Source organism: Artibeus jamaicensis, unplaced genomic scaffold (genome assembly GCF_021234435.1).
Source record: "Artibeus jamaicensis isolate MK-2021 breed Jamaican fruit bat unplaced genomic scaffold, CSHL_Jam_final scaffold_1283, whole genome shotgun sequence".
Classification (NCBI taxonomy): Eukaryota; Metazoa; Chordata; class Mammalia; order Chiroptera; family Phyllostomidae; genus Artibeus; species Artibeus jamaicensis.
In genome coordinates, this window is record NW_026522028.1 from 13,411,890 (window position 1) to 13,483,978 (window position 72,089).

At 38.3% G+C, this 72,089-nt stretch overlaps 2 protein-coding genes across 2 annotated transcripts; both read right to left on the reverse strand.

Annotated features, from left to right (window-relative positions):
• Positions 1 to 3,248: 3,248 nt before the first annotated feature.
• MBTPS2 (membrane bound transcription factor peptidase, site 2) lies at positions 3,249 to 55,207 on the reverse strand. The gene is made up of 11 exons (XM_037129379.2): positions 54,993 to 55,207; positions 43,181 to 43,329; positions 41,280 to 41,502; positions 32,735 to 32,838; positions 30,730 to 30,857; positions 22,746 to 22,864; positions 21,668 to 21,848; positions 14,395 to 14,489; positions 13,841 to 14,036; positions 11,842 to 11,917; positions 3,249 to 10,399 (listed from the first exon to the last, which is right to left on the reverse strand). Exons 1-11 carry the CDS (start codon positions 55,065 to 55,067, stop codon positions 10,177 to 10,179), a joined length of 1,569 nt encoding a protein of 522 aa, XP_036985274.1. The 5' UTR covers positions 55,068 to 55,207; the 3' UTR covers positions 3,249 to 10,176.
• Positions 26,781 to 28,561, reverse strand: YY2 (YY2 transcription factor). The gene has a single exon (XM_053655759.1). It carries the CDS (start codon positions 28,559 to 28,561, stop codon positions 26,879 to 26,881), a length of 1,683 nt encoding a protein of 560 aa, XP_053511734.1. The 3' UTR covers positions 26,781 to 26,878.
• Positions 55,208 to 72,089: the final 16,882 nt, after the last annotated feature.

The following is a 72,089-nucleotide window of genomic DNA, read 5'->3' on the forward strand; positions in this document are numbered from 1 at the left end:
TGTTTCTTCTTCCTTGTACTCTTTTTACCTAAATGCTGTTGTTCCTGAGAACTCTATCCTAGGATACTTTCTCTTTCCTTTTCATTCTTCTACATTCTCCCTGGACTAGCTATCCACTCCCACAGGTTCAATTACATAGTTGGGGTGCATCAGCTCATGCAATACACAATATTACCAACTAATTTCTCCTAGGTTCCAGACCTCTACATCCAACGGCCCACTTGAAGTCCTCCCAGGCATTCAAACTTAAGAGTTCCAAATTGAACTGCTCCTTTTCTGATATCCCGTTAATGCCACTGCCATCATTTAATTGTTCAAAGAGAGACCTGAAGTCTTCTTGACTCCTTCGTGAATCTAAATGACATGTAACCCATCAAGAACAGTGGCTTCTACTTTTGAGCTTTTCCTCTACTCTTTCTACTTTTCCTCTTCTCTTTCAACCTCTACTGCCACTGTGCTATTCAATATCACCAACATCTCTTGCCAGGAGAACTGAAACAGTGTCGTAACCAAGTTCATTGCCTCCAGACTTGTTTCTCTCTCATCCACACTTTATCCTCAATCAAGATGATCTATCCAAAATGCAAAACTGACTGTAGCCCCCTCTTGCTGGAAAATCTCAAGGACTTATTTGTGATTCGGCTAAAGTCCACACTCCCTTCAACCTATTCCTAAGACCTGGCCTCTGCTAACCTTAATCTTTTGCCATCCTGGGCCTGCAACACTTAGTAGTATTCAGTACATATTCATTGTTTTAAAAATAAATGCTTTTAAAAAAATACAAAAGAGAAAAACTATCTTACTTCTATGTCCTCAGAGCCCAGAACAGTGCCCAGAATATAGTAGGTGTATAACAGATATTTCTTAAATCAAAGAATATAGTAGAGAAGTGGATAAAAAAAAAGCTGTGGTACATTTACATAGTGGAATACTTACACAGCAATAAAAAAAAAAACCTCTTACCTTTTGTGACAGCATGGATGGTCGTGGAGGCTATTATACTAAGTAAAATAAGTCAAGTGGTGAGACGAATACCATCTAATCTCACTTATATGTGGAATTTAATGAACAAAATAAACTAACAAGCAAAACAGAATCAGAGGTATACAAACATGGAACAGTTGTAAGAGGGGAGGTGGGAGGGGAGGCTAGATGTAAAGGTGAAAGGATTAGTCAAAGAACATACCTGCATGACTGATGTACATAAACTGTGACTCACAGTGAGAGTGGGGGATGGGTTGGGTGGAGGGCAGCAAAAGGGGGGGAAATTGGGGCAATTGTAATGGCATAAAAAATAAAACATTAAGAAAAGAAATATATTTAAGAAATATATTTATCAGTTCCAGTGACTGTCGAATGGGGATGAGCATGAAAATAGAACTTTTTAAATCCAATTGGCATCTCTTAGAGTGGCATATTTACAAAAGTCATACTCTAAAATTTGCCAAGTTTTAAAACCAACCACAATGATCTCAGAAAAAAAAGCATTTTAAATGAGGGGAGAAAAGCACTCAACCAACTTCTTTGAAACTGCTCATTTATTATGAATAGAACAAGCTGTTAAAATTTTACAAGGAATAAAATACAAGTTCACAGTATCCTCATTACCTCTTATTTTTCATTTTAGATTATGAGTAAAAGTTAATGCACATATTTAAACAAGCAATCATGGAATGTAATGTTCCATACTTAATCATTATATAACTAAAACAGATGAAGTACTGACTTTAAAATCAGGATATCTATTCCAAAGACATCTTTTTCTAACCTTTAAAGACTAATATTAAACAATCCACAGAGAAAAATTAAAGCATGAAAATCTAAGAAGCAAAACAATACTTTAATTAAGAAGTTGCTGAAAATAGTACCTATAGATAATGATATATATTAAGAATAATATCCAGATTGCTAATCTATATTGTTTAGGAATGAGAAATACTATTTTGATAAAAATACCTGAAAGAAAAAAAATAATTTAAGCACTCTATTCAATTTAAACACAGATATATTGTCAATTCATTGTATTACTGAACTGAAAAAGTAAAATAATAGTTGCCTCATATGAGGATAATTTAGCAAATGAGAGAAAGTTCACTTAATATCTATTCTCTCCAAAGGATGTAAATCTATGCCTTTTCCTGGCTGGTATGAAATATCACGACTGGGTTAATCATTTGAGGATAACAAACACAAGGTTGTATCCTTACTGTGCACCAACATCAAAATACATTGCATGTAGATGAAAGATTTGAATGTTTGAAAGAATGAAATCATAAATGCATCATTAAACTGTTTATGAATATTTATAAAATCTTGAGACTTTCAAAACATATTACCAGCTTTGACTGGCGTGCCTCAGTGTGTTGGGCGTTGTCCTGCAAACCAGGTCACCAGTTTGATACTGAGTCAGGGCACATGCCTGGGTTGCAGGCCAGGTCCCCAGTTGGGGGTGCACAAGAGGCAACTCATTGATATCTCTCCCTCTCTTTCTTCCTCCCTTCCCTCTAAAAAGATAAATAAAATCATTAAAAAATACCATTTTGAAAAAAAATCACCAAAGGCAAATATAAGGCAAAGTTTGACAGACCATGACCATGATATATAAAAAGAGAAAGATAAGGGTTATTACTTATTTATAAAGATTTTATATATATATATATATATTTTTTTTTTAAGAGAGAGGGGAAGGAAAGGAGATAGGAAGAGAAACATCAATGTGTGGTTGCCTTTCATGCATCCCCTACTGGGGACCTGGCCAGTAACCCAGGCATGTGCTCTGACTGGGAATCGAACCAGCAACCTTTTGGTTCACAGGCCAGCAGTCAACCCACTGAGCCACAACAGCCAGAGCAAGATTATATTTAAATGAAGTTTTAATGTATTCACATATAACAACAAATCAAATGGTAGTACTGAGCATCTGATAAAAAGCAGTAAGAAGACAATAATCACTGCCATGAAAAATGGGCAAAGGATGGGATAAACAAAAAGAAAACAATTGCCAATACATTAAAAAATGTCCAACCTTTTTTCCAATCAAAGAAATGCAAATTAAATGAGATGCCATTTTTGCATACTCAATTACCAGAAAAAAATGGGTACAAAGAAGCAATATGTATATAAAAAAACTTAACCATTTCAACATAGCAATTTTTCTTTTAGGATCATCAAGTATTTCTAGAATTATCCAAATATGTCATAGATATACAAAAATATTTAGTTATACAAATATTCCTTATAGCTTTGTTTACAGTATTGCAGAATTTGAAATAGGGTTTGTTTAAATTTGGCAAATTTAACACTGTAATGCCAGTCATTAAAATAATACTAGAATATTAATAACATTGAAAATGCTTATAATAATTGTCAAGTTTAAAAAGCAGCTACCAGTTTATCTACAATTTGCTTTAACATGCTTTCTAAAATAAAAGTTTTCCAGTAAGAATTGTTTTCCTGTAAAGGCCAAAACATCACATTATCTATAGCTTTCTGTTTCAGGTCTCTACTTCCCAAGCAGACTCCTGATTACCAACCTCTTTTTCCTAGGTATTTCCGAAACAGAAAAGGAATGCCCTGAACTGGAGAAGTTAACGTCCCATTGATCGCAAAGTGCTACCTCCCTCCCACTGTAGATTTCTGGTGATACACAAAGCCTAGGAAGAAAATTAGAAGCTATTAGAGATGGAAACAAAATGGTTGAAAGGGAAGAAAATAATGCTAGGAATAAAGTCTGAAAGGCAGGGATCTCTAAAAGAAGCTATGGTATGGACAAATATGTTTGGAAACCCTTCGTAAAACTGTGAGTCCTGGACAATGAAGAGTAGTATGAAGACGATTATTACTGCAGTGAGGTATGGGTGAAGGATGCTGATTTAAAAAAATCTACAAAAGAACACATTTAAAAAAGTTTAGTTTCTTTTCTAACAAAAAGAATGCAAATTAAAATAAACATGTTAAAAACCTTATTTTAAGGTATGGGAAGCCAAGAAGGCATACCAAAAGGAGGCCAGATCCAACACCAGTGTAGACTGACATGTCAGGGCAAATTTGTCATCATTCTGCATTGTGAAAATAAGTCACTTAAGTATATAATAACTGGAGCACTCCAGGTACCATATGAACTTGATTACTCTACACAGAAAAATAAATCTGAAAATAAGTGACTTCAGTTCTTAATAACTAGAGCATTCCAGGCACCATATGAAGAACTTGCTTACGCTACACACACAAAAAAAATAAACTTGAATTTTCTGTCTCCCACCATTTACAGGGTGGGCAAAAAGTTGGTTTCTAGTTGCAAGTATGCATGACAGCTTATTCTTACATTATTAGTTATTGTATTATTTTACATACAAACAAATATAAACCTACTCTTGCCCCACCTGTAGTCTATAATTAAAGATTTAATTGTGAAGGTACAATTCTAAAGCAAATAGAAACAAAGCATATACTAGTATTATGATTTGGGGACAGGGTAGGACTTTTTTACTAAGACCCACAAAACACAAAGAATCAAGAAATAAACGGATTGGACTACATCAAACTAAATATCCTTATTCAACAAAGGACCTCCCTCATAAATACAATTTGTAGATGGGAGATGGACTTGGAAAACTTACTTGCAACATGTAAAATGGACAAGAGGTAGATATTTAGAACAAGGGTTGTTCTGTAAACAGTTAATTAGTAAATATTTTAGGCTTTGTGGAATGTATGTTCTCTGTCACAACTGCTCGCTCTGCCACTGTAGAATGAAAGCAGTCACAGACGGCACATAGATCAGGGGTGTCAAACTCATTTTCACTGGGGGCCATGTCAGCTCGCGGTTGCCTTCAAAGGGCCGGATGTAACTTTAGGACTGTATACATGTAATTGCTCCTTAACAGTGAAGGGAGAGCTCAGGGCTGCTGCCGAACAGAAACAAAGTGCCAGGTGGATAAAACAAGGTGGAGGGCCGGATTTGGCCCACGGGCCTTGTGTTTGCCATCTGTAACATAGATGAATGGATGTGACTGTGTTCTAATAAAACCGTATTTACAAAAATAGGTGGACAGCAGGATTTGGCCTGCAGACTGTAATCTGTCAACCCCTAATGTAGAATATACAAGAAATTCCTGTGAATCAATAAGAACAATTTAGAACACTCAATGGAAAACCAGGGCAAAGATATCAATGAGCAATTGGCAGGATAAAAAACCCAAATGGCTAAACAAGTATATAGATGTGCAACTTGATTAATATTCTGAGAAATGCAAATTAAAAGGAAAGTCCCTTGTTTGCCAAATGGATCTGTCAGGACGTGAAAGTCAGATAACTTAGGTGGAGGTAAGGGTGTAGGAAAACATGGCACCCTCATGCCTTACAGAGCCATTCTGGAGAGCAATCTGGAAGTGCTAAGTGAAATGAGGTATGTCATCCTTACTCCAAACATAGGAGAGCTCGTTGATAAAGGGCAGCAGGCAACCTTATAGCAAAACACAATACTTTTTTTGTATTTTGTAATTGGAGACAAGCTCCATTAGCCTAATTTTTCTCATTTCAATAATAAAAACACCATCATAGACTGTCACTCGTTTATAAACCAAATGTTATACTCTACTTTCTACCAATGTGTTTTAGACATGAAGACAATCTTAATCCCTTAGTATTTAATGCTTTTACAGTTTAGAGTTTGATATCTTTAAGAGACCTGGCTTTAAGGAGTCCGATTAATGGTATGCAAAATTCACATGAAATAAAGTGAGACTTCAATTTTATAGGATGGATAGCCAATTATAGGGCTGTACTCTTAGATCCTTCTGGGTTTTTCCTCCTCTACAGTATCAGAAACCCTGATAAGCAGGGACAATTATTGACTACCCATCAATCTTTAGCTAAATAAAATTAAGGTATAACTGTTTTTCTGTCTGTTTAATGGGAAATTAAATTACACAAACAATATAATTTGCTTGGCAATTAGAATTGCAACTTCCTTCAGCCATTTCTTTCTGCCTCCACACTGAGTAAAATTTGATGTAGCATTAAGTTCTGAAATAAAGGCATTCTTTTTAGAATTAATTTGCTATGGTCTGATAAAGTATACAATGGATTATTCAAATTTATGTGGCCTAAACACAGTAAGAGTAGTTTGCAAATGCAAGGATTAAAAAGGCTTATTGTCTCAAAGACAGTATAATCACATATTTTACCTTAAAGGTAAATTTGTTATTCCACTCTACTCCAATCCTTAAAACCACTTTAGAGTCGAAATAGCTGTGACATCACGGAAACGTTTTTTCTTCCCCATCTCTTATCACATATTCATTTAAAGCTTTGATTATATGAAAGCATATGTATTCTGCTGCTTGATGAGCCATTAAAGGAAAAGTGGTTTACATGGAATTGCACACTTTAAGCAGGCAAGCAAACATTGTGGTGTTTAATTATATCTCAATAAAGCTGATAAAAAAAAAGGTGATTTAGTCACCTAGTCTTGCGGCTCTTAAACGTAGTGCAATGGGAAGAAAGGCAAGGAAGAGGAGTGCAGTGAAGGTAGCCAACCAGGAACTGAGCTACATTTCCAGCCTATTTTATCTGTCCCTTAGTAACCTAGAAAGAGAATGTGGGCATGTGTGCACAAGTGCTTATGGGAGACAGGTATATGTCTTCCTTCCTTATGTGAACAAGGAAGGAAGGACTAGGGCAAAAGGTCAAGAAGAACCAAATGTTACCATTGAAACACTTTCCTTTCACCAATTCCTATAAATAGACTTACTTAAAGATTTCTGGCCCTGGCTGGTTTGCTCAGTGGATCGAGTGCTGGCCTTCAAACCAAAGGGTCATCAGTTTGATTTCCGGTCCAGGCACATGCCTGGGTTCCAGGCCAGGTCCCAGCAGGGGACACACAAGAGGCAACCATACATTGATGTTTCTCTCCCTCTCTTTCTCCCTCCCTTCCCCCCTCTCTAAAAATAAATAAATAAAACCTAAAAGACTTCTGTCAGATACTAATAAAAGGAAATGATAGGCCCTTCCCTTCATCCGCAAACATGTCATTTTGAAAACAGGAGCAAGAACACAGGATTTCTATTTAAGACTTCTTTCCACAGCCTGCAACAACTCTGACATATGCACTGCTTGCGTGGAAACTGAAGGCTGTTTTTATCTTTTTTAAAAAATGTTTATTTATTTATCTTTAGAGGGGAAGGGAAGGAGAGAGGGAGAGAAATCCCAATGTATGGTTGCCTCTCGTGCGTCCCCTGCTGGGGACTGGCCTGCAACCCAGGCATGTGCCCTGACTGGGAATCAAACTGTGATCCTTTGGTTCGCAGGCCCGCACTCAATACACTGAGCTACACCAGCCAGGTGAAGGCTGTTTTTAGAATCAAGAATTTAAAAACAACTAAGATCATGCTTTATGTAAAGGGAATAATTCTGACAGAGAATACAACTATTTTTTTTAAAGACAACATATAGATGATGATAAAACATAGGATGCTGGTACTCATTTATTTTTTTTATTGCTATACATCAAATGCCAGCAACTCTGGTATTTTCAAGTTAAACCTTAAGAATGAATTACAGAACAGTCAAAAGATTTAGAGAAAAAAAATCTCTGTGCACCATTAGTACATGGACATTCAATAAATACCATAGGACAAACCGATGACTGGGAGCCACATACCCATGACGCACATGTTTACAACATACGGTTAGAACAGACAATGACCTACAAGAGTGATTATCAAAAGGTCGAGTTCAACTATATGTCTTTCAAAACTGAGATGCTGAAGAGAATATATACATTCTTTATAGACTGTAGGTGACTTTTAAAAATCCTCAAAAATGTAAACAATGCAGAGCAGGAACACTGAGAACAAAATTTTGTTGAACAAAGTGACAACACAGAAAGAATGCCTTCTTCAAATTCTCAAGATAATTCTTTTCTTTTCCCATTTTTCTCATTGCTCAACAGAAACCAAAATGGGTTCTTTTCCTAGAGATGATAATATACCAGGGACACACAGACCTTCTGAGTTATTTTTTTTATGTTAACATATATTTATAGTAAATACTTAATCGTTTTTATAGCTTAAATAGATACATGCTTTCCTAATCCATAAATAACACTAATCATCATCCATTCAACCACATTTATTAAGCATTTCTGATGTCTCATGCACTGTGTCAGGGATGCGAAGATGCGTATGACATGGTCCTTGCTCTAGAAGTGCCCACGATCAAGCTGAAGAGATAACGCATAACATTTCCTTCCTTTCTTACATGATGAGGACATTTCTACACAAATGGGGCTGATAGGCTCGATACCCTAATAGAATGGTTCCCAAAATCTTGACCCCATGGAGCTAAAAAAAGATGTTTGGGTTTTTTTATTTTCCACCCAGAAAATTAATGGGAAGGATTTTCTCTACTAAGTGTTTCTCAGTTTTTAAAAAACTGACCTGCACATATCCATTTTCATTAGTGAACTGCTCAGTTATGTAACTGAATTCATTATGCAAGTATTTCACGGTATTCCCCAAGTTCTACCTGAGCAGGTCTGAACACTATCCTGCTAATACGCTTTGATCCTGAATGACCAACCGTGTGCCTACAAATAGAACAAATGCTTTTCCTGCGATAAACCAATAATCTGTATGGTTTTAGTAGTGGTAATAACCGACCACCTCAGCATTAATTAATTAAAATCATATTCAAAACATAATTTGTTTCAGAAGGCAGGCAAATGTGTAATACAATCTAAAAAGAGTTTATTAATTACAAATGATTAAAAAGTTTTAGTGCCTAAACAGCAACTCAGTGATCTGCAAAAGGTGAACCCCATGGAAGGCTTCACTTAGTGAAGAAGTTGGCTGCATGACTGTTGGTGTTCTTGAATGTATGAGAGAAGCACACACTTGTCATCCAAGAAAAGCATGCCCCATACACTTCTAAGACTACAGGGGCCTGCTGACTTTCCAAATCTCCTAGGCTGCATCTCCCTGGGACTTATATATGGAGTTTTTCAGGCACAAAAGTTGGTTCCCAGGCTCTGGCCAATTCATGTTTTATGCTCACATATAGCCATTCTCATTGTACTACCAAGTCTTCTGTGGACCCACTGAGGTAGCTTAGGAGAAAGGTGGAAAGCCAGGAGTAGATGTTTTATTACCCAACACAGAGTAACATGGGGAGCTGCTGGTGAGAACAGAGCATGGCTGAGCTTAAGGTAGTTGCTTCTTGAAGACAGGAACCCTGGAGCTGGGACTCAGATAGCCCCAGCAGCACGAGAAAATATCTACCCTGGAAGGGTTCCAAGCTTCAAAGCTCCGTAGACAATGGTAACCAGGATTGCAGAGGTCCTGGGATGCGTCTTGTGATCTGTTGGAAGACCTAGCTCAGTTCCGAGGTTAAACCCTAACTGCCTCAGCCCACATGCTGCGAGTAGGAGACACTTCCTGCAGCTCATTGTAAATGTCAAGGCTAAGTGCTACTTCAAGGGAACGGGAAACACATTCTCAAAGAGGTAACTCTCGTGGGGCATAAAAATGTCTCAAGATATTGTGGGCTCTATTTCTGACTTTGTTCCCTTATTCGGTATCATTTGACAAAGATTTTCCCTTTCCTGTCAGAGATTCTGATAGAATTTTGTTACTTTAACTGTAATCGAACCTCAATTATCAAGAGTACAACACAACACGCTGTTAAGTTTTAGAATACTTTTCAAACAAGGCAAAGGGCAAGAGATATAGGCCAAGAAAATGCTCACCCTACCACTTGGCCAAGGTCTGGTCTCCTTCAAATCTGGATTAATGATGCTTTTTCAAGAAGTTTCCCCCAATTAATTCCACCACATTCCATTCTCCTTTAAATTATTGCGACATGATTTGTAGTCACACAATATGGTTTAATAAGAATCTGCACTTGTTTAGAAATTGTTCCACGAGCATCTGCAGTTGTAAGTTCACGAGCATTGCAAGTTCAGTCTTTAAAACTAAAATGCAGTCAAGAACTATACCTTGCATTTCTTCTGTTTATTTCCATCAGAGTTGGGATACTCTGGATATAGGAGGAGCTTACAGGTTGTTGGCTAAAATGTCATTTTAAGGGAATACTTTATATTTCATACCAAGTAAACCATATGGTTTTTGATATTGCATGTTGTAACTCGGAGATTCTGTCAGATGAGCACGAATATTACCGTGCTGTAACCATCCAGAGTCCCAGGGTCACGTTGGCAGCCAAAAGTACACTGCCACCCAGCAAGATGAAAAATCCTATCAGATCTTTCACATCATTGTCTCCAATCACTGAGGTCAGGGTAGCATCAAGGAAAGAGTTTAAAATCCACTGTCCATCCAAAGCAAAGCAGGGCACTGCATTGACAATAGCCAGAGCTCCTGAGAGAGAAATTAGGTACCTGGTTAAAATCAATTAAGGAGCCAACAGCGAGGTCTGAGTGGAAACCACACTTCCAGGAGTCAGAAGCTATCTCTGCCCACCAGTACAGGCCATTCCTTCTTAGATATCTACTATTTAAAACAAATGACATAATATTTCAAAGTTCAAAAACCCTGACCCCCCCCCCAAAAAAAAGGCCAACCATTTGTAAACTAAGGTAATCTGTAATGGACTCACAGACTCTTTTTAATTCTAAAAAAAAAAAAAAAAAAAAAAAGGTTTAATTTATTTATTTTTAGAGAGAGGGGAAGGAAGGGAGGAAGAGAAGGAGAGAAACATCAATGTGTGGTTGCCTCTCACACGCCCCCAACCAGGGACCTGGCCCACAACCCAGGCATGTGCCCTGACTGGGAATCAAACCGGTGACCCTTTGGTTCATAGGCTGGCACTCAATCCACTGAACCACACCAGCCAGGGCAGTCCTTTTAAGTCTTTAATGATACAACAAAGAAAGGAATGTGGAAGGAATAAGAAATAAAAGAGCCCTGACCAGTATGGCTCAGTTGGTTCAGTGTTATCCCGCAAAGTGACAGGTCGTTGGTTCGATTCCTGTTCAGGGCACATGCCTGGGTTACAGGTTTGTTCAGTGCCTGGTCGGTGCATGTATGAGAAGCAACCGATTCATGGTTCTCTCCATCCCTTCCCCTCTATCTAAAAATGAATAAATAAAATATTTTTAAAAAGAAATAAGAGAGAATTATTTTTTGATCCTTATAAGCCATTTTGGCCCAATGACCTCTATTTTACTATCATCTATAACATTATAATGCAAATCTGAGACAAAGCTGCAATCTACAAGATACAACAATGACTGTACATATTTTTTGGTAACTGCTCAGTTGTTTTCCATATTTTTCTTTTTCTTTTTTTTGTAAATCACTGTGGAAATTTAAAAGATTTCTCCAAAATGTTCGGTTTATTCAAATTCTACATAATTACCAGTTTTTTTAAAAAAATTCATCTTATATATGCAAACATAATAATATACCAAAGAACGTGAGAGCTTTTGTCCTCTGAATTGTTATGTTAGTAGTGGAAACCAGTTTGTTCTCCCGTATGCATTCTTCCATTTGCTCAGTGCTTACGGGCTCAGAAGAGGCAGAATTCATCACCTCACTAGAAACTGGAGTTTTTATCCTTTATAATTGAATTCTTAATTTGTATTCTATGTTCCTTCCCTTCCATACCCCTAACCTTTCTCCTTCCCTGAGGAATCTTTTTCCTGTGACTTCCTCCTTCACGGGTACTATCTGATCTTTTTAAACTTTCAAGTCTGTCTTCTAGTTGTTAGTAATTCACTGATACTTGCAAGGTATACACAAGCTCTATTCAGGGTAAGACTGAATACAGCATCAAATTCAAAATAAAACTTTTTAAAAAGTTTCACACCAGAAAGGATACTTGACAAATGTCTCCACAACCACAGGCAGATCTATGCTTAGAAAGTTAAAACGTGGGATAAAACTGGTGATGCTCACTAAAAAAGAAAAGAAATAGTGCATATTATTCACAAACAATAGCATTATGAATTTTACCGTCCAGTCAAAAATTGGGCTAGCCAATTAAATTGGTTGAGAAAGTCCTCCTCAAATATACGTAGCAGGTTATATATGCCCTTCATATAAAAACAACCAATTATTCTAACAACATCTAATAAAAATAGTGAAACACAGAAATTCATGTCCTAGACTGTACTTATATTTCGAGGTAAGAATAAGATAAAATTGACTATACACCCAATACTAATAAAAAATACAGAGAGTGACTTAATAAATATAGTTTACATCAAGAGTCCTTAACCTTCCAAAGAGGTATAAACCTTAAAATCACATTCACTACAACTATTATGGCACTTAACCTTTCTGGTCTCATTTTTTTCTTCATTCCTAAAACAAGGATTAAGACTAGAAAAATTTTAAGGCCTCTTCCATTCTGTGGATTCCATAATCCTGTTTTGTTCAAAATATTAAAAAACATTCCTGTAATTAAGTAGAACCAACAGTATACTCTCTTGATTTACCCTAAAAGGGGGGGCCTTTTCTCATTTGTTTAGGATGTATTTAATATTTATCTTCTAGAGTCACTTAGTGTAAAACTCAACCAATACGCATGACCCAGGTTGTAACTCAGGATCTGACTATGAAGCAACGAGTCTTTTAAAAGAGTAACATAAAACCAACTGACAATAAATGTGCTTTGCTCATACAATGGAATTATTATTCAGCCATAAAAATGATGTACCAGAACAGGCTACAACACGAATGAACTTTGAAAACATTATGCTAAGTGAAAGAAGCTGGTCACAAAATATTCCATTTATGTGAAATGTGACAAACAGGCAAATTTACAGAAGCAGAGAGTAGACTAGTGGCTGCCAAAGGCTGGGGGTTGTTGTGGAGAAATGAGGAATGATTGCTTAATAGGAGGAATGGGGTTTCTTTCTGAGGTGAAAATATTTTGGAACTAGATTTTGGTGATGACTGCACAACTGTGAATATATTAAAAACTACTGAACTGTACACTTTAAAAGCATGAATTATGTGGTAGCTGAATTATATTTCAGTAAGTTATTTAAAGAACAGCCCTGGCTGATGTAGCTCAGTGGATTGAGCACTGGCCTGTGAAGCAAAGGGTCACTGGTTTGATTCCCAGTCAGGGCACATGCCTGGGTTGTGGGGTAGGTCCCCACTGGGGAGTGCATGGGAGGCAACCATATATTGATGCTTCTTTCTCCTTCCTTTCCTTCTCTGTAGAAATAAATAAATAAAATCTTTAAAAAATATTACACAAAATAAGTTAAGACTGTATGATCTTCGGCCATATGGAAAAGCTGTATATTTAGCCCAGTCGTGTTGCTACTTGTTCAAATACTTATGCTGACCTTGTTTTGAAATTATGTTTATATAAAATTCATGTGTCACACACAAATTACTTTATTGTCATATCCCTATGATTCCCAGTATTGTCTGGGGTATGCTGTTCTTGTCACTGATTTGGGAGCTTGGATGAACTTAATAAATTTTCACAGAATATCTGAGAGATCAGCTCTGTGATTTGGGCATAAATGGTGGAGAATGAAAAATATACTGCTCTTCAAAGGCAGACAGGGGATTCAACTCCATCTTGTTTTATAAATCCAGGTTATTTTTCTACTGCATAAATTTTATTTAATGCTTAAGAATAAATTAGGAATACCCAAAACTATTATACTATTGTGCATCAACTGTAACTGAAAAGTCAAAAAAATTAAAAATAAAAAAAAGTATGAGTTAACAGGGCTTTGAAAACCGATCAAATTTATAATCAATAAAACTAATGCAAGGATTTGTACCTAGCTTCTACCTCTGAGAATATATGACATCTTAATGATTTTCTGAGGGTCTACCACCAAAATACTCACCTGTGTAGTGCAGGTGCAATGGATGTCCTACGTATAACATATCAATTTGAGGTGGATGTTTTACTTTTATTAAGCGAGTATGAGTTTCCAAAGAAGGTATTATGCAGAAACTTGAACTGGAGCTTTTTTTGCAATCTTTATTGGTTCTACAAACTTGGGTGGCTTCAACTGCTTTCCGGGCAGGTAGGCATGTATGCTATGAATAAAATATTAGTTAGTCAACACTAAAAATGATTTATTAAAAGAAAAACACCAAGTTACGGTCCTTCAATATCTTTCAGGTCACCCAGCATATTAGGAAAGAACTTCATGTAAAAGAAATGCCATTTATGTGCACGTACTATAAATTACATTCAAGTCTTCTACTTTGTCCAAATAAGATATTACCACTATAAAATTTTTAAAATTCTCAGATGAAAAGTGACATGTGAAATGTAGAGATTTTAGTAAAATGATACAAAGCAAAAGGGAGAAGTTTTCATATATTCTATTTTAGCTCTATCTGCTTACTTATAATTATATCAGACAAGCAACACAGCTCAAGGACAACTTACCAAACGCTTATTAAAATTATTTCTGTAGGAGAAGCACACATCTGTGAGGCTTTGATTGTTACAGCATTCAGTTGAACCATCTAGCCGTTTGTATGCTGAAGAGAAATAGTTTATGAGAATCTGTTATATAAAAGTACACTGTAAGAAAATTTTGCCTTCCAGACAGAAACAGTAAGTAAAATACATATGAATTCAGAAACAACTGGATGACTCAGAGCTCAGCTTAATGGCTACTCACTGTAGTTTGATTTTACATCACAAAAAGATACCTGTTCAATTTGAAATCAAGAAGCAGCACTTACCCTCCGTTAGCCGTCTTCATATAAACTCACCCACTCATAAAGCTGGAGCTCCAGGGTCTCAGTGGGTTTTGCAATAATTCCAGCTGGTCAAGCACAAGTATTTAATGAGCCACTATTAGCTGCCCTAATGACATTGATCCAATATCACTACTGAACTCCTGTGCTGTGGTGTTAGCAAACAGAGTAGGCCAAAGGATACCCGAGAGCATCTCATTCCTAAGGAAATACTTATCACATCAAACACCTATCTCAACTCCAGTCTTACCTTGGGGCTTTCCTCCCCAAACCAGGGCAGCCCAATTTGACCCCAAAGATGTGAACACATTTGCTTGCACACCAATAATCCAGTTGCCATTTTTGGAAGACAACAGAAACAACTATTTATTCTCAGTATTAATTTATTTTTTTAAAGTTCTCTGGCAGACTGCTTCACTGATACCTGGGGCTGAATAAGGAAGCTAAATCACTAAATGTAGATGGCACGAAAAATGATTTCCATGTCTTTAGTTTGCAAGACTTCCTGCATTTAGCACATCAAACTTGTAAAGCATAAATTGATGTGTGGAAAGGACCAGTTAAATTTAGAATCTTATATTCATACTACCATACTCAGATGTGCTGAGGAAGACAGGCTCAAGAACAAAGTTCGCACAGTATTACAAAGAAGTACATTTTCCAGTTAAAAAAAAAAAAGTACCTCTCTATTATAAGAGTGTCTTTAGAAACACTAGCATGAAAATGTTAGTTGATATGCAATGTGATTTTATAAGCACTTTTTGTTTGTTTATAAACAGTTAAAAAAAAAACTAGGTTATTTAAAGAAGACACCTTGTATTGGCTACATTGGATGTTGCCTCATCACCACTGCTCTTTCTCCTTGGCCAACATAAAATGGAGAACAAAACAAGTAAAACTAACCAATGCATCGATTTCTCTTGGGCAATAGCTGGCTGTACGGGTAGTTTTGTTTTCTTAGCGTAACTCAATAGATACTTCAATCTTGGGTGACAAATCATTTTAAAAATGCGAAAGCAAACTGGAATACCTAATGTCACTGACCAACCTGCGCCCGCAGTCACTCATCAGCTGAACAATAAAGCATAAGGTAAAAAGCTGTTCAGAATTTTATTTTATTTTATTCCAAGATTTTATTTATTTTTAGAGAAGGGAAGGAGAAAGAAACATCAATGTGTGGTTGGCTGCCTCTTGCGCACCTCCAACTGGGGATCTGGCCTGCAATCCAGACATGTGCCCTGACTGGGAATTGAACTGGTGACCCTTTGGTTCACAGGCCGGCACTCAATCCAATGAGCCATACCAGCCAGGGCTGTTTTGGAATTTTTAAAAAAATCAATCCAGGCTAAACCCCTCGGTGTTCTCTTTGGTCAGTTGCCAAGCCCCACCAATATATACCTCCTCATCATTTTTCTCCTTATCTGTTCCCACTTGAGTACAGACTCTAATTCCTTCTCACCTGAACCATCTGAAAAAAAGCCCTAATGAGTCTTGTACCACCAAGCTGGCACATGCAAACCTGTCCTATAAACTGAATGCTTGAAATTAACCAGCCAATGCAGAACCGTAAGAACACAACTCCTCTAATTTAACATTTCCAAAGACTGCACTGCTCCCAAATAAAGTCTAAATTTCATAGCCTAAAACTTAAAGACTTTCATTTTTTATCATCTTACCTCATACTATTCTCTTACCAAAACAAATTACTAGCAGGTCTTTGAATATCTTCTAGTTATGGTGCCAAGGTTCATTCCTATCTTGGCCTCCTGAAATTAAACTCACTGTTAGGACCAACTCAAAGGGCTGCTGATATGAATTTTGCCCTCATCTCCTCAGTCAAGACTGACTGTCATTGCTCCCACCACTCCCATTGTTTCTAGTCATTACTTTACATCTAACCTTGTACTATATAATAACGTAGCCATGGTCTGTTTCTTTGACTAGAAGCTCCTTGAAGGTTTCTCAGAATCTTATATAGAATAGATAATTCGATATGCATTGAACACTTACACGATGTTCTGTTATTACTTGCCTTTGTATTAGTAATTATTTTTTAAAAATTACATCATGCTGGTATGCCTGAGTTCGTTGAGTGTTGTCCTGCAAACGAAAAGATCTCCTGTTCCATTCCTGGTCAGGGTGCATACATAAGGCAACCAATCGATGTTTCTAACGTTGATGTCTCCCTCCCTCTTTCTCTCCCCCTACTCCTCTAAACAAACAAACAAACAAAATTATACCTGATGCTTGATTACTAAATTTTCTTAGAGGATTGTATACAATGTAGAATGAAAGTTAAGAATTTGCTATTACTGTTAATACAGCATGTGGTAACACAAATGCTTAAAAGGGTCAAAAAATACCAACAAAATAAATGAAGTGGATAGTGCGGAAAAGCAGAAAGTAGTAGAGGCTGTAATGAATTAGAAAACATATACCCTATTCTAAGGAGTTAGCATCCAGGCCACTGAACTTGGGGCCCAGATTCGACAGTTCATCCATTTTATTTCAAGAGAAATCAGAAAGCTGAACCTTCATCTGAACCCTCTTGAATTTTAAATATTAGCAGCCACTTAAAATTTTTAAAAATACAGTGCAAGCCAAACCAAGTACATTTGCCAAGGCTGGATTCGGCCTCTAGGCTTCCACCAATTTTCTCCCTCTGGGTAATGGCTTCTTCCTACGGTGATTTTTTCCAACCCAAACATAAAGCCATGGTTATGAATGTCCTGACAAGATTAAGTATCTAATGACACACAGAATTTTCCAAAAAAGAAAAAAAAGAAAGAAAAGTTAAATACCTTGTTATTGTGTGACAAGTAAACTTGATATTTCTGTTTATCGATTTAAGAAAAGTCAGGTGTAAAAATATTTTATTTTAGAACTCTATTGGGTCACATTAGAAAGTATGAAATAATAAAATATTTCTCTTAGAGAAGAGCACATTGTGGGTTGTATACCAACCTTCTGCCAACTGAAAAGTTTTGGAAGATGGTAAGTGGCTCTAGAGAAGAGGAAAAATTTACAAATATTTCAATCTTAAAAAAAGAAAAGTCAGGTTAGCCCACTTAATCCACAAAGGAGGCAATTGGGCACTGCCTCCTGATGTGATGTGATGGGAAGTACTGAGTGCTACCCAGGTGTATTTTTGCCACCCCCCTCAAATGGATCCTGAGTATAATAAAGCCTGTAGACCTAATCACTTTATAAGAAATTTGGAGGACATCTGAACATATTAATGACATCACAAGGATAAGATATAATTAGACAAATCCAGAATATGGGAAATCCAACAAAACAGATGATTCAGTTTTCTTCAACAAATAGACGGTATCTCAAAAAAAAAAAAAAAAAAAAAAAAAAAAGCAAGCCAAGGAGCATTGTTACAAGTTAAAAGACATACCATCCAACTGAAATAAGCAAAGGGGGAAAACAAAACAGGAAAACCCAACGGGAATATTAGGAATTATTGTTAATTATGTTAGGTTTGATAACAGTACTGTGGTCATGTTTAAAAGGTCACCATCTCCCTGGCTGGTGTAGCTCAGTGGACTGAGCACAGGCCTGTGAAACAAAAGACCGCAGTTGGATTCCCAGTCAGGGCACATCCCTGGGTTGCAGGCCAGTTCCCAGCAGGGGACACACGAGAGGCAACCATACAGTGATATTTCTCTCCATCTCTCCTTCCCTTCTAAAGATAAATAAATAAAATCTAAAAAAATTATAAATAAAAGTAAATAAAATCTCTAAAATAAATAAATAAATAAATAAATAAATAAATAAATAAATACAAGGTTACCATCTGTTAAAGACATGCTGAAGTTTATGGATGAAATGACAGGATACCTAGGATGTAGTTTAAATACTCCCCTGCAAAGTGAGGTGCTTGGATGAAAAAAATTGGCAAGAGGTTGATAATTGCTGAAGTTGGAAGAAGGATGCATGAGTTCATTTATACTACTCTATTGATGTTTATGTAAATTTCAAAATTTTTTATAATACAAAGTTCTATTATATATGCAAAATTACATTGGAAAAAGCTTTAAAAAATCAGTTCTTACTTTATCATTGTTGCACACAACACTTTGATAAGGTTATTTTTGATTGTTAATCATACTTCCTAACCCCAGTAAATGTGGACAAGTATCCAGGGTATTTCTTGACTTAAAGATATAGTTTAATGAGCATAATTTGTGTTTTCCAACACTTCCAACAATTTGGTATCCCATAATTTTATATAAAGAGTTGGGAGACTGATTTTTCAGAGCTGAGATTTCAAATCTGGCAGCTTCTGAGAATAAACTTGCTTCACCCTGCCACCTGCTACCTGGAACAACAGACCCGACTTGAGGGGCTACTCTTGGAAGACAAGATTAATTCCACTGAATGTCTGCCACATAAAATAACAACCCCAAATAGCTTTGGACACGCCATCATCCATATAGCACAGGGACAGTTAATTACTGGAATTTAATTGGTTATGATTGAGCTTAAAATCTGACTTTACTCAATTTTTAAAAAAGTATTTAGAAAGTATCAAAGTGTAAACAAATTGATGGCAAAGAACATACATGTACCTATCTTAGGGGAGCGTAGTCCTAAGGGTGCTTATGTCCAAGGGTGATATTAAAAATGTTTAATAACCAGAATGGCACCGATGGTAGCACAATCTGTATCAGCTCTGACTCAACCCTGCCTACTTCGTTCTTTGGTTTTTAAGTCAAGTTAATCCCACTCTTCTTACAGCAGAGGTTCAACCTCTGCAAAGGCAGAGGGTGTACAATGAGTCTCTAAAAGAACTAACTAGAAGCAGAATTGGAACCACTACCAGTTAGGGCTCTGTAGCAAAGCTACAAAGCTTCCTTGGCCCCTGATGTCTGGACCCAGAAAAGCTCATCTAGTCCTCTTGCCCCAGGTGGCAGATATAACCAGAATCTTTCTATGCATTAACAGAACAGCCAGGAAAAGCCTTGTGGAACTTTCCATGCCCACATTTTCCATGGGAGATATCAAGTCTTAATTAAATATGGGCTCAAACATAGATTTTGAATCTTAAAGATCTTCACATGGACTCTGACTTAATATTAACATAACTAATTTCACCCATGATAAACAAACAAGTATCCCTTGAACAATAACAACTGATTTGACAAATATCAACACACACCTAAGACTATGGCACAAGTGTTATCTTACGCAGGCACGTGTCAAAGTACCACTGCTTTCGCCACGGCAAACCTCTTGCAATGAGAGAAGTTTTAACAGAAACAAAATCCAGGAGTGGCCATGAAGGTAACTTCCAGAGGTATGGGGCTTTTGTTTTTAAATCTGCTCCAAGTTACAGACCAATCACATTATTAGTACATCAATTGTGACCTTCGGATCAGAGGAACATCAATACTGCCACATGGCCACTTTCCATAACTTGTGGGCAGTTCAAAAACCATGCTTTGGATGATGCTTTCACTAATAAAACTCAGGAGCCAAAAATAATCCAGCAATTTGATTTTCCTCAACTCTATTTTTGACTCCAAGGAAACCATTTAGATTTCATCAATAAAAGGTTGAAGGTGATGATGGAATGCCACTGAAAATAGTTGACAAAGGGATCGTGAATTACATGTGTACCTAAAGAAATTTAATAAAAAATCTGTACAGTATGTTGGCTTAAAAAACACACAGACGAGATACCACAAGCTTATTAGTACATTCACCTTTCTGAATAACCACCACTGAAACTCAGCAACATCCACATGATTTAGCTCCTTGACACTGTGTCCAGAAGGCCAGGCAGGAGAGGCAACTTGCACCTGCATTTTCAGTTTTTTTTTCATTCACCTGGCACATAATAAAGTGGTGCAACAATTCAAGGTCTCTGCTTCCACTGTGCTCACCGACTCTTTTTCCTCCACAGAAAAGCATCAATGAGAGATATAGCCTCCTACCTGCTGCAAATACAGGGGAAGGCAAAAGGAGGTTTACGGTTGTTCCCATGGAAAATAATATAATAGATAATAATAAAAGAATAAACTGCTTTGCACGTACTTACAACTGTAAGCCTATCTTTGCCCACCTCTGTATTCTGTTCAGCAGTACAGTCCACTTCAGGGGTCTGGACCTCTGCCGTAACACAGAATTCATTTTTAGAGAGCCCTTCCCAAACAGGAGCCAGATTCTTATAATGACCATACCACGGGGCATAAAACTTGGTGAAGGTTATTCCTTCTGCAATGATGTCATCTAAGTTATTTTCTGTGAGTGCCAACACAGTGCCCTTGTTGGCCTCAGGTTCGGAAGCCAGCACCATGGTCTCTGGGGCACCACTGACCGAATTCAGGCCAGGACAGCACTGGGAGGAAGCATGGTGGGCAGGGGTGCGGGGCGTGGAGGCATGGCTGGCGCACCCCCCTGCCCAGAGGCCAGGCTGGAGCATTCTCACAGTGCAGCAGGTCTCCATGGTACCCACCCCCTGCCCTGCAGAGTGCACAAGTTTTTTTAAAATGCATAAGTAATTAGATCTAGTTCTGAAACTCAAATATGATGTTATAAAATTAGGAGTTCCACAATAATGTATAATAAAGGTAACATACATACTAGTACCCAATGTACCAGGAATGTTTACTGGTTCGGGCCTATTGTTACTTTTCTGAATTTACTTTTAAAAAAGATTTTATCTATTTATTTTTAGAGAAAGGGGAAGGGAGGGAGAAAGAAAGGGAGAGAAACATCAACGTGTGGCTGCCCCTCGAGTGCGTCCGGACTGGGAATTGAACTGGTGACTCCCTGATTTGTAGGCCAGTGCTCAATCTGCTGAGCCACACCAGCCAGGGTCACTTTTCTTATTTGTTTTAAAGAAATTAGAATAAAATAAATCTATATGTATAATCTAAGATTGCTGAATGGCAAAGTTCACCAAATTGCTCCTTGAAGTATTATACTGAGGGAAATAAACATACCTCTAACTGGGAAGCTTAACTGCTGTAAAGTTGATGCACTTATGCAGTAACCAATTTGGGGTTCATAGGCAATGGTATCTAGACATTCATTCCAATCTTGAACGTTAGTAACAGGACAATCCTGTAGATGAGTAACAAGGTCTCCCACAAAAAGGCCTCTGGGTCCAACTGCAGGTGAATCCTTGGAAAGAGGGCAAAAACAAATCAGATAATGTGTGTAAACAAGCTATGATTAATTTCAGCAAATAATTAAAGACACTGAATTGATTAAGTAGATTATTTTGAGTAATACAGAAAACAATCCAGCTTTGAATCCAAGATATATAATCTCAGAAAATTAAAAAACCCCAATAATTAGTTACTTTTACTATTTCTCCAAGATTAAAAATTTTTTTGCCACTGAGAAAACAAAAACTCACTTGCCAGCTGTTAAGACTGAGATGATAGCTTTTTAAAATAAACTGCTACTAAATTTTTTGTGAAAGTAGTTATCAGAAGGCCTATTTTTCTATATCCTCAGTGGATAAAACTGTAAGGCAAGTCCTTATCTAGATACAGTCCCAAATATGCAGGCGATACTGTCAGCACAATGAATATGCGAGCTACTTGCTCACAAAGGTAATTTTTCTCTCCCCCAAGTCTGAATAGAAAACTTGATGCCATCTCAGTAGTTACTGACTAAGGGAGTGAAATACAGAGTTGAAGACGTAAGTGCCCGTGAAATGTTCTGGCTGGCTAGCCTAGGCTTCTTCTTTCTTACTTCTTATGAGAAAAGATATTGACTCAAAAGCAGAGTTATAAAAATAAACAGTAAAAGTAAATGATGCATATTATCAACAAACTACAAGTAGAAAATCTTGATACTATTTTTATAACTAAGAACAGAAACAATTTTTAGCCTTTTTAAAAAGACAGTGTGTTTCACCAAACAATTTGATTTGAAAGGGCTGCCAGTAATTCCTTCAGGAGAAACTGAGCATTTTGTCTATGAGAACTTGAACAGAAGTCCCTGACATAAAATGCTAAGTGCTACAACACAAAATCTGATAAAAGAATGCCTAAGTAATCCATCATTTACCTCAGCAACTTCAGTGATAAGCACCCCAACTCCAGTGTAGTAAAAGGGGAGGAGAATCACAGGGAGGAGGACAAGCGCTAAAATACCCAGGAGTGCAAGGACAAAATTATGCCAGATACCTGTAAAGAGGAAAAAAAAGGAATAAGCTCAACCAGGGGCTGGAATGACATAGGTATTTGGATCTCATAACATCTGGACATTCTTACAAATTAGGAAAGTAACCAAAAGAAGCTGTGAGGCACATAGAACTACTTATTAGTACAACAGACAGATGTTCAATTAGAGGCCTCTTTCATTTCAGTATTAAAATGTAAAACAAGCATGTTAATACCACATGGTAATATAACACTAACAAAATCTATATTATATTCTATAAACCTGATATGTGTCTATATCACAAATAGAATTAATATCTTCTGTTTACTATATCTTCTTTTCAGAAAATGTATAAATAATATAAACATACTTGTGATCGGTGAAAGGAATATCAGAGCTATTCAAATAAAAGCTAGGATGAAATAAACATTCTTGCTGAACTGGAGTATGGAAATCCAAATGGTATTTGAAAAAAGAAATTGTTTTAAGAATTGTTATGGAGAATACTACTGGTGGGCTGAATAGAGTATGTATCTAACATCATGTCACAGACCATAACTACCTCCATCATATATAGAGTGGTGTGTTGGTGCCTGCTTCTACCCGCAGGCCATAGCCAACCGTGTGCACCCCTTCCCAGTTCTTCTTTCAGGGACTCCAAGCTTGCACCTTGAAATTGGCCATGGTGGACCACACATTTACAAGACAGAAACCAGCAAATGCTACATATCAGAGCTCCCTGCCCTCCCCCTTCAGAGTCATGGGTTAAAACATACACCAGCACACTACTATATAACCTATCCCTTTATACCTATCCTTCCCTTCTTCTACTAGTTTTTGCCATGGGGAAGGGTGAGGGCACTGCTAATACTATGAGCAGTGCACTTCTTAGTTGTGCAAGTCTGTCCCTTACATTACAGGACATTTAGCATTCCTGGCTCCATCCACTAAATATCATTAGTGCTCTTCTGTCAGACAACCAAAGAATGGCTCCCACTCCACACATTCCATACATTCCCAAGAATGTTTGGGTTGAGAGCATCAGTGGTTGAAAACCAATGTTCTATAGTGAGAGCAATGCAACCTAAAGACATTTCCCAGACTCTCAGGAAGCTCAGTATGGTCACATGACTGTTTTGAACAAAAGGATGCTAGTGGAAGATATGGGAATATTCCCATCCTACTGGCTGGACTGAGGGAGCTGAACCTGAGTCCACAACATAAAAGCTGCATGTTGGGAATAGCAGAGCTAACTAGACAGAAAAGGCCAGAGTCCCCCAAATCATAGAATTATCATATAGCACTGAGCTACTTACAGTTATAAGAGTTTAAGTCTGTTATTTTTAGCTATTACAATAGCCAGATACTTAGCTAATAGACGTTCCACATACCATATTCACATTGTAAGGATGTAACCCTTCCCCTTTTTGGGTGTTTTAAGTTGTTAAATTCCAAAAATATCCAGACTAAATCTAGTCCAGGACATATAGGTAAAAAACACCAAATGTATAAAACCATCAGAAACTATATTTTGTTTTTTCATTTATCTATTTTGGCTTTTTCCCTTTTTTGCACACTCATCCCATTTATTATATCTACTACAGAGTAACCCATTTTTAAAAAACATAGACTTAAAATTCATTTCCCTACCAATGATCATTTAGGTGGTGTTAACTTTGTTGTAGCATACATACAATGCTGCAACAAATAGCTTTCTTCATATTCTTATGCATCTGTAAGGGTATGGAAAATTACATAGAAAAGGAATTGGTGTATCAAAAAAGATTTGTATAAAATTGACCTCCAATGAGTTTGTATTAAATTATATTCTTACAATTGGCACATTTTCCCACCTTCTTTCTAAACCAACACTGGATGAATGCTACCATAATTTCACAGTTTGACATCTGCTAGATGAAAAATAAAATGTCTTAAGTTCTATTTATTTAATTATGAGTGAACGTGTACAATTTTCATGTTTATTTCTATTAAAAGGCTATTTCTATTTCCTAGAGAACTATCTCTATCCCTTCCCTGTTTACATTTTTGACGGTTGTTTTTTGTTTTACTGATTTGCAGATATTGTTGTCTGCAATATACACATTGAGGAATTTGGTCTTTTGTAAGAATTATTTAGTCATTTCCTCCAGTGTGCAGTTTGTGCCCTGACTGGTGCAGTTTGGCTTGGTTTATGGTCTTGTCTATTCACACATTTTAAATTTTGGTATGTTCAAAGTGTTCCTTTGTATCAAGTCCTTTCCAGTTCAAGACTATAGAAGATAACCTGTTTTCTGGTACTGCTTTCATAGCTTCATTTAAAAAACAAAATTAAAACGAAACACATATGAAAACTCCACACTAATTCTTTGGCACACTGGAATTTACGCTAATGACACTAATTTTTGTGTTTTTTAAAAATTGTTATTTAGTTATTTTTCAAGTAGTTTTTTGTCTATTTCTCCCATCCCAGCCCCCCCATGCTCCCCACCTCCCTCCCATTTCCACCCCCCTTAGTTCTCGTCCCTGTGTCCTTCCTATTCGTTCCTCCAAATTAATGACACTAATTTTTGAATACAGGTATAACCCTGCCACTCCCCACCTTCCTCACCAAGTTGCTTGGCCCCAACACAAATACACAAGATAATTCATCCTCACTGATTAGATTTGTCACCATTACCATGTCCTAAATTCAGCTCCCTCCATCCCCACCAGGATGAAACAGTCCACTAGGACTGCCTAGATGCTTGCATCCTAATTCTCCCATCCAAACAACAGTCAGGGTAGCACAGAGCAGCAGTGATTCCTTCACTTCCTGGGCAAACTCCTATGTCTTGACAGGGACACACACAGCTGGTACCGGACCTACCAGACCATACCTGCAGATCCCCGATTTCCCCATGATGGCTAAGAAGCAACCAGGGTGGTTGAAAACAGGCATTTCCTTTATTTAAACAACTTCTATACATTAATGTTTATAAGTACATCAAAGAAATTCACTACAACTTCTACATTCCTCACAGCAGGGTTTCTTTCATCGGCATTTTGGGGCAGATAAATTCCTTGTTGTGGAGGACTGACTCATGCGTTGCAGGATGTTAAGGAACATCTTTGGCTTCTACTCCCCAGATGCCAGTGGCAACCTCCCCCTTTTTCTCTATTTTGTAGCTACAGTATTTATATAGGCAAATTAATTTTATTATTTCTTTAGAATAGGTATTCTATATTTGCCTTTTCTACTATATAAGGTGTACAAATCAAGTGCTAAAAAGAAAGTCAGTATATAAACAATACAACTACAACTGAGCACCACTCTAAATAAAAGGGTAAAGAAATTACATTAAATAACACTACTTGGCAGGGTTTGGGGGAAATAAAATGACTAAGATAGGTTTAAATTTACTAATACTATTAAATATCACCTAATATTCAATGCTACATATATAATTCAACACAGCTAAAAGATAGTTATGTAAAATGTGTTAATATCAAAGAATATGACCAATATTAAGATATTAAACAAAACTTATTTAACCTTTTTTAAAGTGGAAATATAAATATGCATATAACTGTTCATTCTCTTAAAATCTACAGCAAGCAAAGTTATCAACCTCCAAAACCTCCCACACATATCATTAATTATTAAACATATTTCTAAAAGTATAAACATAACTATTTGGAAAACAGAACTTTAAACATGTGTAAACAGGTGAAATTGAATCTGAAAAGACCTATTTTGAGTACAGTTGCATTACAAACTCTTTTGATGTGAGGTTCATGAATTATCCTCTTGTTGGGATCAAACTTTACAAAAAAACCATATTTTTCAAATAATTATTACAGAACAAGATAAAGCATCTTAACAATGTATTCATATATACATTTTTAAACCTTTTTCACTTTTTACTCCTCTATCAAAACATGACATTTTCACAACGTAATCTTAGTATTTTTAACCTTTTAAAGAATCTTAAACACTTTTTTCTACTAATTTATCAAAACATGACCCTTAGGAATCATAAAAGGGTTTTCTCTCCTTTTTAATGACTATCTTTGGTTTTAGCATGCGTGAAGATATGAGATTTCAGGTTAGTTGACTGAGCAAACTTCCTATCACAACCTTCAAAGGGGCACACATAAGGCTTGTCACCGGTATGGATTCGTACGTGCGTACGCAAATTGAAATCCAGGGAAAAGCGTTTTCCACAGCCTTCAAATGTGCACTGAAAGGGCTTCTCTCCAGAATGCACCAGGTGATGCCGTTTCAGTTTTGAACTCTCAACAAAACCTTTGCCACATTCTGCACATATGTGGGCTTTGGGGCCATGGGTGTTCAGATGCTTTCTCATAGATCCGATATCTTTGAACATCTTTCCGCAGCTTGAATAAAGGCAAGCTACTGTCCTTGGAACATCATCTTTAGGTTTCTTTGGCCTCGTTTTAGTAAATTCTGCCAGCTGTTTGGGATCTGACAGGTCCATGCCAGGTATTCCTTCAGGAGGAAGTTTCTTTCCCGTCAGGTACTCTGAATAATCAGGTGGTGAGTTCTCCCCAACCAGTCCTTCAGTTTCCTGGTCCCCGTCATTGTTTGGGGACCACATGGTGACAGAAAACTCACCCTCCAGGGTTTTGATAAACACCTCCTTTTGCTCCCACTTCCTGCAGCCTCTTGCTGTCGCTGCTGCCGACTCTGACCCTGCCACTGTCCCAGGCGCCGCCCCAGCTGCGGTCCCAGCTGCAGTCCTCGCCACCGCCCCGGCCGCCATCCCCGCAGCGGCTGTGCTGCTGGTGGAGCTCTGCTTACCGATGCCGGGCTTTTTGCTGCGGTTGCGGTTGCGCTTGCGCTTCTTAGTGTAGCTCTGGGTCGCTGATGATGCGGAGGCTTCCAGGGAAGCCAGGACCTGCTGGAAGTAGATGTCTTCCTCCTTGGAGGCGACCATTTGCTGCCCCTGCAAGCTGTCACTGGGCAGGCCGCCTGACTCGCTGTAGCCCACCACCTCCTCCTGGGTTTGTACCATCACCATTTCTTCGCCACGGTCCTGTTCATTTTGTCTAATAAGGAGCGGGTGCAGCACACCCAGAGACGGACTGTAGTCGACACCCTGCACCCAACTGTCACCAGTACCCTCGTATGCAAAGGTTTCCATGGTCACTGGCTCCAAGGGGGTGGTCTCCACAGGGATAGCCCCCACGGGAACAGTCCCCAGAGCGAAAGTCTCCACGGGGATATCCTCCACGGGAACAGTCCCCAGAGCGTAAGTCTCCACAGGGATATCCTCCACGGGAACAGTCCCCAGAGCGTAAGTCTCCACAGGGATATCCTCCACGGGAACAGTCCCCAGAGCGTAAGTCTCCACAGGGATATCCTCCACGGGAACAGTCCCCAGAGCGAAAGTCTCCACAGGGATATCCTCCACGGGAACAGTCCCCAGAGCGTAAGTCTCCACAGGGATATCCTCCACGGGAACAGTCCCCAGAGCGAAAGTCTCCACCGGGATATCCTCCATGGGAACAGTCCCCAGAGCGTAAGTCTCCACAGGGATATCCTCCACGGGAACAGTCCCCAGAGCGAAAGTCTCTACCGGGATATTCTCCATAGGAACAGTCCCCACAGGGATAGATTCCAGAGGGAGAGTCTCCAGGTTGACCTCCTGCAGCTCCACAAACTCGGTAGGCACCTCCGAGTTTTCTGTGGCGATGTAGATAACGTTGTTTGAGGCCATAGCTGAAGGCTCGGAAGAGGATTCTGCTACTAGGCAGTGCGTAGTATCGCAAGGTTGCGGAAAAGAAAAGCTCAGGACAAGACCGTGAGCTCCAGAAGAAAGCTCGAGCTTTGGAGATTGCCGCGAATGCCAGAAAACCGCGCGCGCTTTAGTATTTTAGGCGTTGGACGCGGGGGATTCTGGGCATCCTGGTACCCAACGCATGCGCACATCCAAGCTCATACCCACAGACATACCCATAAAGTTTCGAGCGCTACGCTTCCCGCTTCTTCACTCTGCCCACCCGCCAAAATGTTGCCTTTTGAATACTGATTCAGGAACCGGGCTCTTTACTTTTTTTTTCTCTATATTTCATTTGTTTACTTTATATACCACTCCCCCCCCCCCGCAAGGTGTATAATAGTATCTGGGGGCAAAAATATTTTTCTAATATTTACGTTTTTATTTTCCCTCTTATTTAATTGCACTGACCCACATTTACAGACTATTTAATAGTACCAGTGATCGGAGATAGTGGGATTGCTTGTCTTGTCCTTTAATAGGAATGCTTCTAAGTGTTATACTGTTAGGAAATACCCAGCTATTTCTACTTTTACTAAGGATTTTTATTTTTTAGCCATTGATAGATGGTGAATTTTATTTATCTGTTTCAATATCTGCTGAGACGAGGATCCCCCCCCATGGTTAATAATGTTTACCACATTCCAAAAAGATTACCTAATGTTAAACCAACCTTGCTTTGTTTAGATACACCGTGTGTCTGTAGAGTTTTTTGGTGCTTTAATAGATGTATGTGTTATATTGGCTTAAAAAAAATCTTAGTTTCCTTCTCTATATGATCTGGAGAGTTTATACTAAATTGGAATTAAAAAGAAAAATCTTTTCCTTCAAGATCTGAAAGAATCCCACCCATGTAACTTTCAGGGACATTCTCCATCAACTTTCTTAATTTCTTGTATTGTAATTAGCCCATGTATACATATATTTTTCTATCTCCTCTAGGATTTATTTAGGCTATTTACTTAAAAAAAATTTTATTTACTTATCTTTAGAGGGGAAGGGAAGAAGAGAGGGAGAGAAATATCAATGTATGGTTGCCTCTCATGAGTCCCCTGCTGGGAACTGGCCTGCAACCCAGGCATGTACCCTGACTGGGAATCGAACCACAATCCTCTGGTTCGCAGGCCCATGCTCAATCCACTGAGCTGCACCAGCCAGGGCTGTTTACTTTTTTTATAATCATCCAGGGCTTTAAAAAACTTTTTCAGAGATGAACCAAAAACAGTTTTATAATAGTTCTAATTTTCTCTGTATCACTTGTCATTCCCCATTCTGAGTTCTTATTCTGTCTATAGAAGCTTTCTCCCATTGTTTAATATCTTTTTCTTCAAATAACTAACTCTTAGAATTAACAGCTATATTTTTCTTTTTTCCAATTTCTTATTTTGTGTCTATACATCCTTAGTAATTACATCATTTCTCAACTATTTTAGTTTTCTTCTCACTCCTTCAGTTGAATTTTTAACTGATACTTTCATTGCTTTTCATAAAAACTGCCTAAGGTAGTGAATTTTCCTTTTAACCAAACTTTACGCCATATTTCATCATCTTTAAATATACTACAATTATGGTTTTGAGTAAAACTGGACAATTTTTGTTTCATGAGCACTTGAAATTGTGGTGTAGAGTTTGATGTATCTATTTTTGCCTTATTAAGAGCTTCAGTGATCTGATTTTTTCATGACTATATGCCATGTGTTGAGAGATATGAGTCTCTTTTATGACACCTGTTTTTGCTTTTCCATTTTTGTTTTGATGGTTTGTTACTTGATATAGTAAGATTCACAGTAATTACATTTTCACTGTAGTTATAGTCCATATGATTAAGTACCCCTTCATCTCATTTAATGCTTTAGTCATGTTTCTATTAACATGGTATGTTTTGTTCATTTTACTTTACTTTTTTAAAAATCATGTTTGTTTTAGTTGTTTTTCATGAAGAAACTGGAATGTAAATTATTTTGCTCTACTACTTTTGACTGAGATTCTTATAAACTGACTTTGTCAACCATAATATAAGATTTTTTTCATTTGTGATACAAGTAAAACTTTCCATAAGACTACTAATAACACAAAGATGAATTTAAAAAAATATTTAAGTCTGTTACCTGCACAAAATATCCTTAGCTGCTGGACTGGTGATATAAGTTGCAAATGAGTGGTGAACAGATCAACAAATGCTCCAGGATAAATAATGAAGAGAAAAATCCCAAAGCCATTAAATCGAACTTGTTCCCTAAGAAATCACATAAGAAAAAGGAATTTAATACTAGTGTTGCATTTATCAAATTAATAATGTATGTAATCTTAAAACATCCCACTGCATTTCAAATTCTTGCTTAAAAAGCAAGTCTCTCTGGACAGGCAAAAAGTTTACGTATCTATGTATCTCTGTCATAATTTTACTATACAGATCTGGTCATCTGTGAAATTGCATTTTGTAAAACAGGGCATTCTGAAATAGACGTACAACTTCAAAATTTTTAGAAACTAGTATGATGAACAAATAACTTGAAATTAGTCACACACATAAAGAAAAGTTTACTATTCTATGAGAAACTAAATGAAAAGCATATTTATGGTTTACTGTATATTATTTTCCAAGGACACAGTAGAAATATAATTCAAGTAAATTATCTAAATATTTATATTTGTCCTTCCTAGCTATTATAAATAAAGGTGGAGGTTTATCTAAATATGTTCCTGTTGAATTAATGTTAAACTAAGTATAATAAAAAATGCATAATGCTCAGACTATCCTTAGAACTATTCAGTCTCTAAAAATGGAATTATACTTAATAGCCTCGTAAAACTGAATAGTTACTCTAAAATAAATTAGCATCTTAATATATTGTGCTATCACTTAGTACTAAGTATATGACTTGTAAAATTCACTTTTTCTTGGTAGTTGTAATTTTATTAACAAATTATCCACTGCATACTATGAAATCATTAAACTGTTAATAATAATGCTTTTATATGTAAAACTTTAAGGGCTGCAATGCTAAAAATGCAGAAGCAAAGGTGAAAGAGATTTTTTTTAAAGATTTTATTTATCTTTAGAGGGGAAGGGAAGGAGAGAGGGAGAGAAACATCAATGTATGGTTGCCTTTCATGCGTCCCCTGCTGGGAATTGGCCTGCAGGGAACTGGTCTGCAACGCAGGCATGTGCCCTGACTGGGAATCGAACCGCGATTGTCTGGTTCGCAGGCCCGTGCTCAATCCACTGAGCTACACCAGCCAGGTGAAAAAGATTTTTTTTAAAAAGTAGCCACTTACTTAAACCACTACACTGTACACCAGTCAAGATGAAGGTTTATTGCTAGTCTATATAGACTCTTGTTCATAAGTAACTGGAAAGTAATAAGTGATTAAATAAATCTTGTCATCTAAAACCTTTTACCTGGTCCACATACTGAAAAGACAGAACATTCCCATCAGTATGTGTTCCTTATGGCAGTAATTATCAGTGGGAGTGAAGGGGAGTTGTGACTCATCTTCTCCCCCATCATATTATTACAGGTTTAGGAGCCTTTAAAATGGTCAGGTATAATTATGATATATTCAGGTAGTTACAACAAGAGGGCATGATACTTGAAGAGAGTCCCAGGTCTCGCCCTCCCTTACCTTCTTCCACTTAGGTGTCTAAATAGGCTATATTTATTAACAAACCCAGAGCTTTCAGTATTCTTACTCTAGCTAGCAGAGGCAGTAAGTAGAAGCAGGAAAGTATTTCAGCTGATAAGCCAAAGAAAGTACTAAGTAGCAATACAGAGATTATCATTCTGGCCCAATGATGAATAGAAAGATTATGCTTCAGGATTGGATGAAAATCTTGAAGCAACATGAGAATATAACCATGCTGGCAGTGGGCAAAAGATAGAAAGATCCACATTATAAAAACAGTATGTACATCGTTCATTGAATGTATTTATCAATATGTAAATCTCCGCAGCAAAAGAGAAGGTGCCTAAAATAATAACCAAGGGTAAATACTGGGTAATATCCACAGAAAGAAAAATAACAAATGTAGAAGATTTTAGTAATAAAATCTCCTAAATGAAAGCTTCTTTGCATGTAGTAGACAAAAAAAAAAAAGGTAAATATCATTACCTAATAGCTGCTATCCCATGTCCAATTTCATGTACAACACCACTAATGAGGACTGCAGCGAAGAAATATGTCAGTTGGTTGACGGGTAAATTTATACCAGGAACCTGTTCATAGACACAATGATAAATACACACTTGGGCACCAGGAGACCATGATGTTCACCCTGTATTAAAGCTTAAACTTCCAAGTTGAAAGTTCTGTAAACTAAAAGTAATGTGAATATCGATGGTTCACTTTTTTCATTTCTATCATAATAAAAGTAAAAACACTCATCAGGTTTTTTTGGCAGCTTTTGAACTAAACACAACACCAATCTAAAGAGAACAGGAAACACCAGGTCAAAAAGTTGAAATTTTAGCTTCCTGAAATCTTCACCACGGGAAAGAATTAGAGGGCCTAGCCAAGCACCAAGGACCAGGGAATGTGAAGTGATACTGAAGGAGTCAGCTGGAAGCCTGATTTGGGAATTCTTGTTACAATTCCTAGTCCTTCCTCCCTATTGTTACTGCAAGGTTCCAAGTACTTATATGAGTAATATAGAATCTCCTAAACCCCATCAATGAATTTCCCTTTAGTATTCTCAAGTTATATAACAGTTAATTAAAAGTAGTGTAACAAAGCACCTTGTTAGTGTGGGAACACCATGTCCTCTATTTCTTTGATTTCATCAGTTTGTCTAGTACACTGGTAGTAGCAAAGTGATACATAAATATTGTATTAAAATTGAAATTTAATGCAGAAGGTACATACATTCATATTAAGAACCCGTGAAGAATGAAGAGTTGTTTTGTAATCATGTGTTCCAAAGATGTTGTGTGTATGTATACATCACTGCATACATAAGGGAACTTTGCTATTTAAGGATTGTGTGGTAAATCGTTTTTAGATACCTAAGAATCCCTTCAAGTTATGTCATCTGTTAAGGAAAGAGTCTGTAAATTAGGCTAAGTGGGGCACCCCAGGCATCAGTGCTATTTAAATACTCAGCATCTACTTCTCACAATCTAAAAGTTGGGACCCTAAAGGTATCCTTCTGGAGAAAATCCCTTTTTCTGTTATAAAACAAACAAGCAAAAAGCATTCTCAATGTTTTAACGCATGTCCTTCTAGTCTTTTCATGTAGACATTTAAAAAATTATGCTTTTATTATGAATATGGTTTTGAAATCTGACCCTTTCACTTAGTACTTTCACAAACATTTCCCCATGAATGTTTTCTGATTTAATGTGTTTTTAATGGCTGTATTGTACTCTATGGAATCGACTGATGGGCATTTAATTATTTTAAGTTTCTGCTCTTATAACTACTGCAATAAACATATTTGGACTCATATACTCAAAATATTTTAGGGGGATAAATTTTTAGACAAGCATGGTTAGTTCAGGCTCCAGAGAAGTATCACTTGAGTTTGACAGTCTGGTTCCATAACTAACCAGAGTTAAGTGACCTGGAGGAAGTTCAATTACTCCCCCAATACTTCAATTTCCTCATCATTAAAATGGAAACAACCCCAGTCATATAAAAGGGTAATTTTTAGGATTAATTATTGTGTAATCATATGATAATCTTTGTCCAATGTTTAATATTACGCCTTACAGAGAGAATAACAAATGCTATTATTATACAAAATTTAAAGGACTTTAACACACATCAAACTGCTCTCTCACAGCACACACTTCCATAACCTCAGGAAAGCTTGTTTTATTCAAATCTGCAAATTGAGAGAAATAAAAAAAAAAACCCGTTGTTTTATATTTCTTTGATCACTATTAAAGCTGAACTTTCTCCATACTTTTGACCACTGATAGGTCCTTTGAGAGTAGCCTACTCATGACTTGTCCAATTTTTTCTAGAGTGTCCATATTTTCCTTATTGATCTGTAAGATCATTTCAAATATCAATGATCAGTCCTCTGTAATACATGTCACAGATGAATTTCCAAATTTGTTGCCTTTAATTTTTGTTAGTTTTTTTGATACTTAAAATTTTATGTAGTCAAATATATCACTATTCATGGTTTCTGCCATTTGATACTTATGCCTTCCTTTAACAAAAAAAACCAACAGATTTTAGCCCTGGCTGGTGTAGCTCAGTGGATTGAGTGCAGGCCTGAGAACCAAAGGTTTGCGGTTCGATTCCCAGTCAGGGCACATGTCTGGGTTGCAGGCCAGTTCCCAGCCAAGGGACCCATGAGAGGGAACCATACATTAATATTTCTTTCTCTCTCCCTCCTTCCCTTCCCCTTTAAAGATAAATAAGTAAAATCTTTTAAAAAAGAATTTTATTTTTAAACAGAGGGGAAGGCAGGGAGAAAGAGAGGAAGAAACATCAATCTGTGGTTGCCCCTGGCATGTCCCCCTACGGGGCCCTGGCCTGCAACTCTGCATGTGCCCTGACTAAGAATCGAACCAGCGACCCTTTGGTTGGCAGGATGGTGCTCAATTCATTGAAATACACCAGCTAGGGCTTATGTCTTCCTCATTCTGTGTTCATATAAACAGAAACCTTTTCTTTTTCCTTTCGAAGTCTATTATGATTCCATGTTTTAACTTTAATTCAACTGGAATTTATTCTTATACACAATAGAGGAATTTTCACTTTTAAGCCCTCTTTAGTAATTGGAGAGGCGATTCAAACCATGGTGCTCGGGCAGCTTTCTAAATTCATTAGTAATTCCAAGTGTCCTTTCCCTAGTTTTCGTAATCATCATTTTTAATTTAGACATATTTCACTGAATGACAGTCCCATAATTTAGGCACTTATAAATTGCCTATTGTGATTGTTTCTAATTCTTTATAACAATAATGTTAGGGAAAAGAGCTTGATTAATACCATTTCTTTACTATATTTGAGACACTTTTGTGATGCTCATTATGTGAAATTCTTTCTACCCACACTCAACTAAGCAACTCTTTAAGTATATCTTACTGATTATGCTATCAGTCCTCCCAATTTCCCCCTCCGTTATCCCCGCTCCACCCTGTAACCCTCAACCCTCCAGCATTCTCCCACTTAGTTCATGTCCATGGGTTGTACGTGTAAGTTCTTTGAGTCCTGTTTCCTATACCATTCTTAACCGCTCTCCATCTATTTTGCTTCTTATTCCCTGTACTTTCCCCATTCTTCCTCTTCCCTCCCCACTGAAAACTCCCCATGTGATGTTTATTTCTCTGGTTCTGTTCCTGTTCAAGTTGTTTGCTTAGTTTTTGTTTTCATTTTTTTTTAGGTTCAGCTGTTGATAATTGTGAGTTTGTTGTCATTTTACCGTTCATATTTTTGATCATCTTTTTCTTAGATAAGTCCCTTTAACATTTCATATAATAAGGGCTTGGTGATGATGAACTCCTTGAACTTGACCTTATCTGGGAAGCACTTTATCTGCCCCTCCATTCTAAATGATAGCTTTGCTGGATAGAGTCATATTGGATGTAGGTCCTTGCCTTTCATGACTTCAAATACTTTCCAGCCCTTTCTTGCCTGCAAGGTTTGAGAAATCAGCTGTTAGCCTTATGGGCACTCCTTTGTAGGTAACTCCCTCCTTTCCTCTTGCTGTTTTTAAGATTCTCTCTTTAAGGCTGGGTAACTTAATGATGATGTGCCTTGGTGTGTTCCTCTTTGAGACTCTCTGGGTTTCCTGGACTTCCTAGAAATCTATTTCCTTCACCAGACTGGGGAAGTTTTCCTTCATTAGTTGTTCAAATAAGTGTTCAACTTCTTGCTCTTGTTCTTCTCCTTCTGGCATCCCTACAATTCTGAATGTTAAAGAGTGTTTAAAGTTGTCCCCGGGTTTCCTAAGCCTCTCATTTTTTGAATTCTTGTTTCTTCATTCTGTTCTGGTTGGATGTTTATTTTTCCCTTTTGTTCCAAATTGTTGATTTGAGTCCCGGTTTCTGCCCCTTCACTGTTGCTTCCCTGTATATTTTGCTTTGTTTCACTTTAGGTAGCCTTCATTTGTTCCTTCATTTTGCACCAAGCTCAATCAGTTCTGTGCGCATCCTGATTACCAGTGTTTTGAACTCTGCATCAGACAGGTTGGCCATCTCCTCGATGCTTAGCTCTTTTTCTGGAGTTTTGATCTGTTCTTTCATTTGTGCCATATTTCTTTGTCTTGGTGCACTGGTCAGGGTGAATATTTCTTTAATTCTTTGGTTGTCGGAATTCCACGCAGTTTGATTTTCTGGCACTTCTGGTTGTTCACTGTTTTTAGATCAATTGTTATCCTTTTTGGTTGTGCAAGGAAGCTAAGTGTTTCTACCTACGCCTCCATCTTGGCTGGCACTCTCTAAGAAACTCTTCAAGAACATCAGTATATTTTTTTCACCATATTCCATTATCAAGTGGTAAGGCATCTTTCTGTTCAGATTAGGAGTTTCCTTTTCTCTGACCCTTCTCTGAATTTATGTTCTCAAGATTAATTCCCATACATTCATTCTGTATCACAAAGTATCCTAGTTACTTTACTTTTATGTCAATAAAGCAACAGGTTCATTACAACAGGACAGTGATTTTCAACTGGTGTGCCACAAGAAATTTTAAAACATGCAATACCTGATATTTAGTCAAGGGCACTGACATCTTTCCCCTCAGACTGTCAAAGGAAAAATGACAATAGCCATCACAATAGCCATCTGGTATGAATGTCCTGTCTTGAACCATAAATATATAGGTCACAACACAGAGTTGCATTTTATCAGTCATATTGCATAATAAAGTTGCATCTGATTGGTTAATTCTTGGTACCAGAAATCCTTATATATAAGTACAGGCACCTGATTTTTTAAAAAAGATTTTATTTATTTATTTTTAGAGAGGGGAAGGGAGGGAGAAAGTAAGGGAGAAACATCAATGTTTGGTTGTCTCACGCGCCCCCTACCAGGGACCTGGCCTGCAGCCCAGCATGTGCCCTGAGTGGGAATTGAACTGGCGACCCTCTGGTTCACGTTCCAGCACTCAATCCACTGAGCCACCCCAACCAGGGCAGCACCTGAATTTCTAAAAGTCAACTTTGGAGCAAAAAGTGTAGGTAATTACTATTATGATTTTCTTTGTAAATCAATTAAAAGTATACTTTTTTTGGTCAGATGGGCAAAAAATATATTTTTTGGTGTGCTGCAGAATTTTAGTAATTAGTTTGTATGCTATGTGACGAAAAGGGTTGAAAATTGCTGCAAAGGGATACTGTTTCTCTTTAGTATTTTATAGATGTAATAATGAGACAAGGTAAGGACTTGAACATGTGACTATACCAACAGATGGCCTCATTTGCTGGCAGCAGTATGCGAGTGCCCATCTGTCTTGGACATAATCACACAGGGTATTAGATGTACCAAAATACTAATCTCTTAACAACAGAGTGCCAAGTTTTGGGGAATTAATACTGAATCAGACTGTAGGGAATTATAGAGTACATAAAAAGTACATTCTCCAAGCTACCGGAGCTCATACCAAGGTCAGGAGATAACATTCTTTTTTAAAAAAATATATTTTATTGATTATGCCATTACAGTTATTCTATTTCCCCCCTTATTCGCCTCCACCCTGCACACCCCCTCCCCCACCATTCCCCCCTTTAGTTTATGAACACATGTCTCAAGTTCTTTAGATTCTATATTTCCCCTACTATTCTTGCCCTCCCCCTGTCTATTTTCTACCTACCATCTATGCTACTTATTTTCTGTACCTTCTCCCCCCTTCTCCTCCTCCCACTCCCCTGTTGCTAACCCTCCATGTGATCTTCCTTTCTATGGTTTTGCTCCTGATCTAGCTGTCCTCTTAGTTTGCTTTTGTTTTAGGTGTGGTTCTTAATAACTGTGAGTTTGCTATCCTTTTACTGTTCATCTTTTTTTATCTTCTATTTCTTAGGTAAGCCCCTTTAACATTTCATATAACACATTCCTTTTTTTTTATCCTCACCTGAAAACATTTTTTCATTGCTTTGAGAGATGGAGGGAGGGAGGGAGGGAGAGAGGGACGGACGGACAGATGGACAGAAAAGCAGCAGAGAGAAAAAAACATTGATTGGCTGCCTTCTCGTACACACCCTGAACAGGTATTATACTTGTAACCTGGGTATGTGCACTGACTGGGAATCAAACTCATGACCTTTCTGTCTATAGGACAATGTTCCAAGCAACTGTGCCACACTGGCCAGGGTAATAATGATGTTTTTAAACATATACATAAATATACACCGTGGACTAGAGGGCAGCTGACTACTTGATGGTTCTAAAACATGACTCCCTCTCCTAAGAGAGTCAGTATTTTTGTGAGCTCTATAAATAAAGTGAGAAGCAAAAAGAATAAATACTTTCTTTGTAGCACAACATTTTGCCATTCTAATCCTAGCAGGCATATAGGACATGAATCATATTTCCTCCAAATCTGCTCCTGTCTCTACTATCCTTTTTTTTATCAAACAATAACTAATTAAATAGCCTGAGAGTTATCCTATACTTTTCCTTCTTCCTCCAGCCTCACATTCAATTATTTTTCAGGGCCTGAGAACTCTAATCCAAAAGATCCCTTGAATTTACCCCCTTTATTCTTCTTACCACTAATTTAGTTTAGATCTTTTATCACTTCTAAAATAAATTATTACAACCACCCTTTTAAATGGTCTCCCAATCTTACATGTAACCCTACTCTGGTTCATTTTGTACCCACAGACCTGTTATTGGCAGGTAAAACCAGAAGTCCTTAGAATGGCCCTTCATAACCCAGACCCTACCTATATCTACCATCTTATCTCCTGTACCATATACCTCCTAGACACGGACCAAAGTTATACCACTTTATAGTTGAAGAATGATTGGTCTTTTTTAAGGGACTAGACCAGATGGCTCTGAAGTCAGTGGTGGATAAGTGATGAACCTCCTCCCTCACCCCATTTACTACAGGCAAATGATTTAACATTTCTGTGCCTTGGTGTTCCCATTTGTCAATCTTACCTTCAGACTGTTGTAAGAATAAAATAAAACAGGCACAAAAACCTCACAGAGCACTGTATATTAACTAGGTTTTATATTATTATAATTATTATTACTATTTCCCTGCCTTTCCATTTTACCTGGTCCGCTCTGTGAGGGGGATGCTCAGTTGCCATTTTCCTTACCCAGGCTATGCAGACTCTCTGCTCCTCGCCTTGAAGCGTCCCTCTACTTTCTCCCCAGTGCCAGGCTCATCTCAGCACATCTTCTCTCTCCCTGTTCCCACAGCACCTGATGCTCTGTCCACCTGTAGTACTACCACAGCAGCTCTCCCTCTTGACTAAAAGAGCCATGATTGCTAGAATTGGATTTCATTGTATAAAGCCTTAACACAGAGCCAATACACAAAATACATTCATTAAATGTTTGCTGAAGAAACAAATCAACTCTTCTGAGGCCTCACCTGGAGAATCCTTTTAACCTCTAAGAAACAGCTATTACCATAGAAGAGATTCTTTATCGTTCTCCACAAATGACTTCTAAATTTTTCCTTAGGGACCCATCATATAGTAAAAGCCACAAAGAGAGGAGCTAGAAGAAAAATCTGTCACTAACTTTTTTTTAGTTTTTAATCCTCACCCAAGGGCATGCTTATTGATTTTAGAAAGAGGGGACGGGAGGGGGAGACAGAGGGAGAGAAACATCGATCAGTTGCCTCTTGCATGTAGCCTGGACTGGGGACTGAACCTCACAGAGCACTGTATATTAACTAGGTTTTATATTATTAGAATTATTATTATAATAGTTGCAGAACCTAGGCGTGTGCCCCTACCAGAAATCGAATCTGTGACCTTTTGGTTTACAGGATGACACTCTAACCAACCTAGCCACACTGGCCAGGCTTGTCATTAACTCTTAAATAATCTATTCCATTAATAAGAATATGATTAAAAACATAACATCCGTGATTCATAGAAATTAAAATGATAAATTGTAAAAAATAAGAAATAACAGCCAACAGTAAAGGCCCCTTCCAAGCCCTGGAGACATGATTCGATAAGGCATGGGTCTACACATGTGTCTTAAAGTGAGAAGTATTATAAATAGCTCACAGTCAAAAGAGTACAACTCACTATGTTACCCTTCACATTAAAAAATCACAAGGACCATTCAAAAAGGTTTTACACCTTCAATTAAAAGAATATTATTGGTTAGAGGAGGAAGGCCATGAAGAGGAAAGGGGAAGGGAACACTTTGCATAGGATAAAAAAAAATTTATTTATATAGAGATCTTAAATAATGCTTATTCTTTTATAGTAACAACCATTTAACCTCTCAAGACAACGCATATTAAATCAAAATCCATATAATTATCAACAGTCTTAATTATGATCCATTTCTTCTATTACCACTATTATTGCTACTGCTACTACTACATATTGCAACAATTCGTTGCTATATTATTAACTAATATTTTTGTTTAAGCAGGTAATTTGAGAAATCATGTGACTTTTCATATATTTTCATATTTATATTATAGACAGAAGTTATGCTATCCAAAAGAAATACCTTATATCTATGGTTCAATAGTTACTTAAAAGCAAAAAGAAGGCACTTACCACAACTTGTAGCACCTGTTCGTTGTGAAGTGAAGAGGAGGAGGAGGAGGAAGAGGAAGAAGAGGAAGAAGAAGATGAAGAGGAGGAGGAAGAAGACGAGGAGGAAGAATAAGAAGCAGAAGAGTCAGCCATCATTTGTGCTAAAGTCTGCATCAGCGTTTTCCCCAGGAGAAAAAAAGAGCTAAACATGGCAATTACGCCAAACACCATTCCAAAATTGAACCTGTTAAGAGAAAAAAATTGCACAAATGTACAATTCCTCACAATTCATGGACTAAAAAAATTCACCAACCAGCCACATTTCATAGCTTTAAAATGTATAAAAATTTCAATTACCCTGTGTTTTTTCTCCTACCTGAACTTTGGATCTGTGACTGAAGCACAGGGCACTAGTCTCTTTAAGCCATTCCAATAACTTAAAACTCTCTCATAACTGGAGGCTGAATATGCTTCCCAATAAAAAGTTTGCTTCCTCGGCTTTTTTCTCATTTATGTAGCATTGTTTTGATCTTGTTCTCATACTTACAATAGTAAGTAATGCCCTTTTGACATTATAGACATCCACTCTTTTTCATCTACCAATTCTATTTGTATCTTATTTTAGCTGTATTTTATGATGAGTTTAAACACTAACATGGTAATTTTTTAAAAGATTTATTTATTTTTAGAGAGAAGAAGGGAGGGAGACAAGAGAGGGAGAGAAACATCAACGGGTTGCCTCTCACATGCCCCCAGTCTGGTACCTGGCCCACAATGCAGGCATGTACCCTGACCAGGAATTGAATCAGTGACCTTTTGCTTTGTGAAATGATGCCCAACCCACTGAGCCACGCCAGTCATGGCTAACATGGTAAAATTTAATGAATTTTTTCTTTTACTGTTTTAATAATTAGAAGTTACCCTTCTATCTATTACATTTTCTAACTTTTTGATGAGCTGTGTTTTCCAAGGAACTTGTCCATTTCATCTAAATTATTGAATTTATAGGCACAGAACTGTTCAGATAGTTCCATTTTTAAAAAATGCATGTACAATCTGTATTAATGTTACCTTTTTCAATTCTGATCTTTAGTTATGTGTATTTTTTTCCTCAATCCATCAAAGTAGGGGTTTATCAATTTATTAATACTGTCAAAGAACCAACTTTTGGCTTTGCTGATTTTCACTACTATTTACTTTTTCTATTTCACTGATTTCTGCTCTTTATTATTTTCTTTGCTTTGATTTGCAGGTGTATTTACTGCTTTTTGATGATCTGAGTCCTTACATTTAGCTCTACTTCATTTGGAGCTAAATTTTTGACCAAAAGGAGCTCCCTATTCCCACATTAGAAATTCTCTCAACTATACAACCTCCAGAACCCTGGCACTGCAACCTGGCCGGCCATTTTCCCACTTGGTTTGCACATGTGCCTTACTAGTTGTTAAATACTTAAACACTCCTTCCCCTGGAGGAGTATCCAAAAGAATTATAGGCAAAATCCTGCAGATTTGGGGGCATCCATAGACTCCCAGACCCTTGTTCCTATGTGTGATGATGGGCGAGAGAATTCTCCAGGGCTATTTTCTTAATGAAAATGTTCCCTATTTGTTTTGGTTTCCTACTAGTATATAACACACAGAATAAAGTGCACATGTCTGAAGTGTACAGCTCACTGAATTTCTACAAATGTGCACCCATGTGTCTATCACCCATCTCTATCAAGATACAGAACCTTCATTTTCAATGTATGCAAAAGCACAATGACACAATCCCATAAGCTGACATAAATCCAGAAAGCTTCTATACCGTCAACATTGAAAAACTCAGTACATTGGAAAATGATGGAAACGGTTCAGTTCACAAGAATTTCTCATGATTACAATGACTAATTCAAACCAAAAAGAGAAAATGAAGCATACCATTGATAAAGCATCCTTGCTTTCCGCCGTCCCCAACTGTAAAAGGCACGATTGAAAACAGCAGTTTGCCATCTTATGTGGAAAGGGGAGATGCTCAATCCATTGTTTTCTAGCCAGTCTTCATAAGAGTGCTTAAAATACACAGATGACTACGAGAGAAAGGAAAGTTTCATATCACTCAATTTTGAACAACTTATAATGTTTAAGAAAATTTAAAAAATAGCCTTTTCTGTAGGAAAGCAAGATACTGACTGCCCCAATGCTCATAATTTTAAAGCTTTATGTCAGGGGTGTCAAACATTTTCACTGGGGGCCACACAGCCTCGCAGTTGCCTTCAAAGGGCCAAATGTAATTTCAACTCCTTAACAGTTAAGGAGCAGGTACATTTATATAGTCCTAAAGTTATTCCGGCCCTTTGAAGGCAACCATGAGGTTGATGTGGCCCCCAGTGAAAATGAGTGTGACACCCCTGCTTTATGTTCATTCATCAGTATATTAAAGTCAAGGCCTCAGACTAGCTGGGCTGCTGAAGTTAGGGTCTGGCAAATAATGGCCCATGGGCCAAATTCAGTCTACAGCTTATTTCTGTACAGCCTATGAACTAAGGATGGTTTATATTTTTAAGAGACTGCAGAAAAACAACAGAAAAACAAGAATATGTGACAGACGCTGTGTGGCCCACAAAGCCTATAATATCTCACCCTTTACAGAAAAGTTTGCTGACCTCTGCTTAGAATGGCATTGTCCAATAGAAATATGAGCCACAAATGCCAGCCACATATATAACTTTAAATTTTTAGGTAGTCAAATTTCAAAAAGCAAACAGAAACAGATTAATTTAAATATATTTTCAACTCAAATTAATACAAAAATATTGAGACTTCCGGCCAAGATGGAGGCGTAGGTGGAACACTGTGCCTCCTCGCACAACCAAGTTTAAAGACAACAAAGTTTTAGCAACAAAAACACAACCAAAACACAGAGAATTGAACTATATGTAAGCCCGACAACAACAAACTGTTCAGCCAGACTGGTAAGATGGGTAGAGTCAGTAGCTGACCGAGCTGGGTAGGGCAGGAAAAATCAGCCTGACTGACCCAGGAGCACAGGCGGTGGTTGGCAGATTCCAGGCGTGGGGTGGCAATGGGCAGACCCAGTGGGGGCGCGAGGTGGCAGGCTGACTGTGGTCACACATTCGCGCGCAGATAAACCAGGCGAAGGAGTGAGCAGTGAGACAGACCACGCAGGTTAGGGCCCCAGCGACGGGAATTAAAGCCTAAAAGCACCAATTGGAAAAACTCTTGGGATCCAGGTGCCGGAAGAAGCTCCCAGGCTCACAGAGAGTTTGTTGGAGAGACCCACAGGGTTCTGGAGGGTGCACAGGCCCACTCACCCGGGAGCGGGTACCAGAGGAGCCAGGTTTGCTTGCAGGGAACAACAGAGGGGACCAAAATGCGACAGAGAGCATAGAACAAGTGCCATTGCCCCTCTCTGACCCCGCCTCCACATATAGCGTCACAACCCAACGCGTTGCCTCGCCCTGGTGAACACCTAAGGCTCCGCCCCTCATATGAAACAGGCACGAACAGACCAAAACATTATGGCTCAAGAACAGCTCAAAGCCCCAGAGCCAATACTTCTAAGTGACCAAGAGATAGACAACATATCAGACGCACAATTCAAATCCCTGGTGATCAGGATGCTCACAGAATTGGCTGATTTTAGTCACAAATTAGAGGAACAAATGAAGGCTTTACTAAGTGAAATGAAGGGAAATGCACAGAAAACCAATAGTAATGGGAAGGAACCTGGGACTCAAATCAAGGGAGCGGACCAGAAGGAAGAAAAAAATGACCAAACAGAAAAGGATGAAGAAACAAGAATTCAAAAAAAAAAAAAAAAGAGAGGCTTAGGAACCTCCAGGACATCTTTAAATGTTCCAACATCTGAATTATAGGGGTATCAGAAGGGGAAGAGGAACAGCCACAAGTGGAAAACTTATTTCAACAAATAATAAAGGAGAACTTCCCCAATCTGGCAAAGGCAATAGACTTCCAGGAAATCCAAGAACCTCAGAGAGTCCCAAAGAAGTTGGACCCAAGAAGAAACACACCAAAGCACATCGTCATTACATTAGCCAAGATTAAAATGGAGAGAATCCTAGAAGCAGCAAGAGATAAGGGGACAGTCACCTACAAGGAGTGCCCATCAGACTGTCAGCAGATTTCTCAAAAGAGACCTCACAGGCAAAAAGGGGCTGGAAAGAGGTATTCCAAGTCATGAAATCCAAAGACCTACAACCAAGATTGCTCTATCCAGCAAAACTTTCATTTAGAATGGAAGGACAGATAAAGTGCTTCTCAGATAAGATCAAATTCAAGGAGTTCATCATCACCAAGCCCTTATTATATGAAATGTTAAAGGGACTTACCTAAGAAAAAGAAGATAAAAAAGATGAGCAGTGAAAGGACAGCAAACTCACAGTTATTAACAACCACACCTAAAACAAAAGCAAACTAAGAGGACAGCTAGATCAGGAGTGAACCATAGAAATGGAAATCACATGGAGGATTAGCAACAGGGGAGTGGGAGGAGAAGGGGGAGAAGGTACAGAAAATAAGTATCATAGATGGTAGGTAGAAAATAGATAGGGGGAGGGCAAGAATAGTATGGGAAATATAGAATCTAAAGAACCAGTGACACATGGACATAAACTAAAGGGGGGGAATGGTGGGGGAGGGGGTGTACAGGGTGGAGGGGACTGAAGGGGGGAAATAGGACAAGTGTAATTGCATAATCAATAAAATATATTTTCAAAAAAAGATTAAAAAAATACAAAAATATTGTAATGGGTGACATCAGAGGAACCGTGGCATAAAGAGATTCCCTTGGTCTCTCCCCTTGAAGTTTGAACAATTTGAACAGCTACAATTGAACAAAAGACTCCCTGCTCAATGCACCAAAACGTCTGAGAGATCTGCAAATTGCAACATGTAAAGATGGGCAAGTGGGAGCAAACCAGGGAAGCAAGAACGGTGAAAGCTAAGATAAGCCATAGACGCAGCCCTGCAGCTGGGAGCTCTGTGATTTTTCAGCCAGAGAGAGAAGGAATCAGGCTGTGTCTGGCACTCCCTTCAGCCAGGAGGAGCAGAGATTTAATGAGCGTTTCTACGGGAGTGGGCAGTATGAGCTGCAGCACAGCCCAGTAACCTGGGCAGAGACAAAAGCACCAAGGTGCGGCCTCTGTTTTCTGGCAATCAGCATTCCACAGAGAAACAAAGCCATGGAGCCTGGCTTCCCCTTAACCTGCCAGAGCTCGCTTCCCCTCACCCTTTGTGTGGGTTTGCAGAGCACATTATCTGCAAACACAAGAAATGGTACTGAGAATCACATTTTCCCTGAGTGACAGGCTCACTCTGTGACTAATCTCAGGTTCAGGTGGAGGCACATGGGGGACACCACAAAGGCCCACCGGTTGCCATTGCTAGGAGGCAAAGCAGCAAAAGAGAAGGCTGGGTTCCCCTAGCCCACCCCACCCCCACACATCACAGCTATACTGCCAGCTGCACCTGGCTGCCGGGACAACACTGGGATTTCACACATTTGGAGTCACATTGCCCACTGAGTTTCCCTGCAGGGATGGTCCCCTGGGACCTGGGTGACCAATCACAGGTTAGGCACCCACCTTCCCAGGGAACACAGGCCATTTCCCACCTCCCTGCAGAGATCTGAAAAGCCAAAGAGTACAAAAAGCAGGTGTAGCCATACTCATATCTGACAAAATAGATTTAAAAATACCAAAGTAACAAGAGACAAAGGCAGACATGTTATAATGATAAAAAGGACACTACATCAAGAAGACATAACACTTCTCTCTCTCTCTCCACACACACACACACACACACACACACACACACACACACTCTCTCTCTCTCTCTCTCTCTCTCTCTCTCTCTCTCATTCTGGGAACACCAAAATTTACATAAAGCAACTCCTAATGAAAGTAAAGGGTGAAACTGACAAAACCACAATCATAGTAGAGGATGTAAATACCCCATTGACAGTTACAGATAGATCATCCAAACAGAAAGTCAATAAAGAAATATCAGCCTGAAATGACACACTAGACCAAATGAACAAATTGCCATTTACAGAACCTTTCATCCCAATCAAATTACATATTCTTATGCAGTGCACACAGCACATTCTCAACAATAGACTGAATGTTGAAACACAAAACTAGCCTCAACAAATTTAAGATTGAAACCATACCAGCCATATTCTCTGACTATGATGCTTTTGAATTAGCGATCAACCAGAAAAAGGAAATAAAGAGACCTACAAATATGTGGAGTTTAAACAATGTATTACTAAAAACTGACTGGGTCAAATAAAAGGTGAGATTGATGGACATATAGTAACAAGTGAGAATGACAATATGACATATCAAAACTTCTGGCAAAAGCAGTAATAAGAGGGACATTTATATCATTAGAGGCCTGTCTCACAAAACAATAGGAATTTCAAGTAAGCAATCTAATATCACAGTTTAATGAACTAAAAAAAGAACAAAAACAACCAAGAGTCAGCAGAAGAAAGGAAATAATAAAAATTAAAGCAGAATTGAATGAAATGGAGAACAAAAAGACTATACGAAATTAATACAACAAAGAGTTGGTTCTTTGAAAAGATTAATAAAATTGACAAAAGCCCTGGCCAGGTAGCTCAGTTGGTTAGAGCATTGTCTTAATATGCCAAAGTTGCAGGTTCCTTCTCAGGTCATGGCATATACAAGAAGCAACTAATGAATGCATAAATAAGTGGAACAACAAATCAATGTTTCTATCTCAAATTTTAAAAAATTAAAGACATAAAACTGACAAACCCCTGGCTAGACTTGCTAAGGAAAAAAGAGAAAAGACTCATAAAAACAAAACTGGAAATGAAAGAAATTATTACAGACTGCACAATTATACAAAGAATCATATTAGAATATCACGAAAAACTATATGCCACCAAATTCAATAAGTTAGAAAAAACAGACATGCTCCCAGAAATACATCACCTTCCTAAACTGAATCAATGAAGAATTGGAAGATCTAAATAAGCCAATCAATAGTGAGGAAATTGAAACAACTATCAAAAACCTCCCCCAAAATAAAAGTACAGGGGCAGTTGGCTTTGGTAGTGAATTCTACCAAACACTCATTCATAGATTTGACACCCATCCTTCTTAAACTCTTCCAAAAAATTGAAGAAGGGGCAATGCATCCTAACACATTTTATGAGGTCAACATAACCCTCATAGCAAGACCTGGCAAGGATAACACACAAACAGAAAACTACAAACAAGTGTCTCTGATGAATACAGATGCAAAAGTCCTAAACAAAATACTAGCAAATCGAACACAACGATATATTAAAAAAAAAAACATCACGATCAAGTGGGGTTCATTCTGGGGGCACAAGGGTGGTTCAATATATGCAAATCAATCAGTGTATACACCATATTAACAAAAACAAAGGATAAAAGTTGTATGACCTTAGCAATAGATGCAGAAAAAGCACTAGATAAAATACAAGATGAATTTATGATTAAAAACTCAATAAAATGGGTATAGAAGGAAAGTATTTCAATATAATAAAGTCCATATATGACAAACCCTCAGCCAATATATTCAATGGTGAAAAACTGAAAGCTTTTCCCCTAAAATCAGGAAAAATAAAGAATGTCCACACTCACTACTCTTATTCAACATAGTAGTGGAAGTCCTGGCCAGAGCAATCAGTCAGGAAACAGAAATAAAAGGTATTCAAATTGGGAATGAAGAAGTAATAAAAGTGTCACTTTTTGCAGATAACATGATTTTATACATGTTCTATAGAATATCCTAAAGACCCCACCAACAAACTATTAGAAACAATAAACAAATACACTAAAGTTGCAATATACAAAAATCCACTGAATTCCTATACTAACAAATAATTTTCAGAAAGAGAAATTAAAAAGTTTCTTTGTAATTACAACAAAAAAGAATATCTAGTAATAAACTTAACAAAGGATGTGAAGAACCTATATACTGAAAACTACAAAACATTATCTAAAAAGATAGAAAGTCAATGAAATAGAATGATATTCTGTGTTCATAGATTGGAATAACATAGTTAAAATGGCTATAATACCCAAAGCAATATACAAATTTAATGCAATCCCCATCAAAATCCCAATGTCATTTTTTAAAGAAATAAAACAAAAAAATCATCAGATGTTTATGGAATGACAAAAGACCTTGAATAGGCCCTGGCTGGTGTAGCTCAGTGGACTGAGCACTGGCCTGCAAACCAAAGGATCGCAGTTCAATTCCCAGTCAGGGCACATGCCTGGGGTGCAGGCCAGTTCCCAACAGGGGACGCACAAGAAGCAACCATACATTGATATTTCTCTCCCTCTCTCCTTCCCTTCCCCTCTAAAGATAAATAAATAAAATCTTAAAAAAGAAAACATTGAGATCTTGCTTTAAAAAAAAAAGAAAAAAGCTCAAAAGACCTTGAATAGCCAAAGCAATCCTGAGAAAAAAGAACAAAGCCGAAGGTATCATACTACCTGACTTCAAATTATACTACAGAGCAATCATAATCAAAACAGCATGGCACTGGCAGAAAAAGGCACACAGACCAATGGAACACAATTGAGAGCCCAGAAACAAAACCACAGTTGTATGGGCAAATGAAGTTTTGATGAAGGAGCCAAAAACACACAATGGAGAGAAGAAAGCCTCTTCAAAAAATGGCGCTGGGAAAATTGGAAAAATTTTCCATGTGAAAGCCACATGCAAAAGAGTGAAAGTAGACTACACCTTGGCCCCACGTATAAAAATTAATTCAAAATGGATCAAAGACCTAAAATTTAAGATCTGCAACAATAAATTACATGGAAGAAAACATAAGATACTAAACTCATGGACCTTGGTCTTAAGAGAAGATTTTATGAATTTGACACCAAAGGCAAGGGAAGTAAAAGCAAAAATAAATGAATGGGATTACAGCAAACTAAAAAGTTTCTGCACAGCAAAAGAAACTGCCAACAAAACAAAAAGGCAATGGAATGAATGGAAGATGGTATCTGCAAACAATAGCTCCAATTCATTTCCAAAATACATAAAGAACTCATACAACTCAACACCAAGCAAAACATCCAATTAAAAAATGAGCTGAGGCCCTGGCTGTTGTAGCTCAGTGGATTGAGCGCGGGCCTGCGAGCCAAACAATCGCGGTTCAATTCCCAGTCAGGGCACATACCTGGGTTGCAAGCCGGGTTCCCTGCAGGCCAATTCCAGCAGGGGATGCACAAAAGGCAACCATACATTGATGTTTCTCTCCCTCTCTCTCCTTCCCTTCCCCTCTAAATATAAATAAATAAAATCTTTAAAAAAAAAAAAAAAGAGCTGAGGACCTGAACAGACCTTTTCCTTAGAAGATGTACAAACGGCCAACAGATATATTAAAAGGTGCTCAACTTCACTAGCTATTAGGGAAATGCAAATCAAAGCTACAATGAGATACCACCTCACACCTATTAGAATGGCCATTATCAACAAGACAAGTAATAAGTGTTGCAGAAGTTGTATAGAAAAAGGAACTCTCATTCATTGCTGGTAGAAATGTAAACTGGTACAGCCACTATGGAAAACAGAATGGAGGTTCCTCCAAAAATTAAGGATAGCATTACCATATGACCAACAATCCCTCTTCTGGGTATCTACCTGAAAAATTTGAAAACATTTATTTGCAAAGATATTTTCTCCCGTGTTCATTGCAGCACTATTTGCAGAGGCCAAGAGATTGAAACAACCAAAGTGTTCTTCAGTAGATGAATAAAGATGTGGTAACATATACGAGGTCTGTCCAGAAGGTATCCAGTCATGTGATATGAGAAATAGACATTTATTGAAGATACAAGAAATATTGCACATAGGACAACGATGTTTCAGTCCCCTTCAAACCAGGTACCTTGGGACCTCACACAGTTTTCCCATTGCCATCAGCTGCCCCATTGTATTTTCCTGAATCTCATCAAAGGTCTGAAATCTCTTCCCTTTCAAAGGTGGTTTTAGTTTTAGGAAAAGCCAGAAGTCACAGGGCACCAAATCTGGGCTGTAGGGGGACTAACTCACCTGGGGGATTGGATTTGATGTTTCACCAAAACACTCTGCATGAGACTCTGCATGATGAATGAGTTTGCTCATTGTGATGAAGCTGCCAAGCACCAGTTACCCATAGCTGTGGCCTTCCACACATGTGGCCATGTATGATTTGAATCACATGAATAGTTTCCACAGAGGAATGTTAAAGCTTAATGCAGCATTTGATGCAGAATCATTACTCTGCTCACTCAGTCATTTTGAATGTGATAGCTACACAGGGCACATGCTCACTCAACAGCATCTACAGCCCCCCACTGACTACTACAGTGAAGTCATCATTGTTCAAACATGCACATTCTAGCCTACTCTCCTTGGCTATCAGCTTACATGGATGTCATACACTGTTCTCATTACATTAACAATGGCTGGACTTTTCCCAGACAGACCTCGTATACTATAAGATACTACTCGGCCATAAAAAAAGATGCAATACTACCTTTTGCAATAACATGGATGGATCTTGAGAATATTACGCTAAGTGAAGTCAGTCAGGCAGACAAAGCTAAGAACCGTACGATTTCACTCAGAAGTGGGATATAAAACTGAAACTCACAGACACAGACAACAGTATGGTGGTTACTGGAGGGAAGGGGGTGGGGGAGCCATAAACTGTAAGGGGCCAAATATATGGTGATGGAAGATCATTTGACTTCGAGTGGTGGGCACACAATGCAATATACAGATCATGTATCAGAAATCTACACTTGAAACCTATATAGTCTTATTAACCAATGTCAGCCCAATAAATTTAATAAAAATAAAATTTACAATTCTGATTTATTTATGTACTAAGTCTTTGAAATCCAGTATGAACTTTATACATACAGCCCATCTCAATTCAGACTAGCCCTATTTCAAATACTTGACAGTCATATGAAGTTAGTGGATTCCACATTGGACAGAGAGGTCTAGAAGCCTTGTTACCATAGAAAAAGGTTTTGTGTTATAATTTTTTAAAAATATTTTATTTATTTATTTTCAGAGAGAGGGTAAGGGAAGGAGAAAGAGTGGGAGAGAAACATCAATGTGTGGTTGCCTCTTACGTGTCCCCAACTGGGACCTGGCCCGCAACCCAGGCATGTGCCCTGACTGGGAATCGAACCAGCAACCCTTTGGTTCACAGGCCTGTGTACAATCTACTGAGCTACACCAGCCAGGGCTGTGTTATAATTTTAAAAGACCCAAACCAATCCAACAGAGGGGACAGGTTAGTTAGAATCGGTGCTTTCTATTCTTTTCTGAGCAACAACCCTAAGAAACTAGGCTGACTTAGATCATGTAAAAGTACAATACTTATCTAAAGCCATCCTGGTCTCAGTAACTTCTCTTACATTCTTCAGGGTTGAAGGGATAGTACTTATATACAGCCTCACAAGAGTTTTACCTTTAGGGAAGTTTGAAATCCTTGAGTAAAAATTTCGAATAACCTAAGGTTGTTTAATATATACTGATACTGACCCCAATTACCTCAGTTACATAAAGTATTTTGTCATATCAATGTCCATCCATTTGAGAAACTTATCCATCTCTAGAAGAATATTTCACCCCTATCACAGTCCTAAAAAATGACTCGAGTCTATACAGGTATCCATTTGCCTTTGGACCTGTAATGTCCTCTGGTCTCAAATTTCAGGTGAAGTTTTTGAAACCTGCTTGGTTTCTAAGACTTGGAAAATGAGAGTGACAAACCCATTCAGCAGATGTCTACAGAGGAAATCCTAGAATAGGGGTGTCAAAGTCATTTTCACCGGGGGCCACATCAGCCTTGTGGTTGCCTACAAAGGGCCAAAATAATTTTAGGACTGTATAAATGTAACTACTCCGTAACTGTTAAGGAGTTGAAATTATATTCAGCCCTTTGAAGGCAACCACAAAGATGATGTGGCCCCTGGCGAAAATGAGTTTGACACCCCAAGAGCAGAACAGACCATGTAGGAAACAGAGGAGGTAAAGGTGCAGGCTCTGAAAACTTTGATGTTTCTGCATTCCCCAGGCAGATTGAATCAGAAGTAGGCTTTTCACTCAAGTAATACTGCTATCTTAGGGAGCCAGGGGCTGTTACTGAAACTGAAGTGCCGTCCTTATCAGCTCACACACTTGACTAGAGACTACAGAGGTTTAAAAAAACCCTTTTTATTCTGGACTTTTGTCACACATGCAACATGAAGAAATCACGTGGCTTTGTGTTTTGTAAACAAAATCACTGTTTACTAAAGTAGTGGCCTGTATTGCTTATGACATGCTAAGCACTATAACAAGTGCAGAGGAAGCATGTGGGGAATCTTATGAAGATCCAAGATTCTGATTCTGTAGTCTAGGAATGAGGACTGAGATTCTCTATTTCTGAGAAGCTTCCAGATGATGCAAGTGCTGCTATTCCTTGAATCTCAGGTTGAATAGCAAGGCTTTATATGAATGAACTCATGTAATCTTCTCTACAATATCAGGAAATCCTTGCTATTATTACCCCTATTAAAGATGAAGAAACTAAGGCACAAGAGAGTAATTTGCCCAAGTTCACAACCACTAGGAAGTGGGAAGAGGCCAGCCCTTGCTCTAAGGACTCCACTGTGTATCCTTTCCAAGTTCAAATGCAACAAGGAAGCACAAGAATCATTTCATTTTACTATTAAACCTAAAACACACAAATTAAAGTAGTTAAAGCAGTATTCATAACATGGTTCTACTACTCGTAATTGAAGTTTTATTAAACATTTGAGAATGTGTATGACTTTATTCCACAGTTACCCGCACCCTCCAATATTCAATTCCAAAAGGTTGCGTGAACCATGTGGTCAAACGTTCATAGTTTTTTCTACCCTTCTCAAATAACCGGTGAGTGTGTCGTGCACCCAGTGTGTGTGTGTGGTGAGGGGAATTAATGTGAAAAGGGAGCGGATCAAATGTTTTTACATTAGATGGCTAATGTGAAAAAGCACCCTAACTTCCGGGCGCAAGTGAGAATTCGAGAAGTCAGGAACAAGTTATGCAAATCTTTGCTACTAAGTATTTACTATTTTTTAAGTACGGGCTGTAGACTAGCGAACAGCATTGGGAGCACTTAGGAACCGGTTAGGAACAAAGTATCTTAGGCTCCGCCCCTGATCCGATGAATCAGAGAAGGTCCTTTTAACCGGAACCCCATATGCTCATGTGTACTTTAAAGTTTGAAACCACTGATCTAAATTACAACTTGATTTAGATTCATTGCCAGAGTCTCTACAGGGCCGTGGCGTTAAAGACAATGGAGGGGAAACAATGCCCTTCCTAGGCGGACATTTTATTTTCCTCCCTGGGGCATCGTCGCGGATTATGGCAGGGCCCAGTCCCTCCCAAGACCACTACCGTGGCCTCCCGGGCCAGACCCGAAGGCTACGGAGCATGCACCACCCCGCAATGCGACTGCGGCTCCTGCACAGACCGCCACACCCCTCCCGCGGCCTGCCAAAATTACTCCAAGGGCCCGCGCGCCACGCGGACGGCCGCACGTGGGCACCAGCCGCACGGTTCCAGCCCGGTAGGCGCGAAGTAGAAGAGAAATGGCCTCCTGCCTTGAGTCCCAGCCCTGGGTACCGCGGGGCTCTGGCCGTCAACCCGTAGCCCTCACCTTCAGCACCAAGTCGGTCAGGTAGACGGCAGTCCAGCCGCCCACCACCACTACCACCAGCGACACCGGAATCATGGTAACAGCGGAGGCAGCAGAAGAAAGGCGAGCCGCGGCTTTCTCCTCCCGGCGAGCCGTGCAACAAGCCGACCGCCCGGTGCCTACAATCACACCATCTGCGCAGGAACAAACCTGTTTCGGCTCCTTTCTCGTGGTGGTGCCGTTTCCCACCGGACGTTTCCGGTTCAACACAGACGGACGTGTACGCGCCGGAACGGGAGGCGGGGGCTTATTTTTGTGGGCACTGATTCGTCTTAGTTCCCGCACTTGTACCGCTGCAGCCGCCAGCCCTCTAGCGATTTCTTAGGCTTTGTCCCTCCCTGCTGTCTGTTCTCCGTTCTCTTCGATTCTGGCTGGGGGTTTGCTGTTCCTTTTATAATCTAGTGAAGATAAATGTCTGCGCCTCCCGTACATTGTAATAGGCATCCAGGTTTAAGTTAGTTTCTTTTATTTTTTTTTATTGAAGTGCAATTTACGTATAGCGAAATCATAATACACAGATCTCAGCCGTTCATTTCTGTAATAACTATCTGTGTACTCTAATCAAAATAAAGAAAATTTCCATCTCATTAATTTCCCTCCTGGTCAATCCCCCCTTCTTTATGTAAATAGCATCATACGATAGGTACTCTTTTTGTGTCTGCCTTATTTTGCTTATTTTACAGTTATTCGTATGGAAAAGTAATACAATAATTAATAAGTAATACAAGAATAAACTTTCGCGTACTCACAACTGTAAACTACTTTTGTCCAAGCCTGTATTTTAGAGCTGTAGGGGAGCAGAATTTGCGACTCCAAAATACGATTTTTTGGCATATGATTTTAAACTATTAAAAATAAATAAGAAGAGCTCTGAACACCAAGTAGAAGTTACCCTTTTGTAAGAGACATTTACATTTATAAAGGGCACCTTCATTTGCAAAAGCATCTCGCTCTCGATGTCAGGAAGAGTAGGATGAATATATCTCTAGAAACCCTTATCAGTGGAGAAGGCAAAGACTTAAATCTGCATAACACCCTTACCCGTTACTGTGCCTTCCATAACTGGCCACCTCTTCATGTCCAACATCTTTTGTTTTCACCTGGAGGTGGTGTTTAAGGTGGTGGCTCCAGCTATTTTGGGGACTTAGTTTTCTTGGGTCTGCAGGTTATTAAACTTTGGTCGTTTTACTCCTATTGTTCTGTCTCAGGTCAATTTAATTCTTAGACCAGCCAGAGAAATCTAGAAGAGAAGAGGAAAAAATTTTCCTCCCTGAACGGGGAAAATTTCATGTAGTCAATCAAATTAGGGTCTTTTCTCAAACTCTTCTACTAAAAAATTTAAGATTGGTGCTATGGTAAAAAAAAAAAATGGAGCTCCGAACATCTTAATATATTTTTATGTTGACATATACCTGATTGTATATTGACTTGGAGTAGTGGGTCTTAACCTTGGCTGTACATTAGGATCACTAGAGGGAATTTTAAAATTTCTTTCTAAAATTTTGTAGCCTTGAGCAATTGAATTAAAATAGAAGCATGGAACCCACAGTATTTTTTCTCCCCAAGCACTAGTATTTTTAAAAAACTGCTTATGTCATTCTACTGTGCAACCAAGACTGAAAACCACTGAACTAGATGGTCTCCAGTAGGAAGGAAAACTAATATTTATGGAGTGTTTTTATTCATTCTTTTAAAGTTTTTAAAAGTTATTTGTTTTAACTTTTCTGGAAAAGCATCATCAATAAAAATACTAATATCCAAATATTGAGAACATAATACTATCTTAACAACAAGTATCCTAAATAAAACTGCACTTCCAAAACACCCTCTAAAGTAAAAATAAAGTGTAATACTAGCGGCCCATGTTATAGATATTGCTACTAGTTTGCTTCACTTTCCATATTTTTCCTAGAGTTTTAATAATTTAGCACCATAACTCTAGCTTCAAGAACTCTTATGACATATCTTCTTGTATATGTGTGTATATGCGTTATTATAAAATGTTCTAATTTATTTTGAACATAGCTTGGCATAAATTATAAGAGTTTATATTCAAGCATCCTATGACTCCACAGTTTTCCACGTACAGGTGTCTGAAAAGTCTTAGTGCAGTTTTAGGCTTTGATAATTTCGTTTTTAAATTTATTTATTTATTTATGTTTAGAAGGGAAGGAGAGAGGGAGAGAAATATCAATGTATGGTTGCCTCTCGTGCGCCCCCTGCTGGGAACTGGCCTGCACCCCAGGCATGTGCTCTGACTGGGAATCGAACCGCAGCCTTTTGGTTCACAGGCCCGTGCTCGGTCCACTGAGTTACACCAGCCAGGGCAGGCTTTGATAATTTCTGAAGTATAAATGCTAAATACTTACAAAAAGCATCACCTGAATGTTTACTGAAATTATGTTTACTTAAGTTACATGACTATACTTAGTCATTTTGTGAATTTTGAATAGTTATATTTAAAATTATTTATTTATTTATTTTTGAGAGAGGGGAAGGGAGGGAGAAATAGAGGGAAAGAAACATTGATGTGTGGGAGAAACATCTATGTGTTGCCTCTCGCAATTCTCCGAATGAGGACCCAGGCATGTGTCCTGACTGGGAATCAAACCAGTGACCTTTGGTTTGCAGGACGACGCACAACCCACTAAGCCACAACGGTCAGGGAAAAAATTGAATAATTTCATTTTATTTTTCTTTATTTTTTAAAGATTTTATTTACTTTTAGACAGAGGGGAAGGGAGGGAGAAAGACAGGGAAAGAAACATCAATGTGTGGTTGCCTCTTGCACACCCCCCCTACTGGGGACCTGGTTTTTAACCCAGGCATGTGCCCTGACTGGGAATCCAACTGGTGACCCTTTGGTTCACAGGCCCACTCTCAATTCACTGAGCCACACCAGCCAGGGCAAATTTTGAATAATTTTAAATTTCAAATATTTAGTCCCCCTTATTGAGGATGTTAAACATTGAATGAAATAAAAATGGACATATGTTTACTGTTAAAAAATTTCTAAGATCAAATAAGTATGAAAGAAATTTAAATAATTTTACTTTCTAATGATGTTTTATATGTTTGTAGAATTTGTAATTCTGAAGTTATTAAGGCCTAAAACTACATTAAGACTTGTTGGGAACCTTACACCTGGCTTCTAGCTAAAAACATTGCATTGATTACAGGAACCTGTGCGCTCCACAAAGCCAATCGGCTACAGGCACATGAGGTGTGCCTGCGCTCCACAAGCCAATCAGCTACAGGCACATGAGGTGTCCACGAGTACCAGTTGCACCCAAGTAATCAATAAGCGGGCCCTTCTTTGTCTCAAGCTAGCCAATAGCAAGCAACCTAATCTCCTTCCTCTCCCTCCCCCCCCATATATATACCCAGTTCGGAAAAATAAAGTTTGCAGCTTGATCAGAATCTTTTGTCTTGCTGCCATTCTTCACGCCTCTTGTCCCCCCAACTCATTTGTTCTAGGTAGGTGGTCGAGCCCCAGTTGATTGCTCCACGGGCCGGAGCAAAGACTATGGTACACTATTGTATTTGAACTCATCTTTGGTCTTATATAATTCCCATTGTTTTTAATACTGTTTTCCACTGGGAGGAGACTATTAAGGTAAGAATTGAAATGTCTTCTCTTTTGTTAGCCTGAATCCTTGCCTGGACTACTTGCTGGAATAAGTACCAGATGCTGTGTGGCTATCTGATTGCCCAAAGTATGTAGGAAATAAGATGATTGGGTTTTTCTGTTCTAAACCTAAAAATCTACCTATTCATCTGATTTGGTGTTCTCATCAGGGATCCAGCAGTCAAAACAGAACATTGAATTGAATCCCGCTAGTCTCTGGAATTTGTCGGTAGTGAAAGCCAGCTGGTGGCAGCAGAAGAGACAAGATAATGTAAGATGGCAGCAAAAACATACCTGAATTCCATAAGATCAAGGTATTCTTCCTCAAGTAACTATTTTAAAAAAAAGACTTTATTTATTTACCTTTAGAGAGGGGAAGGGAGAGAGAAAGAAAGGGAGAGAAACATCGATGTGTGGTTGCCTCTCATATACCCCCCACTGGGGACCTGGCCTGCAACCCAGGCTTGTGACTTGACTGGGAATAGAACATGCAACCCTCTGGTTTGCAAGCTGGCACTCAATCCACTGAGCTACATCAGCCGGGCCTCAAGTAACAATTTTTTAAAAATATTTTATTTATTTATCTTTAGCGGGGAAGGGAAGGAGAAAGAGAGAGACCCTCTCATGGGTCCCCTGCTGGGGATTAGCCTGCAACCCAGGCATGTGCCCTGACTGGGAATCAAACCGCGATCCTCTGGTTCGCGGGCCCGCGCTCAGTCCACTGAGCTACACCAGCCAGGGCTCAAGTAACAATTTTAAGTAAAGGTCACATAGCCAAGCTTTTATTCATATTACTCTTATTTAGAATTTTTTTAGATGGGCAACAAATATATATTTTGGCTGAATGCAAAATAACTGTATGTTAAAAATCAATATCTGGCTGAAGCAGAATATCAGCATCTTATAATAAACTTCTAAGATATCAGAATTAACATGAAATATTAAAATTAAATATTAGCCCTGGCTGGTGTAGCTCAGTGGATTGAGCTCGGGCCTGCAAACCAAACGATCACGGTTCAATTCCCAGTCAGGGCACATGCCTGGATTGCAGGCCAGTCCCCAGCAGGGGATGCACAAGAGGCAACCATACATTGATACTTCTCTTCTTCTCTCCTTCCCTTCTCCTCTCAAGATAAATAAATAAAATCTTTTTAAAAATTAAAAAATAAAATCAGATATTAATTTTAAAACTATTACTATTTTACTATTAAAATATTAATATGCAGATTTTTAAAGTTTGCCATTCCCTTCAGGAATTTTCATTTCTCATTGATATAAGCTAGTGGTTTCTGGGGTCATTATACTCTACATTATGACACTATGAGTAAATTACACCAGTTTGGATAAGCTAGGTTATATTTGGGAAACAAACCCTAAAATCCTCGTAGCTTTAAAAAAACAAAGATTTGGTTTTTTTGTTTGTGCTATGTATCCATCAGGGTCTGGCAGACTGATGGAGACTCCCCCATTTTATTATGCCCACATCTTAAAATGAGCCTCAGGGTTCATTCACTGCAACAGCGAAAGAGACGACTGGAGTGTTTACACTGGCAGCAAAATGCCATGGCCCAGAAATTCAGTTACTTTCATTCACGTTTCATGAGCCCAAAGTAGTCAGATAGCTGTGTATAACTTTAAGGTCAGAAGGAGTGTAATCTTTTATACCCATGCATAGAGAAGAATATACCTGGAAATAAACAGTAGTGTTGTCTACCATGTAAATAGATGTTCTCTTTTGAAGGGGTTCGGAACAGGTCTCCCCAAGATGTGCTACTTTGGCATGTGGATTATTTTGAGCTGAAGGCAATCCAGCGAGACCCTGTGAGCTCAGAGAAACTTTTACCTCTCCCTTAAAGAATTTAAATGAAGGGCCTTGCCCATAATAAGAGTTAATACCAAACATAACTTTCTATGACTAGGGCGAATTTCTCATTACCAAACATCTGCTCTTCTTACCTATCTTCAAGTGACCCTCCTTCCCTCTGAAGCCTCAGGGCATCTTACCTCATCCTTAGCTCAGGATGCCCTATATCCACATTTTACTTTTCATCCTGGAAACGCTCATGTATGTGGGGTTTTCATACATGCACATATACTTAAATTTGGTTATTTTCTCTTGTTCATCTCTTTCATGTCAATTATTAGATAAGCCGAAAGAACCTAGAAGGATAGAGGGAAATTTCTTCCTCCTCCACACTTTTGCCTACAGAGGGCAGAGGAGCAGATAATGTTCGGTCAGTGCTGCCATTATGGGATACTGCTGTTGTTGGTGCTGCCCCCCAAATATTAGACTTTCCTTTCTCTTTAATAGGAACCAATGAAAGTAAAATTGATCTCCATTTTGGTTGCTGATGATGGTGCAGTTTGGTTGAAGCAGTCCTTCACATGGAAGCTTCTAGTACTGGCTGAAGAAAATATTTTCTAAATCTTTTCTGAAAGTATAGTCCTCACTTACATTTTTATTCCTAACATACTTGTGTTTTTGCCTGCAGTTGCTGTTTTCATGCAGTCACATGAATAAAATTTGTCCTTAAACTGTGGTTCTAAAAATGTGGCTTTCAAGAAACCAATCATCTTATTTTTTCCATCTGCATTTCGGTTTCATTTCATGTACACTGTATCTCCATCTTCCTGAAGTAGAATAATATGAGAATCTTTTCAGTAGCTATTATGTAATAAATGCTTGCACTCTGAGAACATTGGTTTGGTTACTTCTTCCTCAGGTTCCAGCAAAGTACTTTATTTGCAAGCAGTTTTAATAAGTTCACATATACTGTTTTCATCTAAAAACATATTATTGTGGTTTTGTTCAAGGTGGCTTTTAAACATGTAGTGGCTGCTATTTCATCTTGTTTAAGCATCTTGTGAAATATATGACAACGCAACTCCAAAATCTTTGGACATAATGTATTTTTGTTTTTGCCTGAAGTATGATGTAGTGGCCCACTATCTTTCTGCTTATAGGCAGTTATAATTGCATTCTGATTATAGGAATGAAGGGCATATGAAGAAAACATTGTATTCTTATGATTCCCAACTCACTCTTAGTCTTTACCATGTTTGTTCTGTTATTGATAACAGTCTGTTATTGAACAAACTTTACTAATTTTATGTTTGTTCTGTCACTGATAACAATTGACATGTTTAAAAAACTGATTTTCCATCTTATAAATAGTTCTTCATTCAAAATGTATTATATTGATAGTTATGTGAGACCTCAATAATTTCTCGACAATTAAACAGAAGCAGAGTTTAATTCATTATTAATTTACTATACGAGCAGACTTAAATGACTTATAGTCACTTCTGCATATCCAAACGTTCGACGTCCAAGATAAAGTCTCACATTTAGTAATATCAGAGCTTTTCAGTACACAGCAGACTACAATTGAAGGAGTTTTGTTTTGTTTTTTAAGATTTTTTTTTTTTAGAGAGAGGGGAAGGGAGGAAGAAAGAGGGAGAGAAATATCAATGTGTGCTTATCTCTTGAACACCCCACACTGGGGACCTGGCCCACAGCCCAGGCATGTGCACTGAACTGAGAATTGAACCAGTGACCCTTTGGTTCACAGGCCAGTACTCAGTCACTGAACTATACCAGCCAGGGCGAAGGAGTGTTTTTGTAACACATTTTCTAGAATGAACTTAACACCTAGGCTTTATAGCTTCAGCGAATATGAAAACTCATCTTCAACTACAAAAAATAGCTCAGTCTATAGTAGGAATTGTAAAATATGATCTAAGGATCAAATCCAACCCTCTGCCTGTTTTTTTAAATGAGGCTTATTAGAACACAGCCATGCTCTTTGGTTTGTACTACCTATGGCAGTTTTGCAACAAAATAACAGAGTTGAGTAGCTGTGAGAGAGACCTAATGACCCGCAGAGCCTAAAATATTAACTGTCTGGCCCTTAAAAGAAAAAGCATGCTGACTTGTGGTCTGTAGTAATATCATCAATAAGATTTTTCTTTAAATTTTAGCTTCCCTAGACGTAGAACTATAATGAAATCTCTTATACAAGTTTTCTCATAAAGTCTATTATTTTGAAGTTCAATAAGTGGGAATAAAATGTTGATAACTTGGTCTGCTCTAACACTTTAATCTTTTTTATTGTTGTTCTGTTACAGTTGTCCCAATTTTCCCCTGTTGCTCTTTCCTGCCCTGCCTGCCATCCTAACACTTTAATCTTATACTTTACATTCTTTATTATATCTAAATTGAATATGATTTATCAAGAATGCTGTGGAACAGGATTTTGGAGTTTTTCCTGCTTATAAAATTTTCAGGTGGCAAACTGACATTCTGCCATTAATTTAGCCTTACAAGATGTGAAGAATTCCCTAGAGGGACATTTTCTTGTAAGGCTTATGGCCTAAGTGGAAGTAAATAACAAAAAAATTAAATACAGTTCTTTATTTTAGAGTTTGTTGCCACAGTATAACCTAAGAAAAGTCAAACAATGCAGATTCTTAATAATTGGTTTTCTACATAAACTTAATCGTTTTAAAATGATAATTATTGTGGCATTCTACTCTTAAGTAATTGGTATAGATTTTTTATTCAAGTAATATATTTATACTCAGAAACCAAACAAAAAATTCAGCTTAAATTACTTTAGGATGGTATGGATATTTGAGAGTATACGAAAAGATTTTCAATACATTGGCATGACACACTTTATATTATTGACATTGTCTCTTTAATTATATATGATGATACCTTCTGTATCATATGTTCATTGGTTGTGCAAATTTTCAGGGATGCTAGAAATAATGTTGAAATAGGGATTTGACAGTGTTGAGGAGCAAAAACAATTTTCCCTCTGTTCTTCTAATGTTCTTGGCTGAGACACCATTGTAATAAAAAGAAAGATTATTAGGAGAAGAAACAAACATTTAATAGCATTTTATACCTCCTGTGTATGTGTAAGATACCCAGGAAGACTGACTAATTCCTCTGAGGGCCCAGACCCCCACCTTAAATACCATCTCCATCTACAGACCAAAGATGCTGGGATTGGGAAGGGGTGAAAGAAGCCAGGTATGGGAGGTGACCTGGAAAATCACAGTAAACAAAGGTAAGGCCGGTATGTAGATTTAAGCCATTGGCTTGTGCATTGTTAAGAGTTTCTAGAGATTTAGAGTTATCCTCTTCTTCCTGGCACAGAGAGGAAAACACCCTTACAAATGGAGATTTCCCTTATAAATGTAAATATGTCTTACAAAAGGGTAACTTGTACTTGATTCTTGGAGCTTCTGTGTCTGTGGTTTCTTGAAGTAACCAGGTTAAAATAACCCAAATGCCAAAAGGGACATATTTTGGGTTCGCATATTTTGCTCCCCTTCTGCCACTTTGATTCCTGAGGCAAGATTCAGGGGCAAACCAAATCCCAAATCCCAAGTCCCAAAGTATAAACTAAACTGCAGTTTATCCCTGGTATTTAACTTGGCAGGCTTTAATATTAATCTCATATCACTTGTCTCAAAATATCTTGATTTCTCCCTTATTTGTAGATGACGGTTTCATAGGGTATATGATTGTGGAAAGTTGTTTTCACTCAACATTTTAAGCATGTTACTGATTTTCTGGCTTCAATTGTTGCTGTTGAGTCAATCCAGCTGTTGCTTCCAGCTGTTGCTTCTTTTAGGAAATCTGTCTTCTTCCTAGCGTCTTTCTAGTATTCTGGGTTTGGTTTTGGTGCACGGAGGATTTCTTTTTATTTAACTTGCTTGGAATTTGGTACATGAGTCAGCGTCCAGTCAGGGAAACAGAAACCATGCTAGGCCCTTTAAAACAGAGAGGATTTTGTAAGGGAATTGGCTACACATATATTAGACGGTTGAAAGAGAAACAAAGGTGAGGAAAGCAGGAGATTAGAAAGCAGCTAGCACATCCCTAGGGCTCAAGGCACCAAAGAGAGGAGGTTATACTTCCAGAATCCAGCAGGGTAAGGGTGGGGGCCACCATTCCAGGGACGGTTGGGATATCCGGGGTTGGATGTTTAGAGGAAGTGCTGTTACGAAGGGTTTGGAGCCAGAAGGAGAAAAAGGAAGAGAACAAAAAATGAGAGAACTTCTGCTTTACCCTCTTCCTGCCTGTTCTATATTGACAGACATTTACTTGGGTGTCTCCAGTGTCTGGCAATTATGAATAATAATGCTATAAACATTCTTATGTATTGTATGCTATTACACACCAATAAATGCTTCTTATTGGTGGAATCTAGGAGTCAGCTAACTGCTAAAGGAGGCTGGGAAAATATTGCAGATACCCAACCCTCATGTTGCTTTGCAGGGAATAGAAGGATAGGTGTGGAGCCGAAAGCTAGGTAAGTAACCAGCACAGTTTAGGTTTCTGCGTTTGGGGATTTGTCATCTTCATCAAATGTGACAAATTCTCAGCCATTCTCTGTTTGAATGCCCTCTCTCCCTTGTTCTTTTTTCTCATTTTGAAAGTCCAATGACATGTAATAGCTTCTCTAGCCTCCATGTTTACTTCCCTTTCTTTAATATTTCCCATGTCTTTAATTTGCTGAATTCTGGGTAATTTTTTGAAATCTATTTTTGAGTTCATTGTTTCTTACTTCAGCTGTGTTCAGTCTGCTGTTTTGAACAATCTATTGATTTTCTAATTTCAATTACTTCAGTTTCCATTTCTATAAATTATACTTGTTTTTGTTTCAAATCTGATTTACTATTTTTAATTCTCTGTTGTTTCTTATTTTAATTATACAGATTAAACATGCCTATTATATACATATTATGTATCTGATAATTCCACTATCTGTAGCATCAGCAGGTCTGATGCTTTGTTTTGCTAATTATCTCTCATGATGACTTGCCTTTTCTTTTTTAGTATATACTCATGTTTGTTGGAACTCTATGTGATAGAAGTACTTAATGCTTGAGCTTAAAGTGAGTTACTCCAGAGAGAATTGGCATTTACTTTTACTGAGTACCTAAGGGCCTCACTAACCTGGGCTCACTTAAACGTAAATCATTAATGTCACAATTTTAGGTTATGGATTGGAAGTGTGGGGTCCAGTTGGGGTAGGTTGCTCCTGAAATGGCTCCCAATAATCTCTGCCTCTTGATATTCATGCCTTGTGTGGGCTGGACATAGTGACATGCTTCTAACAAATTGAATATGGCAAAAAGAACAGGATGTTTCTTCCATGACTAGGTTATAAAAGACTCTCTCTCTTTTCTCACTCACTGGCTTGCTCTTATGAAGCAGGCTGCTATGTTGTGGAGCTGCCCTGTCTAGAGGCCCTTGTGGCCAGGAACCAACAGCAGCCTTCAGCCATTAGCCAGGGAGGAACTGAGGCCTTTAGACCAATAGTCTGAAGAAACTGAATTCTACCCACAGCAGCATGAGTCCACTAAATGATAACTTCTTATTCTCCCCTGCTCCCAGACCCTCGTGACTTCCTATGGGTCTCTTCTAAAGGTTACTGTACATCTTTGAGACTATATCTGCTGAACCTCAGATAATCTCAGATTCCAGGTTGAGAAAAAATGGTAAAAGACTATAAATTTAACATTGGGAACTTACCCCAGGGAAGTGCTATTAATGACCTCTGTGCCCATGACCAGTCCCTTTTAAAGCTGACATGTGCTGCCAATATTCATATTTTAGGAAACTACAGTTTGGCTCTTCTGCCATTCTCTAGAAGCCATGCTGCTTCTCAATTTTATTTTTACCATCTTCAGCAAAAAAAAACCAAACCAAAACAAAACATGCTGCATGGAATTCCTGGTATAGGCTAGTAGATATTGCTAAGAAGAGAAAGACAAAAGCTTATTACATTTTAGGTGAGGAGTCATTTGTTTGTACTGGTACCCACTATCATTAAAAAGAAATAACTATTCAGTGGTATCTTTTCCCTAGGAAAGTTCAATTGACTTCATAACCGAGGGCGTGTGAGAGGATAAGATGCATGACTAGACATGCATTCTCTACTTTTCTCCCTGTAACTCCTGTAAAGAGAATTTTGTCTTTGCTATCTTATTCAAGATCTTTCAGGATGCAAATTTGGGAGAATGAGATAGACTTAGAAAGAGGTGGTGGGCAAAAGGAAAGGACTTACTAAAAAGTGGATCCAAACCTGGAGTTAAGGTCAAAATAAGGGAGAAATAAAGGAAAAACTGTCTGCTGGATGTCAGAGAGAGTCTGAGGGTTTGATCAATGAGAGGTACTGTATCCACTGTGTGTGTGGGGGGTGGGGATTGGGGACGAGAGGAAAGCTGACTTTAGGCATTGCTGTCCGTTATGATCTGGATGTACTTTAAAACGCTTTGTTGATTTCACTTTCTAAACATTTCAAGATGTTACTCATGTAGTGCAGTGCACAAATCTTAACATGCTTGATGAAAATTTTTACATATGTCTACACCTGTTTTACTACCACACAGATCAAGATATAAAACATAACAGCACCCCACATGTCTTCCTCATCCCCTCCCTAGTCCACACCCCCAGAAGTAATTACTCTTCTGGTTTCTGTTACCATAGGTTTATTTTCATCTTCTTACTTAACTTCAAAAAAATGGAATCATGTGATATATATTCTTTGTCTGCCTCTTTTTCACTCAGCATTACATCTGGATCATTAATGATCAATATTGTAGGGAGCAAAAATAGAATTTTTTTTTACCACTGTGTACTATTTCACAAATTATTTATCTGTTCTATACCGTCCAGACATTTATACTGGACATTATTTCTAGTGTTTGGTTATTATGAATAATAATTCTATGAACATTCTTGTATATATGTCCTGGTAGACACAATCACTCTTTTATGTTGCATATATGTTCAGGTGTGGAATTATGGGGACATATAGTGATTGCTGCCAAATAGTTTTCCAAAGTCCATATACCAATGTCTATTCCCACCAGCAATGCAAGAGAGTTTGTGTTGCTCTATATCCTTGCCTGGACTTGATATGTTAAACTTTATTAATTTTTTCCAGCTTTGTTGACATATTTCATTCCTTGAATTTTAGTCATCTCTAATGTTATATGAAAGGCATAAGCACAGATTAAAACTCCTTTTCAATTGTTTTCATTGTTAAACTCTGCTTCTGTACAAAGGAATCGGTGCATAGACCAAGTGCGTGAAGCCTTAGAAATGATCAGGGTCACAGGAGACCTGAGGTTTTGGGTTTGTCCAGATCCAGTCCAGCTGTTGAAGGGAGCACATATTTCAGAAAAATTTAAGATCACTGTGGTCTTGAAGGCAAAACTTGATTCTGTAAAGATAGGAGTGGCTCTTAAAAGATGGATGGTTTGACAGAGACTATATAAAGTTGGCAAAACTGTTAGAAGACTGGGTGAATGCACCGTTCTGGGTGTGTACACAGTCATTAAACTCGAGTATGTATCAGAATCCTTCAGAGGGCTTGTTAAAACATAGCTCACTAGTCCCACCCCAAGCCTTTCTGAGTCAGCAGGTGTGGGATTTGCGGTGCAGAGAATCTTCATTTCTAACCAGTTCCCAGGTAATGCCCCTACTGCTGATCCTGAGTCTCCCCCGTGCTGTTAGAACCACTGAGGTCCCTTATTGCAGTGTCCCAGGGAGAGGCAGTGGTGAAGGAGGGAAAGGGATTTGTATTTGGAATATGTTTGGAGGGATCTAGTCAATAAAACTTGATATTAAACATGGTGATCCCAAAATGTTCCTTAGGTAGGGTTCTTGTTTCTGTGCTTTTGCTTTTTTTAGTTTTTTAAATATAAGAGTCATGTAGTTTTGTGGTTAAAATGAGTCTAGAGTTGCAACTCTACTACCTATGTTTCAAATTCATTTCTCATTTGTAAAATGTGGATAATAAGATCAGGGGCTTTTTGCAAGGAGTAAATGAGATACCTCACACAATACACTTACATTGCTATATAAAATATGGGTTTCTAATTGGTTCAATTTGGGACAAGTACACACTGTTTTGATAGGATAATGAGGATTGTCAAAACAAAATAACTGAGATTATTCTGCATTTATTTTCTAATATTTTTGATAACCCAGAAAATTAATTTTTTAATTTCAATATATATTACTTCTATACAAAACGTAAATTGTGTCAACAATAATTTTGATAGGTGATTTGAAAAATTGAGTTTGTACCTTCTATACAAACTCCGTACAATATGCTCTACGATGGCCATTTTATCCATTTGGATTTAATGGGTTTTGGTGCGAACTGCAAACTAGATAGCGGCTGTACTTGGTACTTGAAAATTTTCACCTACTTATTTAGTTATCTTATCAGTGGCATAATTAAAAATTGCTTTATTATTATCCAGTCAGCTAAAAAACTTCCAAAGGTCAAAATTGCTGATACTGATTTTCGGCCTATTCCTAGGCCAAAGCAAATGATGCAAAAGTTTTAAAACATTCATAGCCTAGCAAAATTGTGGCCAATGAGAGTTTTCATGTAGGAACATGAAAACATGATGGAAACATTAATTTTTTTCTTAGCCTTTGAGAAAATGGAATTGTCCACTATATAATAATACTTCATTCCAACAAATTTTTCTGCATTCAATTAGCTATAAAAAGAACTAACCATCAAATAGCAATCATCTGTAGCAAAGGCATTTTATCTTTGGAGGTGCCAATAAATGTCTCATTTCTTTTTAAAAATAGGCAAAGATTATTTTCTTTTAAAATGTAAAAAGCCTCCTTGCATGATGTAATGATCCAGGCTTGCTATTTTCTGTTCCAGCAGCTCTTAAGGGAATACATACATCAGAATCACTTGGGGGTGGGAGGGAGAGTTTTCAAAATGGCCCTGGTCCCTGCCCCTGGCTGGATGCAAGGCTGGGGCGCTCTGTGGCTGGAGTGTGGAAATGCCCATGCTCCCTAGGCTTAGCTAGGACTTATGTTCAGGCCATGTAGCGGTTTGGGTAGCCTGAATAAAACATCTAGAGGTGCTGCATAACATGAAGTGAGCATTCTTTAAAACCCATGGTTAGGATAGTAAGGGAAATACTTCAGGGCCAAAATCAGAGCAGTACCTACTGTTCCACATGGTAAGCAGCTGCTAATACTTTGTTTCTCCTGGAAGGGATAGTACTCCAACTTTGCTAACCAAGTACTCCTATCTTTGGGCTTTAAGTGCTTTGGGGTCTGGAGAAAAGGCTATGGGAACAGGCAAGATGGGGAACTGGAACTAGGAACCTTATATAGACTTGGGACCTTGATTGGGCTACAGTGGAACAGAAAGCAAAGTCATTCAACCATCTGAGGTTAAAAAACAAAACAAAACAATATATATCTATGTCTCCACAGAATTAATAATCGCCATCTTTCCTCATGTGGTTTTCAGTCTGAATTTACATTATCTGGGCAGTCTGGCAGCCCCGAGTTGATAAATTAATGTAAGAATTGATTCCAGGCTGGGACACTTGCTGGGATCCTAGCAAGAGCAAATGCAGGATTCTCTTGGGGAACACATGCTCAAAGCAGACCAAACTGTGGTTGCAGGGGGTCATGAGGGTAAGTTAAGTAGAGCCCAGATGCTCCTGGAATGTAGGGTGGCTGAAGACAGGGAGGACTCCTTGACTTTGGGCAATCAATCACCCCACTCCCCTGCAGACCCTCATAGCTGGTAGAGACTGCCTTCTCCAAGTATTGCTTCTCTCTGCAGCTCAAACTACTCAACCCAAGAACTTGACCAGTGGGACACAGTCAACAGGTGACTATTTCACGTTCTCATTCCCAGCACATGATTTAGTTGATGCCTTGCTTAAGGACTTGCAGGTTGGAAGTACTTTTCACTGCTTCCCTTGAACTTTGGAATTGACCCAGATTATGGGCTGGCCTTTAGCCATTGTCTGTAGATATCGTGAGGCCAAGTAGCCAGTATTTCCATGGAAATATGAGTTCATAGGTCAAAAGAGCCAGACATCTGATAAGGACAGATACCTCAAAAGAAAAATGACAGACTGGAAACCATGTACCAATTGCATTAGAAATACTAACAAACCAGTCAACCAAGGATTTTAAATAAATATGGAAGCAGTTCCCCTTCTAATCAGGAAATAGAAAGTTGGAAGACTGTACTTCTCATCCTTCCAGGTGATTCTGAAGTAACTGCCTATTGAGAACTGTTTTATTAACTGGTATAACCCACAGGCTAAGTGTGACAAGAAAGGTGATCTACGGTGATATTGTTTATGTGCTTGTGCTTACATTTTATTCAGTGCTGTGCAATTTCATTTTGAAGAACTGTGTAGTCGATTAAGGGGTAGTTGGGGTAGGTGAATACACCACTGACAGAATGATTTGTTATTTTGTGGTTCATTGGAAGACCAAAGATTGTTCACACAAACAGTTATGACGTTTTCTCCAATTAGAAACACTGTACCTACATTGTGGTATTACAACCAGCTTTATAATAAGAGCTGGCCAAATTTTAGTTCATTTAGCACTACTTCACTTGTTGGTTTTTTCCTTACAAATTGCATTTGTGCATTCAGCTCTTTTGTATTGAAACAATCCAAGTGGAAGAGCCTCATGGCCGAGAATCATGGTCCTGATGCAGGGAATTGCCCTCAGAGGCTTTGTGGAAACCCAGGTGTCACTCAGAAACATGGATTGGCCAGCATTGCAGCCCTAGATAAAAGCACGGTTAGCAAGGTAAACATGGACAGCCCCTGTCCTGGGCACTGTCCTGGGCAAAGGGTCCCCTGTAAGTTTCAGTAAATACCCCAAATGTCTGACACTTCAAACCCTGGAATTATGTCAGGCTAAGAAAACCTGATTCCATTTAAACATCTATACCCTCTTTCTTTGTGCTAATTTGGTATACCTCAAGCCACCTTCAAGTCACCTTCTGGTAATTAGACATTCTGTATAGCTTATTTAAAGCAAAAAATAAAATGTCCTGGTTAACAAAGTTCAGCTACTAATTGTATTTTTCTCAATTGAAATTAATTATGAAGCATATTGGTGTGTAATATTTAATCTCTTATGGGTTAGTAGGCATCAGGATATCTGAGATAAAGCTCATCAATGTAATAACTGAGGGGCAGACTTAGACCAGCATTAATCCTTTAAGGTAAAGGCCATTAAGGTAGCGGCCATCTTGTTGGCCCTTCTTGGCTGTGTACCTTCCTTCCCATATCTCCAGTGCTTGTAGCAAATATTCTAATCCCCACTGATGTAGAACCTAAAACCAAAAGATGAAGGATGAGGCAGCTTTGGTTGCCAATGTGGTTGGTTACCCAGCACCACATTGAATATCAGCCCTCAAAAGTTAACAGCCACCTACTGGTGGCCCAATGCAATGTTTTCTCTGTTTGCATCCTATACTCTCTTTGTGACTTGAAACTACTGGCCATTATCATAGTGCATGGGAATCCTATCTGAGGCACTCCAGACCAGGAAGGGATAGAATGGTGAATCTGAGCCAAAGTTTGAAAAATTA

What these genes read in the sequence shown, in the direction of transcription:
- MBTPS2 (XM_037129379.2), bottom strand. Translation starts at nt 55,067, where the DNA reads ATGATTCCGGTGTCGCTGGTGGTAGTGGTGGTGGGCGGCTGGACTGCC. An exon ending in TGACCGACTTGGTGCTGAAG is followed by an intron (nt 43,330 to 54,992) that starts GTGAGGGCTACG and finishes TTTCTCTCGTAG; the next exon opens with TCATCTGTGTATTTTAAGCA. An exon ending in GTTAAGCTTCCCAGTTAGAG is followed by an intron (nt 14,490 to 21,667) that starts GTATGTTTATTT and finishes ATTTCTCTTCAG; the next exon opens with CATACAAACGGCTAGATGGT.
- YY2 (XM_053655759.1), bottom strand. Translation starts at nt 28,561, where the DNA reads ATGGCCTCAAACAACGTTATCTACATCGCCACAGAAAACTCGGAGGTG.